Source organism: Callospermophilus lateralis, chromosome 1 (assembly GCF_048772815.1).
Source record: "Callospermophilus lateralis isolate mCalLat2 chromosome 1, mCalLat2.hap1, whole genome shotgun sequence".
NCBI lineage: Eukaryota > Metazoa > Chordata > Mammalia > Rodentia > Sciuridae > Callospermophilus > Callospermophilus lateralis.
This window is the reverse complement of record NC_135305.1, coordinates 26,362,350-26,434,438: the sequence shown is the minus strand read 5'-3', so window position 1 is coordinate 26,434,438 and position 72,089 is coordinate 26,362,350. Positions and strand designations below refer to the sequence as shown.

Here is a 72,089-nt window from a genome sequence, read left to right as displayed (position 1 = left end):
TTACATCAAGAGGTGCAGTAAATAAGAGATGCATGAAGCTGCTGCTAGTGTAACAAAGCGTACTATTTTACAATAATTTTTTTAAATTTTAAGTAGAAAGTAAACTGTTCTAAGATAATGAGCAAAAGTAGAGTAAATATGTAAGCTGATAACAGTTGTTTATTATCAATAAGCATTATATACTATACATAATTACATGTGCCACACTTTCATGGGACTGGCTGTGCCTGTACAGCAGTGTCACCACAAATCTGAGAGTACTATGTTGCACTATGATGTTACAGTGGCTGCAATGTCAAGAGGCAATAGGAATTTTTCAGCTCCATTTTACTCTTAGAGGACCACAGTTCCATTATAATTTTATAGGACCACTGTTATATACGTGGTACAACATGGGGACCAAAAACTTTACTACACGTTGAATGGCTAATTATATTCAATGGGTCTCAACATCCAAAAAATCAACCTCTGCATTTCTGAAAGAAAAATGGATGGACCCCCATTTATTCATGTACTTATGGTAACCTGATGATTCTGCTTCTCCTTTATGCTCCAGATAGTTGCTTTGATCTTGTCAATGTCTGACACTTCATTCAAAACAATGTGCACAACACTCTGTAATAATGTTAATGTGTACAATAAAATTATGATTACTTTTGAGAAGAGGATGGAAAGCCAATAACCTCACATTTGAAGATGGCATCAGCCTAAAGACCTACTCCCAAACATGGTATCAATATTGACCTTCAGTTTTAGATGTTTTGAGAATTGCATCATTATCCAATAATTACAGCTGCTTGTATATCTGCCATTTCTGAGGCTATAAATTCATTCTGTCCCAGAGGCCTTTTTTCAGTAATCACACATACGATATTCAGACAATAAATCAGGAGAGGAGATCTAAAATTCCGAGATCCTAACCCATTCCCTTCTTCCTTCTTTCAGTTGAATATAGAAAGGAAAATGTATGATATTGTCTTATTTCAATAAAAACATTGCAATTAGAGAGATGTTGGTCCAGAGAGAAAAATAATTGATAAAAGAAAAATCATTCTATATCATCATGGATACTAAAAATTTTGTCTTCAAAAAATTTTTACTACATCTTCAAAAAATTTCCATTAACAAAGTGGATTATAGTATACAGGGCCTGGCTCCCCACTTTTTGGAAAGAGGTTGTTCTATGGAGTATAATGCTGAGAAAAATCTTAACTTAAAATGTACTTTGAGATTCTTCCTTTTCTTACCTTTAACCCAGCTCTCCACCTGAACAATTAACACATCACCACAACCCTCAGAGAGAACGACTCCAGGAAAACAGTTGGCCAGCCACACACCACATGTATCTTTGTCTGTCACTTTCTCACCAATGTCTGACATCAGGGACTATGTCATCCTCTATTGATATCTGTAAGATTCAGTTCAGTGCTTGGATCTACTATTTAGAGTGGTATCTATTGAAGACCATGTAGTATCTCCAGAGTCTTCAAAACCTAAGGACTCAGGAAATGTTCAATTATACATAATGTGCCAATGTGTACTGAGAAGGCAAGATTCAGAACTTCTGCCTCTCAGGGAAGGCTCCTACTTCAGGCCCAGAAGGACCACTGAGCCTGTCATCGCTGAGCAGGAAGAACAGGGAAAAGGGCAGAGTTTAGGCCAGTTCAGAATTGAGCAGGACTGCCACCAAGCACAGCTGCCCTGGGCTGCAGAATCTGTGAGGCCAGTGGAAAAGGCTCTTGATTCAGAGACTCCCTCATCCCAAGGCAATGTGCCTGATAACTTTGTCATTTGAAGGCTGAGCTAGAAGAAATCCTGGGTTTCCTCTTTTATTCACTCCTAAGCAAAGAGAACAGGGCATATTTTAATAATTGAACTTTAGATCTGCTGTTATAGCTGGGTTAGAAACAAAATGTGGTTTCGTTGAATCTTTTTTTTTTTTTTTTTCCGATTCATTTTCAGGGGGAAAAATGTGAGTACCTAAAAAAAATTTTTTTGAAATCTATTTCTTTTGTTTTCTAACATCACTATCCATATGTTTTCCAATTAACTTATAAGTTAAAGTTCATTGAGAATGAAAAAAATTACACCTAAATATAAAGAGATGAGAAAGTCGGATATTTAGAAAGATTTGCCTCTCACTCCTTACTGGAATTAGACTGGTTTCCCAAATTATTATTTCCCCCAAGAGACCTGCATTTTCATAACCATAACACATTTTCTTTCTTTTGTTATAGGAAAACTACTCAAAATACCACTTCCTGTGACTTCTCCATTATTCCTTTGATATTATTTGAACCAGAATCTGATAGCATAAGCCTCTGCTCCAGGACCAGGAATCACACACTTCTGCTACCCTCTCCTTTGTGAGAATCATTTCCACTGACACTATGGCTAATGCCCCAGAAATATCCTGAGAAGTCTGCTTCAGAGTGGTGTGCTTTAATATGCCCCTGACTTTCCCACCTGTGAGAACATAGTGATCTTCCCCTCCCAGCCCACCTACATTTTGTCAGTGTGATATGGGGATTAGGCTGCATTCTTTCATTTAAATCTCAAGGAATAAATAGCTGTTCAGATACCTGGCACCTCCTCCAATTCTAGTGAAGGTTCACATTCCCCTCGTGCCTGTCATTCAACTAGAATAAACCAATCTACTGGTATTAGTGACTCATGGGCTCAAATCTGCCATTTATGAGGTACCTACCATGTGTCAAGCTCTATTTCAAATACTCCAGCTTAATCTCCTAATTCTTTACAATCGCCTAATGAGGTAGGCACGGTTGTTATCTCCAGACTGCAAACAAAAGCTCAGAGGGCTTTTGCATCTTACTCAAGACCACACCGCAGGTGGGAGAACCACGTGCAACCCCAGACCATTTTGGATTTTCAGACAGCTCTGAGACCGAGCCTCCACACCGAAATAAAGTCACTGCCTTTAAACACCGGACCTCCCAAAAATGCTTTTAAAAAACTTAAAAAAAAAAAAAAATGATTTGCTATATTTCCTATCTCTACACCCTCTCCTATATTTAAGCAATTTGGTGTTTGTTTTTAAGGTTATACAGTGGTTTAAAAATACATGTTGGGCACTCTTGTTGAGAGCAAATTAATAACTTCAGCTAATTGGTTTTGCAATCCCTATTACTGTGTGCACCTAAATTTCCAGGGATACAAGCGGTTACATCCTTGGGCACCTTGCATCTGTCACCGCAGTGTTCCTCCGCCATCTAGAGGCCCCGCTCTGAAATGATGCTGGGTGGGACCCCTGGCTTGGAAGAGGAGCTGGCTCTGCAGTGGATCCTGGAGTCCCCTTTCCATAACCTAGTTCTGAGATTTTAGTCTTCTTTTCTCCTCCTTTAAAGACAAGCTTGCTTTCCTCATATGTCTACAAGTTAATAACAATGGCCAACTGTACAAAATAAAATATGATGTTGATATTTATATGGTAATGAGTTTGGGAATAGCAATCATAAGAAAAAAAATAGCTCATTGAAGGGCTCTGTTGACATTTTAGGAATCTATGCACTGTTTTCTAGACACATTGATCAATTGTCACAGTATGTGAGCAGTGACTCATTTCAACTTCAGTTTGTCCAGAATTTGAATGTTCATCATGTAAGTTGCTAGATGTTTTCTAATAGCAATAAGAAATATTTCTCAAAGAACAATAAGAAATAAAGTAAAACAGCAGGACCTAATTTCCCAATTTTGCCTTACATGAAAAATCTTAAGGAAAAATTTCTAGTGGTATTTTATCTGATCTCTCATAATAATGATAATGATGTAGCAAAGAATGTTTATTGAGTCCCTACTGTGTTTAGTTTTATGTATTCATCTATTATTTCTATCATAATAATTTAAAATTTATTAGAATCATCATTTAAGAAATAAAGAAACTGAGACTCAAATAAATGATAAAACAAGTAAATTACAAGTGGTAGTTGATGAAGCTGGTATTTAAAACAAGACTCCAAAACTTCTTTTCTCTTTCCACTACATCATATTGAGTTGAAAATAATAAAGAGCTACTAATTTAAAATCCAAAATGACACTGTAAATTAATAATGTTTTGCCTTAGAGATAACCAATGAAATTATATAGTTTGCTTAAAACTGGATTGAAAATCATTGAGATAGGATAAATTTTAAAATGTTTACAATCTGACCTACTGCTATGGCAGATGAAATTGCTAACCTGAACCCCGGGATGATGAAGGTGGAGAATAGCAGAGGTGTATACAAAAGCAAAGGTAAGCATGATTTGATAAAATGAACTTGTGGGTTGTATAATGCATATTTCAAATTATGTTTGCTGTCTCCAAGTTCATAGGCAGGTAGCATAGTTCTAGATGAGGAGTTAAAATATAAGATCTCCCATTCTACAGTAGCATGGGGCTAGATGCTCTGAAAAGCAGAGGCCAAGATCACAGTGCCTACTTTTGATATCCATTCTCTAGATAATCTTGGCTTCTTTGGAATCTGTCTGTTGTTCAAGATTTCCAATGAGCTTTATATTTGGTGGCATTTATTTACTTAGAAATATTTAAACAAAAATATACTCTAAATATTTGAATATTTAATGTACTGAGAGATTTTTTAAATGCAAATAATAGTGTAAAAATTATATCACAGATAAGGATAAATTCTAATATATTCCTGTAAAAAAAACGTATTTCCTGTTACTTAAGATGGAAAAAGGAATGATTATAAATGTTTGCAGGGATATCCATAATAGCAAATGGGCACAATTACTCAGTTAGCATGTAAGTATGGGTTCTTGGATATTTTTTAAATCGTAAAAGTAGCATATGGGCATTATGATCTTAGAACGTTAAAACTAGAAGGGATGTAAATATCATCTATTCTAGTCAACAGTGCATTTTTCACAGATGAGAAGGCTGAAGCCCATAGAGATGAAAAGCCTTCCCAATACGTAGAGCAAGATAAGGGCAGATCCAAGAATAGAACCTAGGCTTCTCAACTGCCAGTCTTGATCTTTTGATTGCACAATATGTGCTGTACAAACATAATCCTTCCTATTCATGCGCAGTGTAGGTAAATTAAGGAATACTCAAATACCTGGGCTATAATGTAAATGGTTGGTGTATAGAGCACTCAATGAATATTGGTTACATGATGGAATGTGATAGGTACACATTCACCTGTTGGCATCTTCTATTTCTCTCCAAATAGAATACAGTGAAAAGGATGATATCTATCATGGTTTAGATGTGAGGTGTCCCCTGAAAGCTCACATTTGAGACAACACAAGAAAATTTGGAGGAGAAATGATTGGGTTATAGCCTTAGCCTAATCAGTGAGTTAATCCCATGAGGGATTAAATGAAATGGTAAGGTGTGACTGGGGGAGGTGAGAATTGGGGCATGGCTTTGAGTATATTTGTATCTGAAGAGGGGAGTTTCTCTCTGCTTCCTGATCACCCTAATGTGAGCTGCTTCCCTCTGCCACATTCTCCCACCTTGATGTTCAGCCTCACCTCAAGCCCTGAGGAATGGAACCAGCCTTCTATGGACTAAGACCTCTGAAACCATGAGCTCTCATTCTTCCTCCTCTATAAGTATGCTGATCAGTATCCTTTAAGTATATGCCTAAATTATGAGAATTCAGGCAGAATATCTAACAGGAATTCAGATTTCAACCATGGATCTCAATATCATTCATAAAAAGAGAAATGTGATTAAAACCACCATTTTGACCAATTTAAAATTGTGATAACATGCTGTTGCCCAGGCTGGGGGGGGGGATGGAGGGTGGGGAATAGACATACTCGTATGGTGCTCTTAAGACACTTATAGAAGGTAATTTTTTAATATCTATCAAAATGACAATGGCATATACCCCTTGACCCTTTGTTTCAATACTGGGAGTTTATCCTGCATATATACTCATACTCATGCAATAAAACAATGTTTAAAAGCTTTTCATTACTGATTGTTTATGGTAGTGAACCAACCCAAATGTTCATCCATAGAGGAGTCATTCAGTAAATTATTGCACGATTATATCATTGAAATATTTATGGCTGCAAGAAAGAATGAGCAAATTACCTGTGTATTGCTGTGGAAATATTTCCTACAAAAAATGCTAAGTGAAAAAAGTAATATGTTGTATTCTTGTATGGCATACTCCCTTTCATGTAAGTAAAGAAGAAAATAAGACATTGGTATTTGTCTATACATTTCTTAAAATTTTATAAGGGCATATAAGAAACTAACAACAGTGATGATTTGTGGGTGGGGAACAATAGGAAATGGGAAGGTGGATGGCAAGAGTAGAAATTTTCACTGTATACCTTATTATTTCCCAAAAATTTTGAAAAAAAAATTATCTCTAACTTTTACAAAAGAAGATGTGGGATGGCTGAAGGAGATGAACTGAACAATATCAACATAATAGGGATTTTTGTCAGGGTCCTCTATTTGGTGTGGGGCAAATAGAAAGCCCCTTCTAAGAAGTGGCTATAAGAGGGAATGAGTATTCCCTGGAGGCCAGAGCAGTCTCAAAGGAGACACAGAAGCTGCCCAAAGTCAATTCACTGCATTCACAACTGAACCCAAGATTGACAGTGAGAGGAAGGTGACTGAACATTGTAATTTGGAGTCCTCTGACTTTGCATTTCGATGCTAAATCTGGATCTGACTGAGTTAAAATTCAAAAGATCTCAAAAAAAAAAAAACTTATTTCTTTTCAATGGGCTTCCCACCTGCCCTAGGCAGATGACATGATGGGATGATGCTTGGAAATGGACATAAATGCTAAGGTAAATGGAAATCTTCCCAAACACATGTATACTTTCATATATGCATCAAAGTCTAATTCTAAGGCCAATGTTATAAATTGTAAGGCCAATATGCTATGAATATATTTTTATTTAACTCTAGAGAAATATAAATACAAATAACCTGGCCAAAAACAACCAGGGAACATGAAGATTTGTTGACAGGAACATATTAACAATAGCAATACTCTCAATCCTACTCTTGGATATTATAAATAAGAAAACCATGCGAATGCAAAGATGAAAATATGATTCTCCACAGCAACATTACTGAGAAAAGGCATAATTTTATTCCCAAGGTCTTTGGCATAAATAGTTAGACATACCTAAAGATCTCCCAAAACTATTGACAACCTGTTTCTCTAAATCTAAACGTTATTTTCTGTTTTGAGGTGTAGTCAATATGAGAATTACACAATTTACACTTCAGTTACTTTAACCATAATTTTTAAAATATGCCATTAAATTCTTTGGGCTTGAAAACAGAAAGGTCTTGTAATCCCCACTCCCCAGAATATATCACTTAATCATAGTGCTGGAAAGTTCACAAGAAGGCAATTTTTTTTCTGGCTACTGTCTAACAGAAATATGGGTAGATATATAAAATAGTTCCATTTAGGGGGAAGTCTTCCAAGCAGAGACTATTAGTCATATATTTTCTATAGGTGAGATTTGCTTTTTAATTTTAATACCGAATTTGACCATGGAATCCAGCAAGATTTTAGTGTGCTAAATATTATGCACCCTTCCCAGAGATATTTGACAATGTCTGGAGACATTTAGCAGTCCCAGCTGGGGGAAATGGAAGGTTGGTAGGATTATGGGCCTTCAGTGGATAGAGATCAGTGAAGCTGCAGACATTTTACAGGGCATAGGACAACACCCTCAACAGGAAATAATCTGGTCCCCAAAGCCAATGGTGGCAAGATTGAGAAACCTATGTCCTGTGCTATAAGAGGGATAATTCTTTTTACATTTCTCAGATGAAATTTAGAATTCTGGCTAGAGCACACATATAAAGAATGCTTCTTTTATCATATCCATTCCTAAGCTTAATTATTGTTTTAAGTATATCTTGACTCCAATGCTTTAGAAAGTGAAAAGTGATTGTGTTTTTCTAATGTGTTTGAGTTTAATGTGGTTTGCATTTTACACTAGGAAGCACTTCCATTTATTCAGAATTCTGCGTCAAAAGATAATGATAGCCTTGGGAATAAAGGGGAACCAAAAAAAAAAAAAAAGAAACCATGTTTGAGACATTACTAATTTTCCTTCTGTGCTATAAATCACAACTAGAATTGTCTTTAGCGGTGACAGGTATTTCTATATCATTTTACAATTTGATGTATTATCCCAGATCATGCCCAAAATGTTAGCCAGATATATCCAAAGCACAGTTAAATGAGTCAGTCATTTACATCCATGGTTCACAAAGTGATAAGAAACACCGTCCTAATTGACATATTTTCATACCACTATTGCAGCCTCATAGTAAAACTGTGATTAAACAAACTAACCAAACATTTTGGACTCATTCAAATCTCTTTACAATGACATAGATAGAATTTTCAGATTCATTTTAACCGTTGCTAAAACATTAGTGTTCTTTTTCAGATAATTTATCTTGTTCCCACCCTCCGACCAAAAAAAAAAAAAAAAGCTTGACATTTTAACCCAGGTCAAGTGGTAATAAGAAAATAAACAAACCAGTGACATGAGAAGCAATGACCTCTATTCCTCTATTGTACTCTGTACTGAGGAATTGGGAATTTACTAAATGAAGCCGAGGTCGGGGTGGGAGGGGATAATCATTGGAAAACCCAGAACTTTAGACTTCATGATTTAGAGAGTAATATCTTTGGTCAAATAATACATTCTAGTAGCATTATTTGATTATTTTGCAGAAAGAAGAATAAGCAAAAATTTTGTCCAAAATCTGCAATTTCGTAGCAAGGTAACTATGAGAGGAGTTTAAAAATGGGCTTTCACAATACTGTGGAGACACCCTATTTCAACTTAAACTTGAATTTGCTATTGAGATTGCATTAAGTTCATGAATATTAATATCATTCACAAAATGAATTAAAATATATCTGTGACCATGTGCATGCTCAAAACAACTTTGTGCTCTTTGGATTGTGTCATGTAAGGCATTTCACAGACCTTAAGGGGGAAAAAGTCTCACCTATAGAGTCAAATTTTTTTCAAATTGGCAGAGACCCCCACAGTCTGGTACTTTTCCATGACTTCCTCACCTTATAAATATTGTTCCTGAATGTCAAAGCATATAAAGTTAGAAACTTACCTGGACATCAGTATAAGTCAGTTGACAATTTAAGAGGTTGACCTAGACTCGAACGAAGAGCCTCTGAGCTCTGCTGACATTGCTGGAGATTTTCTTGAAATGGCCCTCTTCCTCCAGTATGTGATTCCCATCACTGTCACTGATCGCCCTCATTTTTATCCCTAAAGGGCAACGTTTCTTTCATTTCCTTGCCCTGCAGAACAACCCTCATAGAGGAAGCTACAGTTCAGATTATGTGAGCTGATTTTTTTAAGTTCTCGAAAGAGTGAACCAGAGGATTCCAATGTCAGTGAAAACAGGATGCTGTGTGCCTTGTGGAGGCTGAGAGAGATCTTTCTGGATCCCATGTGCTTTAGATAACTTCTTTTTTTTTTTTTTTTTGGTCACCTGACCAAAAGAGCTGACAAGAATAATTAGAGGAAAAGTTTATCTGGGCTCAAGTTCTCAGAGGTTCAGTCCATGATCAGCCAATTCCATGGTTCTGGACCCAAGGTGAGGCAGAACATCACAACAGAAGGGCAATCAAAGGAAAATGGCTCAGGAGATGACAACCTGTAAGCAGAGACACTGAGCTCCATCACCAGGGACAAGATATAAAGCCCAAAGGCACACCCCCAGTGACCTTCTTCCTCCAGCCACTCCCTACCTGTCTATATTATCATCCAGTTAACCTGTTACCAGTGGATCAATCCACTGATTAAGATACAACTCTCATCATTTAATCATTTCACATCTGAACATTCTTGCATTATCTCACACATGAGCTTTTGGTGACACCTCGTATCTAACCATGACACTATGTAAACTTGCCCTCCCCTTTTCAAGACTGATCAGACCATGTCCATCTCTTACTGTTGGAGAAAATCAATTTTGAAGAACAGATATATCAACTCACTTTTTTCAGCAACTTATTTGTAAATGTCTTTCATTCACCCCTCATAACAACCATATAAATTAAACATCTGTGTCATTACTAGTAGTAGTATCATTAATGCTATTTTTGTTGCTGAAAGGCCAAAATGAGGACTTAGGGTCAGGACACCTGAGACTGCAGTTTCTGTATAAATCAAGAAAATTTCCTTTGCCTCTCTAAATATATCTGAGTCTTCATCAATAAAGTTGGCCTAAAACGAATGTCATAGAGTTAGTTACTGGGAGAACCAGAAAATACAGTATTAATTGAAGTGTCCTAAGCAGTTTTGGCAACACTGCTTACTTAATCCCATTTTTTTTTATTGATTGTTCAAAACATTACAGAGCTCATGATATATCATCTTTCATACATTTGACTCGATTGGGTTATGAATTCCCATTTTTTTCCCCAAATACAAATTGCAGAATCACATCGGTTACACACTCACATTTTTACATAATGGCATATTAGTGACTGTTGTGTTCTGCTACCATTCCTATCCCCTACTATCCCCCCTCGGGGGATACAACAAGCCTACCACCAAAATGCCTCCCCTCCCATCTTCCCTCTCTACTTCCTCTGCTGTTGTTTAATTCTCTCCCTTTTTTCCCTCCTCCTTTCCCCTCACAACCTCTTATAATTTTGTGTAACATTGAAGGTCTCCTACTTTTTCCATATGCTTTCCCTTCTCTCTCCCTTTCTCTCCCCCCTCTCGTCTTTGTTTAATGTTACTCTACTTAATCCCATTTTTAAAATGATGTTGATTCATTTGGTTTGGTACATTTAAAAAATAATAATAATGAAATGATGACTCACAGAAAGTAGAGAATTTGCCCAAGGACACAGAGGTTAGTATAACAGAATAGAATGGAATCTTGAGTCTTTGGAGTAGACACTATGAGACCAACCAGACCCTTCTTCTTCCCACCCAACCCATCTTGAGCCAAGCATTTATTTCCCAGCTGCAGGTAGGATTGATGCCTGATAGCTCACAGCTGCCTCTCTGTCTCAGGAAATTGCCTCAGGTTGCATGGCTGCAGAGTTGTAGCCTCTCCAGAGAGGCCTGGTGTCCTTGCCTCAACTCTGGATAACACGGACAGGCTTGTAATTTCAGAGATCCCTTTAGGATCAACTGAAACTTCTGTTGCAATTGCATCAAAATTCAACTTCTCCCTCTGCCCAGTCTTGTTCCCTGACCCCTTGTGGGCGCTGATCCCCAGAGCAATGAACTCCCACTTACACATTTCCAACCCAAAGTTTCTGAGAAACCAGGCTTAATACAGTCTCCTGGCTCCACATTCCACATTCTTGGCACAACCGTACATGTGAAAGCAAGGGAAATTTTCTTCACAATTAAACTATATCTGCCTGCCAAGTTACCAGCAAATCTTTTAAGAATGGAAAATAGAACCTGTAATTTTAGATCATTTCAGGACAGCTTCAGGATCATGAAGAACAGAGGCCAAAACAAAATTAAACACCCAAATTAATCTCTGCTGTCTGTTTTATGTGAGGAGATACAAAATGAGATAAAACTGGTTCTTGTTATCAACAAGCCTACCACCAAAATGCCTAGGAAATGAACTTGCCTGAGAGAAAAAAAAGAGAAGAGACGGGGCTCCCACCCAGAAGCCTCTGCTCACAGCTCGGATTCCATCAAAGTGCATACACAAAGCATATAGGTGACGGCCAGAGTGGTCACAAGCATTCTATAGAAAGTTGTTGATAGAATACAGCCTTGTCTTTGGGAACCATGTACTCCACCCAAAGAGATCTCAGAGCCATTGTGTTTCTGCTATCATGGCTCACTTGAGGACACATGGGTTAAACTAAGTCAATCACATTTTTCCCTCCCAATAATTTGGACTTTTGAATCCAGAATCTAGAGACTCTTAATAACGTAAAACTGGAAAAAGGGACCACAAATGAAAAGGGACCAAAACTTCTGCAATAACTGCTGGAGCAACACTGCTTCCTAAGGACTAGCTATACCTCTTCCTTAGATTCTGAAAGATACAGAATGCCATCAACTTTCCAAAGAAGTTTGCTAAAGCAATCTGAGTTGGATTCTATTACTTGGAATCCAAAGAACATAGACTACTCCTAGCCCTCTGTAAAGTTTTATATTAAACCCCAGAAATTTAAATTCTGGCTTTGGCAGAGAGAGTGTGTCTATCTGTGTAAACTGTCTCCCATATGGTGATGTTGATAAAAAGCAAAAGCAAACTTGAAAAAATGTCCACTGTCTCAATGCCATAGAATAGGACCATGAAAGCAGAAATAGAAGAAAAAAAATCTGTAACCACAAAAAAGTTTCATAATAAGTTATGCCACTTTTTTTCTCAAACACCAACAATAGCTTCCCATCACACTAGTAAAATCCAGACTTCATCCTGGCTGAACCCTTCTTTGTTTCCTTGCCTATACTTGACCATCTCTGACTTAATCTGCATCTACTTTCCTGTTCACATACTACATCCAGACACACTGACTTCCTTTTGCTTTGAAAGCACTGTCCTACCTCTGGGTCTTTGCATTTAGTTCCTCCACTCCTGTATATCCGATAGGTATTTCTGTGGCTTACAGATATCTTCTTTCATTCCTCTGCTCAGACACCATCATCTGACTTCCCATGTAGAACAGTACTTCCCTTATCCTCATATCCTACTAAATTTTTCTTCATGGCATTTGTCATTACCTAACATTACAGTAGAAAACTGCTGCATAGCGCAGCACAGTGGCACATGCCTATAATCCCAGTGGCTCTGGAAGCTAAGGAGGATGTCAAGTTCAAAGGCAGTCTCAGCAATTTAGTGAGGCCCTAAGCAACTTATAGAAACCCTCGCTCTACACATAAAAAGGGCCAGGGATATGCCTCTATGGTTAAGCACCCCTGGGTTCAATCCCTGGTGCAAAAAAAAAAAAAAAAAAAAAAAGTGAGAGAAAACTGCTACATATGTGTTAATTATCTGTTAGTCCTACTAAATTTTAACTTCCATTATGATCATGAATTTGCACACCTCTTCTCATTGTATAGTCCACGCTGTTTAGAAGTACATAATGCATAGGAAGTTCATGACTAATATTTACTCATTGGATAAATAATTATTAAAACCTAAGCACTGAGAATTCCATTTGCAGGAAAAATGTCAAAGTATGTGTGGAGGATTGTGATTGACTCTGCTGCAGTCCCTCACATCTCTTGGGTTAGTCAATAGCTGCGGATCTATCCCTTAAGGGAAGAGCCCTTTGTGTAGGCCTGCAAAGGGAGCAGTTTGCCCACCTGAAATTATTTCAGAGCATCTGCCGGATAGTGAGGTACATTGAATCTTTAGGAATGGGAAGCGCCTCTGTGAGGTAGAAAGTCTGGTGGCTTTAGTGACTACAACCAAAGCAACAAAAGTACTGATAAACAAAATCCCAAACCAGAAAGCAGGAAAGGAAGACCAGATTTGGAAATGAGGCAAAAAAGATGTCAGACTGGCTCATTCTATTGCAACATCTTCCCTGACCATGCAAGGTCTCTCCTACAGGTCTTTTTTCCTCGTTACATGGCTTTTCCAATAACTCTGCATACCTTAAAACATGTTCCCTTATAGCTATGATATCTGGAGGTGGAAAGAGTGTAACTTCAATTTTGTCTTATTTTATAATCACATTCACCAGCAAAATAGTTTCCATTAGGTTCTAAGGAAAAAATCAAGATTTCATGTATTTATTTTTATATCACACAAAATGAATTTTGTTTGTTTTCTAATCTTTTGTGAAGACCATTTGTTTGCCACAAATAGGCCAAAGCAGTAGTTCAAGTGTCATTCTGATTTATACAGCAATGGAGAATTGAATTGTGATATGATCACCAAGCAAATATGGCAGGGGTACAAGTTCTGAGGCTTTTGTGCCACATAATAGCAGGTGCTCTTCCTGCCATTTTTACAAAATCCACTGGACATGGGTAGAGGACCAGGTAAGGTTACAATAGGCTTTACTGTAGAAGTGATCTTGAGAGATGGATTCACACCACTGCCAAATACAAGGTTTCTTTTATAAAACACAATAAGTAAGGATATATGGTATATGTGTGTTCTTAGGTATTTTATTAGATAAGTAGGTAGATAGATGATAGATAGGTAGATAGATAGATCCTTACTTATTGAGTGGAGATCATACTAGTTGGCCATTGAACATGAAATTTATGTTGTCAAGAGCAACAAAAGTATAAAAATGTATCCACAGACAGTAGAAATAGTTCTGAACTCATTTCTGAGAAAAATATATCAAAAGCTTCAAAAATGTACTGCATTTTTTGTGATTATTTCTGGAAATTTAAACTAAGATAATAATCAGAGATACACAAAAAGATTCAGTTAAGAATGTTGGATTTGTGTGTCACTGTAATCACAAAAATTTGGAAATGTCTAACCATAGTGGCTAAGTAAACTAAGCCAGGAACATCCATATAGGGAGTTCCAATGAAGTCATTAATACAATATTCAAATATTTAGAGGTTTTGAAAAGCTATTATGGCATAGTTTTAAGCTCAGAATGCATTCTGTTTTCTAATATAGTAAATTTAGTTAAAGTAAGTGTTAATTTGCCCTTAAGTATTTGAATTCTATATAACTTTTATTTTATTGCTTTTAGATATAACGAATGCATAGTACCTTATATTTTTTAAAATTATGTATTTTAAAACTCTATGGTGAAGAAAAGGCTGTTCTGTGCAGTAAAAGTCGGGGAGGGGGAAGCAACTATCTATTGCAATGACAGAGAATAATTTGTGTGATACTTCTTAGACATAAAGTCCTATCTTGCCACCTTGAAATGATAATAAATAACAACTACTCTTACAATGAAGCAGTGTCAGAGGGCTACAAAAGGAAGTCAAAGTAATATTAATAGTCCCAAAGTCATATGTCAAGCAAATGCAAAGTTCCCTAGAAAAAGATGCTGATACAATAAATAAGTAACGAAGACTGTATATCCTGCAATAGTGCTCATTATGAGGTAGAAAATACAAAATAGGTTTTTAAGCATTTGAAGTATTAATCACCACACTAATTTCCTGATGTGTGGTGATTACATTTTAAGAGTTATTTTACTATTCATATAATCTCCATATAAAGAGTTTATAAAAAGAAATATTCAAGAAAAATTGATCCACATAACCATATTTAAAATCTTATATCAAAGGGTTTATAAAAGCTGCAAGTATATGCATATATCTATCTACAAATAATATCTGTATTTCTTTAGTTTCCCTTTATCCCAATCATGTCTGCTTCCCAATATTCTCCACCCCACCATTATAGTATCAAAAATAATTGGGCTGGGGATGTGGCTCAAGCCGTAGCACACTTGCCTGGCATGCGTGCAGCCCGGTGTTTGATCCTCGGCATCCTTTAGTTTTTGCCCGCCAAAAACTAAAAATAAATAAATAAATAAATATTTTTTAAAAATTCTCTCTCTCTCTCTCTCTCTCTCTCTCTCTCTCTCTCTCTCTCTCTCTTTTAAAAAAATAATAAGTATTTTTTTTTTTTTTAGTTTTACTGGTAAATTTTCTGCTCTCCAATAATCTGGTTAGAATAAAGTCAACATTTTCTATTTTTGCTTCCTAAGAAAAATTCACAGGAAATTGAATTTGTTTGATTCATAAGACCACGGCTGAGCTTATGAACTTCTCTGTTTTACTCAGATAACACTAACCACGAATTGATTAAAGAAAATAGCCCAGAAGCAGTAGCACATGCCTGTAATCCCAGCAACTTGGGAGGCTGAGACAGGAGGATGGCAAGTTAAAGGCAAGCCTCAGCAACTTAGTAAGATCCTGTTTCAAAATAAAAAAAGGACTGGGGATACAGCTCAGTGGTAAAGTGCCCCTGAGTTTGCCAAAAAGAAAAAGAAAAAAAATAGATTAAAGGTTCATAGGAATAATTATATTTTCCTTATTTATTGCAAAAAGGAATATGATCAAACTAGCACATCAACTCAAGCCTAGGACATATTTTCCCAGGCCTATGGTTTATAAAGAATTTTTACAGTCATGCTAGGGAAAGACAAGGAGCATGCATGACATTCCAACTTGGGAGGAACTAGGAGTATGTCAGTCTAGGAAAGAACATTCTAACATGTGAGCTTGTCAAAGCTGAGGGCTACTGGAGTTATTCAAAGGGACACTATCTTTGTCTTTTTTCTTTCTTTTTTCTATACTTTTTGTTCAGTGCCTCTTAACAACCTACAATCCCTAAGGAGAATGCCTAAAGAAGAAAACTTCAGTGTGTGCAAAAAAATAATTGAATAGTGTTTTGAGTTTCCCAAGAAATAGATCCTGGGGCAAAAATATAACTAAGCATTTATTGAGAGATTCAGGAAACTCCAGTAGCAGAATAGGAAAGAGATACAAAGAAAAGAAGAAAGCCACCGGAGAGCAAGCTGTCACACTAATGTGTTGCATAACAAACAACCCCAACACTTAATGGCTTTAAAAAACAAATGCCGCAGTCCGGCTGCAGCAAAATAACCGGGGGTGGAGGGGGGGGGGTGACGAACAACTTGTGTACATTGATACAGCAGGAGTGGGAGCCATTTATTGTAGGACAACAGAGGTATTTATACATTACACACAGCTTATCTTAATTAACATAAGCTAGATACAGCAGTCAACCAATAAGGAATCTCCACACTTAATGGCTTGCTGGCGCCATCTCACAAACCACTCCCTCTGGCAAAATGCCAGGCGCCATCCTGACTTGTTTACAGACCTTAACAAACAAATGTGTATAGTCTCTCATACTTCATGAGTCATCCTTTTAGTTCTTATCTGGTTGGCTCACCTGATTCTATATTCAGCTGGTTTTCACTGTCACACACAATGATTGGACTAGGGGCCTCTGTCTAGAACCACTCATCTCTAAATTGTCTCTCATCCTCCAACAGGCTAGCTTGGACACCATTAGGTGGCAATCTCAGGTTCTCCAAAACCACAATAAGCCCTAACATGAAAGCACTTTCAAAGACTCTGATTGGTTCATTCTGTTAAGTTCCAAATGTACAAAGCAAATCACCTGACCATCCAGATGCTACTTTTTGATAGATCTGTAATATCACATGACAGGAAGGAAGAGAATTTATGGTTAGTTTACAATTTACCACTATCATCTGCCACACTGGGCAATTAGAACATAATCTGCCAGGAAAATTCGGAGTTCATATATGTTTCAGAATTAATCCATCCAAGCGTTGGGCTATCAGTCAATGGAGAGCCACTCCAAGATGATTACTAGCCAAGCTATTCTAGCTTACTACACAGAAGCAGGTACATTGGTGCAGATGGACATTGCAGTTGGGAGTTTTGGGGAGCAAAAAGAATTATGAAGTCCTGAGGATAGTATGGGCTCTGTGTGTGAAAGATAAAAAATAGCACAAATTTGTTCTACACAATTCAATCATCCATGACGATTATTTCCTTTTTAATTCTAACTCTCCTCCCTCTTTTTTAAACTCATGAGACAGTAAAATGCCTGAAAAGTGGTATTCAATAGTGCTTACCTGTTTTCTGCTTAAAAGAATGGCATAGTCACTCTCTGGACCCTATTCAGTAGCTACCTACTAAAACTAGGAAACATGAAAATTAGAAGTGAAAGTCAGCTTGTTTAATAAACACTGTTCAGTGTTCATGGGTAGCATTGTTCTTCATACAAGAGGAGAATAAACTGTAAGCTAGCCTAGTTTTAGACAGTTATATCTCATCTTTCCACCACACCGATGATTAAGAAACAAGGCAGGTGTTTTCCGAAATAAAACTATCAGAAAAGAGTAGTAATCATGTTATTTCAATCACTTTGAACCAAATGTTACCAAAGACTCAGGTTGGTGTAAGAAATGTAATTCTGTTTGTTTATAAAGAGCTTCTGTTCAGCATAGTGGAAAGTGATAGAGTAGTTGTTGTCAGCATTATTGACTCTAAATGTGTGGGTTGAAATCCTGGCTGGCCCCATACCAGTTATGTGAGCTGGGACAATTTGCTTCAGCTCTCATTCTTTGATCTGTAAAATGAGGATAATAATGTTTCCTATCCCCAAAAACCACAGTCAACAAAGTAAACTGAAAGTGATATTAGGCAACATGGAAAACATTAGCAATTTTTAGTTGTAAATTACCATCCCCACATACAGCCTGGTACTCTATTTGCTTGAGTTAGTAATGATACTGCTGGTTACCGGTGACAAGTCCTGCTTCCTCACATGTTGAAGTATAACATTAGAGAAATATGCCGAAGCAAGCATATAAAGCAGGGTTTACTTAAAAAGGGGTAACATAGACTTCTCCTAGGAGGGAGAAGGGGCCGTAGCTGGTATCCCCGTATCTCATGAAGTGAGAGGTTCTGTGTCCTTTATACATCTAAATTTCTTTTGCTCTCCTGCTCTCTTTCCCCTTGTCTCTCTCCTCCCTGCAGACGTGACTAGGCCCAGGTGGGATGGTCAAAAGGTGAGAAGCAGAGGGACAGGAGGGACAAAGGTGCAGTGATCTGTGCAGGAACAGGATACATTAATTAACAACTTTTACAACTCCCTGAAGGGAGAATTCCTGGGACAGGTTACCTTAGCAACAGGTTGGAGCAGGGGCAGGTTATCTTGATAAGGGTGGAGGAAGGGCTTAACATTTAAGGCATTAACATTCAATTCCTCAGGGGCAGTTTCCAACTTCTGCACCTAAACTGTCCTCCATTCTCTGGATGGGACTCTTGCCTGTCTGTACTGACTGCCTCTTTGATTCTGGTTTCAGTAAGACTTACTTGGGCAAAAAAAAAAAAAAAAAAAAAAAATTAAGCTGAAAAAAGTTTACACGTATACTTATTTATATCCAGATGTTAGTTAATATAGAGGAAATCAGACTCTAAAAATTGAAAGTGGTTCTGACCCTAGTGGTTTTAGTGGATCCTATCATTTTTTTCCAGAGACTTATGGTAAAAAGTAAACTTTCATTGCACATATCCACCTATTTACAGCATGCACACACACACACACACACACACACACACACACACAAATGAAACACACATAAACACAGCCAAAGAAAATTTTGTGAATTGCATTCATTGTGGTATTTTCTATTCTCTTTATTTCTGTTTGTTGAATATTGGTAGTAATCTACTATTAATTTCACCCTTGTGACCTTTTTAAAAATACTATATAACCAAGTCTTACAATGAGGCTGTTTCAAGGGTTCTGTCCCTTGTTCTGGTGTCTGCTACCCATCCTTCTCATGGGTCTCTGAACATGCAGGACATGGGGGATGAATTTTCCTGCCTGGGAAAATAAAGCCCTCTCTGTGACCTAAAGTTCTGCCTGTTGCGGATGTGGGAGGATTGAGGTTGAACCAAGAAGAGGTTATGAACCTCTGGACATAACTTCTCAGCTAGCTCTGTGAAGAGCCTCTGTCACGCCCCAGGATAAGCCTTATAACCCCTGCCATTTCATTCAATTTGTGGCCAAAGCAGAACACAGCACCCAGCATCTAATTTAATCCTCGACAATGAAATATGTAACAAGGATTCTGGAGCTGGAATTTTGCAGGGACATCAGATGCAGGGTCAGATTAAATCTATTTTTAGATAAATGGTATTTCTCTCACAGTCCACTTGCCATTCCATCTTTTTCTACTCATGCCAATAAGTGTCATGAAATTCTACCTTCAGTTCTGATTCATATTTCTTATGTTCCTTCAGTTAGATCTACTCTTTGATGCTCACGCTTGGTAGGTTAGAGACAGGAAAACTCCACCTCCTGAACAGTATTAAACAAGAGTTCCCGGGAAGATGGTGGTGGCCGTGGCACAGGATGTGAATGAACTTAATGCCACTCACCTGTACACTTACAATGATCAAGATGTCATTTTTTGTACTACATGTATTTTACCATGATTAAGAAACCATTTGAGAAGTACTAAATAGAGGTTCTTTTGAATTTAGATCTTCTCTCCTCAATCCTAATCTGAACCAAGAAAAAAATATATAAGCAAGTGTCACATTTTAGAGTTCTGGTAGCCAATTTAGAGTTTTAAATCTGAGTTGTCCATCACCTCTTCCAAATATTTGTGGTTGTAGGGAATAACCAGAGAAAATGGAAGTATCCTTCTTAGTCTCATATTAAATCAAAAGTTTCCATGAGTCCACCTCCCCACTGGCAAAATTCTCCATAACAAACACATACCCATAAGCAGATTGTTATTTTTACTATTTCAGAAGCTTTGTGGCAGAACCCTACTGACTACTCACATTGAGCAATCAAAAGTAATAAAAATAACTTTATAGAATTACACAAATGGGCTATTCCAGAAAAATATGAAAACAAAAGACTTGCACCACAATTCCTGCTTCATTGCATCTTGAAAACTAAGAAAACAAGGCCACTTTATCTGGGTGTTTCTATTAAATTAGGCATAATTTTTAAGTAAGGCCTTGAAGAAAACCAGGGAAGCAGTTCATTTAACATGTGTTTCTCTTTGACCTTGAGAGGCATCCACCCAGCATCTTTAATAAAGAATGCTGTAAACAAGTATGCTCTCTTACCTTTGAATTTTGATGGCCTTATGAGCCACTCGAGCTTCCCCTCTGTGGTTAATGTCTCTTCAGAATCTATTTCCAGTCATTCATGGATAGCTTTGCTGTAGCTTCCAATTACCGGAGCGTATATGCCTCTCTCTTATGCTCATCTTATTACCCAAACTGAACATTCTACTTACTAAGAACCAAGTTACTTCATGTAAGATTGATTTTTTTTTAAATCTAAATTTAGGCTTTTTTCCCCAGTGCTTGAATAATGCATCTAACATCTTGTGCTTAATTCTGGTCTTAAAATCTACCTCATTCAAACACAACATCATATTAGCCACCCTCATCCCCTATCTCACCCACTTGATTTCCCAAATAACTGATTATATAGGAAATACAACACATTTAAAAGTTAATGCCTGTTTGTTTAATCAACTGATCTGGTAAAGCTAAAGGTATTAAATAAAACACATTTTGTATCACTGTTATAATATAGTACCACAACCAATTTCTGGACAAATATAGCAAATAATAGTTTTCTGCCATCCAGGGTGGTGTACATGCCTGTAATCCCAGCTACTCTGGAGACTGAGGCCACCCCCAGCAAATGTAGTGAGACCCTGTCTTGAAACAATTTCTTTTTACAGGGGTACAGGTATAGCTCAGTGGCAGAGCACCCCCAACTTCAAACCCCATTACCATAAAAGGAAGATAAGAAAGAAAATTCTCCAGTCAAAATTCTGTAGTTCTGTTTCCAAGTACACAACCACTGTACTACAAAGAGCTCAAGAGAGACAGTCAGATACACCTCGAATTTCAAGGACATAGTGGTGCAAACAGACCAAGCTAGATCATATTTCATACAACCACATACATCAAAGTACAATCAACAAGATTGTTTAAAAAAAAAAAAACTTCCAAAAGAGATTCTGGAATTAGCATAAAGATGGAAAGATAAAGATTTATAAGTACACACCGTGAAGAGTTAACCTTTTAAAAAGTAAGAAAATCTCAACCTTGGAGCCCTAATTCTCTTAATAAACAAGGAAATATACTTCATTCAAAATGTTAGTGGAATTTTATTTGCATTAATTCAAGAACTAAAATCACTAGGAAGGGAAAAAGATATCAAATCCACTGTATTTGTTGGTCAACTCACATTCCTTTTGGTTTGGATTCCCCTCCTGAAAGCTTTTAGACCCACATCCAGGGAACCTTTCCAAGTGACTCATAACATCCATTCCTCTTCATTTTTATAATTACTGTGGTTATTCCAGCAGCTTTCAAGAACTACATTGCTTTTTCAACTCCCAATTCTCCCTCTGATTATTGCTAACACCTACCATTACCTCAAGACAAGAAAAAGAACGGGATAAGACAAGAAACTGAGGCACTGAGATGACCATTAACTTAACCCCAGTCACACAGCTAGTAAGTAGTTCCAGATCCAGGATTCAACCCAAGCAAACTAATTGTAGAGCCCCTGGTTTTATACACTAGGCTATGTTACTATTCTATGTGACAGAACATGCTGACCACGTTCACTCATGGGCTCCATTCAATACTAGGCATTCCTGAGGAAAAGTGATCCTAGGGATTCATTCCTTAAATTACCATTTATGATGAAGAGATTCTATGCCATGTCCTGCTTCTGCTGCTTGAAAGGAATCTAAAAATTAATCTTGCTCACCCCCTAGATAAACTTATAGTCTAATGGAGAACATTTAACAATTCAGTGAAAACAGTGCTTATAGAACTACATCAGAAGTGCTAGTGAGGACATGGGGGTGGGGGTGATGACTCACTTCTTGGAAATTTCTGGAAGCTGTCACAAAGAAGGCAACAAGTGATCAAAGACTTTAAAGGACAAGCAAGAGTTCCCCAAAACTAAGGAAGGTGGAAGAAATACATGCCTATGCATTTGGATGATTTTTGAATTTGGGAACTATGAGTGATCACAGTCCTCCCTGAGAACAAATATTGGAGAAGGCAGCAGACACAGGAACTCAAGAGCTGCCACACATGGAGCTCACAGTGATGGTGTGGTCCCTGCAGGCCTCTGAGAGCCAGGGACATCAGCATCCTTAGCCTTGTATCCCATTGCCTTTCATCTAGCTTGACTTGGTTTCCATTAAATACTACTATTTAGGGTCTTAAATACTGGTATCTCAGAATCTGTGTGAAGTCAGTTAATATTAGTCTGTTTACTAGGATATAGCATCCAAAAGAAAGAAAGAGAAGAAGGCAAAGAAAATTGAAAAGAGGAGTAGAAGGGAGGGAAAGAGGAAGAGGTCATTTTCAGTATCTGTAATCGACAGCTGCCACCTCTCTGCTCCTCCATGGGAAGGAAATGGCTTCATGGCCTGGGCTTCAAAGGTGAATGCACGTAGCTCATCCAAGGACAATGAATTGAGTGGGTTAATTTTTTCCAGACTAATCTTAACACTGTTTTAAGAAAATGAACCAGGAGGTAGTGTGTAGGACAGAATGGATTTGAGAGTAGGAGAAGGGGGCAGAGAGGGAATAGATAAGAGGGGTCAGTTGGGAATTAAGTATGAGACTTAACAAAGAAAAAATAATAAAGGTATAAAAATGCTTAGAAGGAAGACTGGATGACACTTAGCCACTAATGGGCTATCTGGGAGGTTGAGAGAAAGGAGGAGTCAAAGATAACTGCCCCAAGTCTCTAAGACCATAAGCATGATCTGACCAGTAACTGAAACCTGAAGTCCCCAGGAGGATGGGTATAAGGAGCCGAAGGTCAGGCATCCCTGAGGCAACTGCCTGGTTTGGCAGGGAATGTTCACCAGCCCAGAAGGAAAGACGAGAGCAGAACTACAGATATGGGAATCCTTCTATTGCATTGAGGATTGACTCACTTAGGCAAGGCTTTAGAACAGAGGAAAAGAATGACAAGATAAAGTCTTGGGGAGTGTCCACACTTAGGAATATATACATGGAAGAAAATATCGCCCCCCCCCAAAAAAAAGAAAAAACAACACAAGAAAAACAGGAGAAATCAGGACAGCAAAATGTTGGTGATACTAAGGAGCTTAACGGAGTAGGTGGTCAACAGTTTTAAACATCTTGGAGAGGTCAGGGGAATTGAGAATATGAGTTATCTTTGGCTCCTCCTTTCCCTCAACCTCCCAGATAGCCCATTAGTGGCTAAGTGTCGTCCAGTCTTCCTTCTAAGCATTTTTATACCTTTATTCTCTTTTCTTTGTTAAGTCTCAAAGTCCCCCAGATTCACGGTTAAGCAGCAGCAGTGCATTTTCAGTAGATTCATGAAAGAAAATATCAGATTACTAAGGTCTTTGGACTAAGTGGTGAGGAGCAAGTTAGGAGAAATCTTGTAAGATATGTCTGAAGAAAAACAGAAACAAAGAAGAGAGAGAGAGACCTGATTGTGATTTTTTTTCCCCATTCCTTTATTGTTTGTTTTTTCCCCTCTTTTCTCTTTTTGACCATTGAAGCCCTGACTATGGCAGGAGGAGATCAGGGTGGAAAGACCAACACGTTCAGAGGCTGAAAATGCATCAAATTCTGGAGGGAACAGGAAGCACCGACGTGATTTGGGAGACTACAGTCCAGAGGCCTAGTGTCTTCCAACCTCTGTAAAGCTGCAGGAGAGCTCTACTCAAGCCATGATGATGTGGCCTGTGACCAGGCCCAGAGGACAGTCAGCCCTCAGCAAACACTGATGAATGAATAAACAACTCTGCAACACACAAACACATAGGTGAAAATATGTAGATGGATATTTCTGTTGATGGTGGTTTTAAAAAATTAGCTCAGAAAGAAAGAGCAGTGTGTTGTCACCAGCCCTGAGAGGGGCCAAAAATAACAAACAGCTCCAATTGCCCTGAACATCAGAGAGAAGGAATGTAATTACATGACATACCAGTTAATCCAGCCGTACCTAATCACTCTAAGAAAGCCATATCGACAGAATAATTTTCCAGTATGAAAGATCCAGAAGCATAAACAGAGCATTTTCATTTCCATGAAGGAAATTCCATGAGTCTGTTTCCACATGACCTTCCTCTACTGTCACTATTTTCCTACAAAATGACTTTGTGCCTTCCAGCACTAGCATTCAGAGAGTAGTGTGCTTCCCATTGCCAGTAACAAATCAAATAGGGTAGGTCAGTGAATGAGCAAGGCAGTGTAAAGATTCTCACACACACAACACCAAAATGGAGGGCTGCAGATGACGGATGATTATAACCGAGTGCCCCCGTTGGCACAGAACCCAATAAAACTTGCTCAGTGTGATAGCAAGAAGGGTTGTTACACAAAATGCAAAGAAAATGTAAAGTAATTAAAGAAAACAAGATCTAGGATCATTGTGGCAAAGTGGAATGTGACTTGTCATTCATCTATGCCCTTAACTGAAATGTGCTAAATAAGTCAGTCTTCTGTAGGAACAAATGATTTAGTGGCCACAGACCCTAGTTGTCTGACTTTCTAAGAGCTAATTCAGGAGTTAAAACTTTTCTGTGCTCTATATCCCTATGACAGTCTGGTGAAGTATGTGGACTACTCAGACTAGCATTTATAAATGTAAAAAATAGAACAGGCTGGCAAAGCAGTGAAATGGAATTGCAATTAAAAAGTAGTTGAAACCTTACAACAAAAATGTTAAGAGGAAAACTTTGTGACATGTGAATATGTAACTTCTTTATTATTATGTGAAATAACAAAATTGGTAGTAGAGTTAGTAACTATATTGATAATATTACCAATATTTCAAGATAACTGTACCACGTTAAGAAATACAAAAGTACCAGTAATTACTGTTGTAACAGTCACAGGTATTTACTATCATAGGATAATACTCCATGGCTCCATGGTGCAGAGCCTGGATTCATAGTTGAAAGTCATTCTCACTTTGAGCTTAATTAATGATTCGCCTTCACCATCTGAAAGCACAAACACCAAGTTAAGAACTGGTTGTCCTTTGGTAAAAATTACAAATATAATTAGTGTTCCCTGGGTGTGCTAACTAACTAAGTGAACACAAGCTTTCATCTTCTAGAATTAGTAAGACTTGACTGATTTTCACAAAGCACAGAGGCAGTGGGAAGATTCAGGTCTGTGGATATGGAGACTGATATACCTGAGAAGTAACATCTAAGAAATTTGCTTTACTACAAAACTGGCTCCCAGAAGGGCCCTGAAGAAAGACGAATGTAGTAGAGTTCCTTTAGTTATCCCAGCACAGCAAGATTTTCTCTGTATCCTGAAAATCCATAATGTACAATGGCAACCTTAAGTATCTAAGATCACGTGGCCAAGTATGTCTTCTCTCTGCAATATGTTGATTAAAACTTCTCTAGAAAGCTCCAGATTCTACCAAAAGAAAGATTTTTTTTTAGTATTTATTTCTTTTAGTTGTACACAATGCCTTTATTTTTATTTATTTATTTTTATGTGGTGTTGCGAGTCGAACCCAGAGCCTTGCGCGCACCAGGCGAGCATTCTACCACTGAGCCACAACCCCAGACCCAAGAAAGATTTTTTTTATATCACCCAAATCCTACAGTAGTCATTTTTCCTTAAACATATTAATAAATTTATAAGAACAATGGAAACTTTGTAAGACCATATATAAAGGACATGTGAAGTACTTCAAAAGAAAAACCACAGGGCCTGGGCATTTGGATTAATGGTAGAGCACCTTGCCTAGCACATATAACACCCTGGATTTGATCCCCAGCATCAAAGAAAGTAACAAAAGAACGGAAGACAGAAACCCACAGAACTACAGATTTATTTTTATTGAGTTGGTTGATTGACTTACTGTTGCTTGCTATTGGCTGATTTAGGATCGCTCTAAACCCAGGACAACCTCATCACTAGATCTTTAACTAATTATACCTATAATTACCCTATTTTCAAATAAGATCTCATTCACAGTTATCAGGTATTATAAACAGGACATAATCTTTTTATTCAACCATCAAATAGTCCTAAAATTACACATACTCTAGCTACAAAACTTAATGAAAGGATTTTTCAAACATACAGTACAAAACATACCATAAAATACAAAGCATACAGCATTTTTTCTTACATATTATTAGTAAATAATTTTTCATCTTTCTTAAAAACTTAAATTCATAAATTACTGGCATTTTCAGAGCTTTACAAAAAGAAAGAAATATATGTAGCTACACAATAAAGAGTTGATCAAGTCTGTGTGGTTAGACAAAACATTAAAGTATTTTAGGGCCTTCACTTTAAGAAATTACAGATCCAAATAAGGAATTCCCAGCAATCATCTCTGAAATACGGTGTACCCGGTCAACAAGGAGAGTGTAGGCCAGTGTGGTATGTAAAACCAGGATAATGTCCCCTTAGTCACTGCTGCCTGAGGGTGTTCCCAATTCTCTAGTGAAATAGGCTAAGTATCACCCAACCCACACTGAACTGTGCCTGAATTAATATATACTGCCTCTATTTGTGTTTAAATAACTCTTTGTGCATTTTAAATAATTTTCTAGTTCTAGTGATATGTAGTCAATTCTTCTAAATGAATTCTTATGTATTTCAAAAGTCCTAAGATTATTACAGAGAAGATTCTTAAAGTACTACAAAAAGAAAATGGTATCTGTGTAGGCAACTAATACTTGTTCAAAAAAAGGAGACTTACATCATGCCCAAATGTAGAGATTCATTTTGTATTCAACACCTTTTACATATCCTAAGAGTTTTAAAGCTAGGTACCAAGGTATGGTGATATGGCCTTCACATATCCAACTTCATAAATATTGTCCACATCTTCAAAATAGAAATCATATTATCATTTAAAAATTAAAAGTATACATTCAAAGGTATAAATGTTTTATGAAATATTTGCTCACTGTGTTTAATGATACATAATCCATTCCTTCTTATACTTATTTTAAAAATCTTAAATCTTTCTAGAAAGAATCTTGTTTTGTCCATTCTTTGTAATTCCCACGATGCCTAGCATAGTTCCTTGTATACAGTGAATCTACAGTCAATGGTAGACACCAGATTTCCTAATACTTTTGACAAATAGCTATTTTTTTCTCGTTCTCCATTTACACGTGTGATGATAGTGAAGGATGTAAAATAAATATCTCTCAATATTTTTCCCTTTGAAACTAATTTTTCAGATTAGGAAGAACCTGATTGTACTAATACACTCTGCCTCAGTTTCCCTATTTATGAAATGGAAGTTATAATCATTCCTGTGTCTTCAGGTTCTTGTCTAAATAAGTCAATGTTGGTAAATTGTACAGCAGAGTTCTATGTCAATGGCTTTATTAGTAGTGGTATTGGCATTATTATTAAAACGTCCCTTAGTGAGAGTCATAGAAGACTCCTACAATTGAAACCCATGAACTTGTCTGAATTAGTGTCCTCAGGTATCCTTTCTTTGGATTTCTTTCCCCAAAACAAATGGGGTTTTACTTTCTGAAGAGGAGAAGGGGGCACCAGAGCTGACTGGTGTGAACTCCCACTGAATAATAATAATCTTTTATTTGTAACAAATGGATTTTGGCAAGCTTTGACAAATCTCTATTTAAATTTCAATCAAAATATTTCTCTTGCAAATGAATGATCTTCTTGGGAAAGAGCCATTAAGTTATAAAAAGGCCCTGTATTTAAGTTCAGTGTTAAAAGATCTCTTATTTAAGGTTTTAATTAATTCACATTTAAATGACATAAAACATTACAACCTACCTCCCTACTACCTCTAAATAATCTTTCCCTTGTGGACTTATGCATGTATAAAATCTATCAGTGCTTTACAAAATTCAAGGAATCACAAACTAAGAATATTTCCAAATACCCACCAGCCCACCCAAAGCAGATATCTGAAGGGGACTGGTAGAGTAGGCATGTATTTTGTTATCTTAACTTCCTTTCCTTAATGATAAAAATATTTCTTTTTTACTTATACCAATTAAGAGGACATGTCCACTTCCTTTTTCCTGCAGTCACTATATAAAAAAGAGATGGCAGTTGCAAGGAATCAAAACTCTCAACAGCTGCTGTGCAGTTCTATAACGTAAGGAGGAAAGCGTCCACTCGTTCTATATAATGAATTATACTGGACATCTTTCCACAGCCTGTTTACAGCTGCTGACTCTGGGGACATAGGAAGCAATATCTCACTACAGAAATGCTTTCAGAATAAAGGCTCAAGAACTCTATTATATTTTCACAAAATGCTATTACAGGCATAGGAGATACGAAGTTGGGAAAGAAGTAATTAAATGAAAAGGTTATAGATGAAAAAAGAGCCTGGATAAAAAAAATTTAAAAAAAAGCAAAAACCTGGGAATAGCAAGAGATAAAGTAGCTAGAGGCATTTGGCCTTTTCTGAACAATTTTAGCGTCAGAATGTTTGGCAATCAGGAAAGGCACGTACTTGAACATTCTACTTTAGCTGGTGAAGCACAGCTCTAACCTCTCTATTTTTTGACATGAATCATTTCAAAGATCTTAAACTTCTACATGTCTTTTATATAGTCTCTTATCAGTACATTATTTCCCCTTCAAACCATTGATTTTCATCATTCGACAATACTTATACAGACCCTACTATGTGTCAGTCACCATTGTATGTGTTATAAATCCAGGAAGGTACAAATTACATAGACAAAAATATCTGTCCTCATGGCTATGAGTTCCAGGAGAAAGATAAGCAATAAACATGATGAGTAAATTACACTATGTTAGAAGAGAATTGAGTTCCATGGACATAAGGAAGATCAGAGTAACAAGGACCAAGTAAAGGGAGTTGGCAGGGGCTGTCAGTGATTTTAAATAGGGCTGCCTTGAACTCTCTATTATGAATGATCTCCAATTTATATTATTGGTTTAGTCAGATTTTTCACTGCTGTGACTAAAAGACCCTATGAGAATAATTTTAGGGGAAGAAAAGTTTATTTGGGGGCTCTACAGTTTCAGAAGTCTCAGGCCATAGACATCCAGTTCCACTCCTCAGGGCTCAAGGTAAGGCAGAACCACATGGCAGAAGAGTGTGGTTCCCCTTCACGATGAGCAGCTCACATGAGGATCAGCAAGCAGAGAGAGAGACTCTGCTCACCAGATACAAAATATACCAGAAAGGCATGACCCAATGACCCACCTCCTCCAGCCACACCCTACCTGCCTTCAGGTACCACTCAGTTTATCCCATCAGGGGGATTAATTCACTGATTGGATTAAGTCTCTCATAACCCAATCATTTCTCCTCCAAACCTTCTTGCATTGTCTCACCCACAAGATTTGGGTCACACTTCACATTCAAACCATAACAGTTATTAAGGGGACAAAGCAAAACGTAGAAGGCTTCCACTTGTACATTTTAGGAATAAACGTATTTGCTTTTATATGCATTGCCTGTCTATGAAAAGAGCACAATAAATCATCAACATGGTTGCCTACAGGTGGGGAACTAAATGTCAAGAGGGAAAAGCTTTTTAATTTACCCCTTTTTTATTTTTAAATCTTAAGCTATGCATCAGTTATCTAAATATTTTAATTAATTCTTTAAAGTTTCAAAGAACCCAAAACAACCTATATTAGTAAAAATAAATTGTTTGGCAAAAAATCTGTGAATATAAAATGAGTTATCTATATTTGAATCTGCCAAATTAAACCATCTACATTTAATACTATAATGATAGCAAAAGATGTGTTACCTTGAAACTAATCCCAAGAAAGAAAAATAATTTTCAGCAAGTAATAGTAAAAAATATGCAGGACGAAGTAGCCAAATATTTTCACCATTTTTGTCCTTTCTATTCCCTCCTTTGATCTGCTTTATTCCAATTTCAATGCTCATTCCATTTGAAAATGAAAAAGACTACATTCTCCCCTTCTCCCACCCACCTTTAACATGTAGAAATCTAATTTGCCTTCCTTTACTGGCACTATGCACAGATTGGCCTGACTGGGATTGTCTTTACCAATAATACTTCCAGTACTCACAGTAATCACCACCCACCCATTGATTTATGGCTCTGCCAGTGACTTGATATATCACAGCATGTACCAGAAGGCTGGGGTACAACTGGAACAGCCTGTCTTCAATTTTTTAGTTACAAAAGAAAAATCTCTATTAATACTAGTTGCATTTTAAAATATTAAAAATTTTTTTACCTCTGCAAACTATTTTGAACACCTTGTTCTTTGATAATATTATAACTAAGTAATGTCGTCTGAGGTCAGTTTTTATGACTTGGGCAACCTCCAGATTTCTATTGGAGATGGTCAATCCTGGCCCTGCCAGTGCCAAGAAGCCTTAAAAATTAACACAAACTTAGTGACCCAGGGAGTCAAGACCCATGTAAAGAGAACTAAGATTCCCTGCCTGCTTATCTTCAGTTCCAAGAAGTAGCTACAGCTACCCCTCACTTTAGGTTTGTCAGTGACTATTTAAAGTATTATTCTATTTTAAAGGTATGATATTATACATACTCATCTTATACTCTCAATTTTTGTACTTTAACACTCTCTTGAGCCATAGTGAGGTTCTTTTTAGGGCATGACTTATTTTTAAATTCTTTGTTGTTATTCCTGACATTACCACCTAGCCCAGTTTATAATATTGTCAGTGTCTGGCATATTTTCCCATCAGTGTTGTTTTTTGGGGGGGGCGGGGGGGGGGGTTCAGGTAGGTGGCAAATGTGGTTTGGTTTTGCTTCCTGGTCTGTGTTGGCAAAAATCCCAAACATTGGTAAGAATTGGATAAATGTCCTGGATTCTTCCTTACACCCTTTGCAGTTCCAGAGAATAAGGGAAGGAGGGAAAGGGATTCTATTTGCCTATTTCTCCATGAGTAGGCAAGAAGCAAAAAGAAAAACAGAAGTTTGTTGAGACAGGAAATTAAATTTCAAATGTACTAGGAAGTAGCTGAGAATTTTCAGCTACAGAAACCAACTCAAGTCCCAAATCTACTACTACCAGAAACCTCAGAAAGAATTTTCTTTCTCCGTTTTTTTTTTTTTTTTTTAAATAATGAATGTCATCCTCATTCTGATTGCTTATTGTGAAGAAGCTACTCTAGTAGCAGTTTGATCAGCATGACTGAACAGGTTTCATTCTTCATTCTTCTCCTACATATTTCCATTTTACTATTCAGGATTATAATAATAATTATTATTATACTAATAGAAACCCAATCACAGAAACTAAAGAGCCTAGGCTATAGAGCCCTCTTTGGGAATGGAGCTCCAACAATTTCAGAAATCTGTTTCTTCCCAACTCTGCTCTCATTTCCTCAAGTTGCTTCTCTCTCAGGCTCACTTTCTCTGCACAGTGACCACATTCATATTCTAGCAGTTCAGCAAAGAATGTGCTATTTCCCAGGTTGTCCCAGGAAAGACCCTTATTGGCCCCTGTAGATCATGTGCCATCACTGAGCCAATTGCTGTAGACAAGGCTCTGTGCTTTGATTGAACAAGTCTAAGTCAGGTGCCTGCTGCTAGAATCCTCAGTAGTAATATCAGTTCAACCTGGACCAGAAGGAGGAAGATTGTGCAAGGTGTTTGTCAAAGAAAAATGAGAATATCATTAGCAGAAAGAGAAATGGATGCTTCAGGGCCAGGACTACAGAGGCCAAAGAGGTGCCACAGGGCCAAAGATTAAGAGGACACTCATTTATCAGGTTCAAACAGGGTGGGTTTTGAGAGTGAGCATCTCCTCCCTCACCTTCCTCTAGAAAGAGCCATAGATGCTAAGCAAGCAAAAAACAAAATATATATTACATCCACATTCAAAATTATTTCCCAGAGGGCCTGCACTTCTTACCAGCAGAGATTCATTTCTTCGGCTAGGCAATACATGTCCAGAAATACCTTAATTTCTAATTTCATTTTTCTCTCCTCCTCCTCCTCCTCCTCTTTCTCCTCCTCCTTCTCCTTCTTCTTTTTAATTTTCCCAAACATGGAAACAGAAGAGGACAAATCTTTAAGTCAACAAAAGTTTCCACTACACATGTTAATGATAGAATACCAGTAATAGATTATTGCCTCCAGGCCAAACACCTTTTGAAAGCTGAATCCCATAACAGTGTGGAATTCTTTGCTGGTATGCAACATCTGGGAAGGTTTATCTGGAGTTCTGATGATAGTGCTACAGAAAGAAGGATGAATCCTGCCAACAACAAATCCTTAGGTATTCAGGTTACTGGCATCTTTGAAAGCTTAATTTTCCCCTACAGCAAGGCTTTAAGGAAAAACTTGAAGAGTTATGAATTGTGTGTCCCTCCTAGGCCTAAGGGTAAAAATCAGTCTCTAAGCCACAAGGTAAGTAAGCCAAGTGCCTCCTACATTTAGCACTAATAAACACAATTTTTTCCATCCCTCATATCCCAGTAATTCAATCATCCATCCTTTTCTGGGTCTTTGGTTGCCTTTAGCAAAGAAAACAGCTTTCATAACTGAAATATATCTGCCTCTCATAACAATCAAGTTTCAAAATTTTCATCCACTTAATAATGATCATATAAATCAAGGATTCTATTATTAGTCGGAGGCTACAGTTGGGAATATGGTTGTCCATTATGTCAACCCATAATAGATCCAAGTATTACCTAGAAACCAAAGTGGCTTGCTCCATAGACTCCAGCTGTCTGCATCTGGAGGCAGACAGTTCAAGTGCAAATCTTCACTAATAAGAGATTAGTTGACAAGAGTTTCACATATACATGTTATTAATAGACTACCAAGTCAGCCCCTTCCAGGGTCAGTCCTAGTTAAAAGCCCCACCTTTTCCACTGTAAGGGAAAGCCCTGGAAAAAGAGAGAGAAATGACCAAGACCCGAGGTCATACAGACAGGAATTCCTAAAAGGAAGAAAAGGCTTAATTTTCTGCTACAGTTAGAGTTTAAGGAGAAACTAGAAGACTTATAAATTGTGGGTCCCTCTTAGAACTAAGGGGAAAATCAATCTTTAAACCACAAGATAAATAAGTCAAGTGCCTCTTAAGTTTAGTACTAATAAAGACAATTCACTTTTATTTGTTATTCTAAGCTATGTCACCACAGATACAGCTGCCTCTCTTAACCAGATGACAGTAAACCTTAGAATCTTATAACTCACTCCCGTATTTATTGAGCAGCTTTCTCCATATAAAATGCCTTCCACTGGAAGGGCCTGCAAGGAGAGATGGTAGCCAGAAAGTTTGGTGCCCTCAGCAACTGTCCTTTCACAGTGACCATTTGTTTTCTATTCCATTGGCAATTAACAAATCCACATTCTGGTTGTAAATGTTGGAGTCAGTATGTTGAGAATCAAATTTCTGTCCCCACAAAGCTTAAAGACAGATGTTAGACCAGGGCACTTCTACAAAGCAAAACACTTCTACACTCCCAAAACTCTGCAGTGTAAAACCCAGAGTTCTCCCAATCTATCTTTCACCAGATATCAAATTGACCAAGCATTGGCCACTTAGGCACACAATTCTTTGAACTATCAGTCTTCAAACTGGAAAAATTAGATTCTATAAATACCTTTTTAAATTCTTCCCTGGCCTAAGAATACTATCAGATGAACTCTTTGCAAAAGATGATAATTTGCAGTAGACTCTTTAAATTATTGAGTGCAATAAATACTTACATGCAAAGGGCTGTGCTACATGTGGTGGACAATCCCAGGCTGAAAAGGATAGGGCATCAACCCTTAGAGTTGGTGCTCCAGAAGAGGAGCACAATAATAACTCTCTTGAAAGGAAAACTGTCCTAATTGCTGTGTTAAAAGTATAAATATGGGCTGGGGATATAGCCCAGTGGTATAGTGCTTGCCTAGTATTTATGTGGCCTGGAGTTTGATCTCCAGTACTACCAAAAAGAAATAAGAAAAAAAGGCATAAACTATACTGTACTGACATTGTATAGAAAAGGAAAAGATTTAGTTACAACTATATCTCAGAGAATACTTCCTGGAAATTACTGGGACTGCGCTAATTCCAAGGAGAATTACAATCCAAGCAAAGGGGAGGTGAGGTGGGCTCAGCAGTTCTGGAAACATGCCTCCCATGTGACTGGGCATCTGGACCTTGGCAAGGAGGCATGTATTTTGAGACCAGATGGCCAGGTGAGAGACAAACTGGGAGGACTCTGTGTCTTAAACCACAGAGTTTGGAGGTGCAGAGTGCTTTGCCACATATGGTATCATGATTATTTAAACCTTAAACTATCATGGGTATAGTTTTTAAACTCCTCCTTTGTAAAAAGACACATCCATCCCAATTGCATTCACAGTTGTCCTCCATATCCAAGGTTCCACATTTTTGGATTCAAATAACTGCGTATCAAAAATAATTTGGAAAATTTTTTTTTTCATCTGTACTGAACATAGATATTTTTTTCTTCTTACTGGGCCCCAAACAATGCCATATAACACCTATTTACACTGCATTTACAATTGTATTAGGTAGTATAATCCAGAGATGATTTTAAATATATGGGCAGATATGCATAGGTTACAGGAACTTGAGCATCTCCAGGTTTTTATACCCATGGGAAGTCCTGGAACCAATCCCTCACTAATAGAAGGACTTCTGATCCCTCTTTCATTGTTTTGCTTCCTTCAAAAGATTTATCTGCCCAATAAATACCTCAAAACAAGAGCATCCAAACTATGAGCCCAATAAAAACCCACGGTATCCAAGCAGAGAACAATGTCACCTTTTACTCTGAACCGAGACAGGACTGCAGCAGGAGAAATGCCTAGGAGCCTAGCTTAGGTGGTGTTTTCTCAGCATCTCAGAGAGACCTCTCTGGCTCCTTCAGGAAAGGTGTGCTCCTCTGCCTTCCTAAGCTTCAATCAGCCTGGGATTCAAAGATCCCAAGAGCTCAGGGAAAAACCCTTAAAATCCCCCGCTAGCCAGATGTAAGCGGGGACATCTGCAGCAACAACAACACAGGAAGTTCTGGTCCTTCCAGCTTTCCGGGATTTCCAGCTTTAACTCTTCCCGGAAACCTTTCTTCACGCTTTTCTTGCGAAATCTAGAAGGCCCTCCCTCCTCTCTGGCTTCTTAAACCGCGGAGGGCAGCGAGCTGCAGGAGTGAGCTGGAGGTTCCGCAAAGCTTCTCTCTCCCGGCCAGACCCGTGGCGCGCACCGCTGCAGCTCCGCTGGACCCCAGCACCGGGAGGCGCTCATCCCGCAGGTGGGTGGGTCACCTTTCCGGCTGTACCTTTCTCACACGGCCTTATCTGCCTCCTCCCACCTGAACTACTGCTTCCAGATCCCCACTCCCCAGCCTGCTCGCACTAAGGTGTATTCAAACTCCCCAGCTCTCCCCTCATCCCTCTCCGGGGAAAAGTCACCCAAAGTCGCCACGCTATCGGTTCAACCAACTTCTAACTTCCTCAAGTTTTATCGCTTATCACCCAGCGTGCAGACAAATCCAAAAGAGGAAGACAGATGGGTTGGCTTCTACTTCTTATACGTCTGGATTGGTGCACATCTTTGTCACCCATCAGAAGGGACTCTTGAAGAATGTGGGTTGGCAATCAGAACTCAGATCTAAGGTCACCTCTTGACCATGAGCTGAAAATTTGTCCTGAGTTTGACACCCTTTTTCATCCTTGATCCTGACTTAAACTTCCTTAAGTAGTTTAGCAATTGTTTTTTTTTAAGAGTATTATTGTTTATTATTGTAATTTACGTGTGAAAAGACAATAAAACCTTAGTTCTCTGTCCAGAGACAAGTGAAAGGTATTTCCCCCACCCTCTGGAGTGCAATTTGAGCACGTTTTTCTTTTTTCCCCCCATATAAATATGTACTTTATTCTTTATTGGTCCATTATAATTCAATGTAATAGTGGGATTTGTTGTTACATATTTGTACATGCACACAATATAACCATATAATTTGGTCAATTTCTTCCACACTATCCCCACACACACACTTTCTCTAGTCTACTGGTCTCCCTTTATTATCATGAGAAACCCCATCTTTGCCCCACCCACTTTTTTCTCTCTAGCTTCACATATGAGAGAAAATGTATGACCCTTAGCTTTCTGACTTTGGCTTATTTCACTTAGCATGATTTTCTCCAGTTCCATCCACCTTCCTGAAAATGACATATAATTTCATTCTTCTTTATGACTGAATAAAACTCAAGTATATATTCAAATATAAATATATTTTCTTTATCCATCCATTAACAGACACCTAGGCTGGCTTAATATTTTATTTATTGTGAATTGTACTGCTATAAACATGGGTATGCAGGTGTTGCTATAGTACAACGTACTTTAATTCTTTAGAAGAGATATGGAAGAGTGGCATAACTGGGTCATATGATGGTTCCACTCCTAGTCTTTTGAGGAAACTTCATACTGATTTCCATAGCAGTTGTACTGATTTACATCCCACCAATAATGTAAAAGTGTTCCTTTTCCTACATCCTCTCTAGCATTTATTATTTGTACTCTTGATGGCTGCCATTCTAACTGGAATGAGATGAAATCTGTAGTTGATTTTCATTTTCCCAATCGCTAAAATTTTTTAACATTTTTTTCCACAGATTTGCATTTCTCCTTTTAAGGAGTGTTTGTTTAGTTCATTTGCCCATTTTTTGATTGGGTTACTTGGTTTGGGGGTTGTTGTTGTGTGTTTTGTTTTGTTTTGTTTTGTTTTGTTTTTGTATTTTTGATAGTTTCTTGAGTTCTCTATATATTCTGTATATTAGTCCTTTATCTGAAAAGTAGCTGGCAAAATTTTTCTCCAATTCTGCATCCTTTCTCTTCACATAGTTTGAGCACTTTCTTTAAGAGATAACTAGTGTAATGGAAAATGAGTTGTATGGAATATGCAGGTGGGATAAGAGAATTCTATTCCTAGTTCTAACTAGAAACTCAATATCCCAGCCTCAGTTTCTGCAGGTAAAAAATGAAAGGCTGTTGGCCTCAGTGATCCACAAAGTCCAACTCTAACAAGGTGAAAAGCCATGTGACTTAAGATGCTGTAGGTTTGAAATATGATAGAAATTAAGCCAATGATATAAGTACATCTAAGTAATTTTTTTTTCAAAATAACACAGGTTTAGTTTTTATAAGGAAACCACCCAGCTGTGGAGGGAAGAGTCTCATCCCACAGGAGCATCTTAAAGTTCTACCACATTTATCATTCAGAGAATATTCTGCTTTCAAAACCATTCTTCATAGCCTTGCTATGTGAGAATGTCCTATTCTCTATAAATGGCCATCATATAAATGTCACTCACATGAAAGAACATTTTTTTTTTCTGTTACAGTAGGTGTAATTTTCTAAAATGGCACATTTATTTGAAGCAGTAACTTTTTTGAGATATGGCCTTTTGCAAGGCCCTGGGTTTTTCAGAGTGCTGTGATTTAGCACAGTCTGAGAGTCCTCCTGCATGTATTCCACCTGCATGGCAAATACTGCCAGCCCAGAAAACAAGATGAAGCACTCTCTATTATCTGGCTTCGAGGTTGTAAAGTAAATGGTACATGTGTACAGAGAAATTGGGTCATAGCACTTTCTCCATTTGGCAACATTTATGGTTTTGCCGAAGTTCACATAGCAACTGGAGGCTCAGAAACCAACATATACATGGCCTGACCCTGAACTTGAAATACTTCCAGATACCTGTCTTGCTTAGTCTCACTAACTATTGTTTAGAAGGAACCAAACAGATTTTTTTAAGTCTGTAAGTAAATTGAAAATCCTAGACCTTGCACTGTGTTGTGAATATCTTTAAGAAAAATAAGCTTATTTGTCATAGAGTTTTAAAATTGAAGAAACCGGGCTGGGGATGTGGCTCAAGCGGTAGCACGCTCTCCTGGCATGCGTGCGACCCGGGTTCGATCCTCAGCACCACATACAAACAAAGATGTTGTGTCCGCCGATAACTAAAAAATAAATATTAAAATTCTCTCTCTCTCTCTCTCTCTCTCTCTCTCTCTCTCTCTCTCTCTCTCTCTCTCTCTCATCTATCTCTTTAAAAAAAATAAAATTGAAGAAACCCTGAGCAATCACTTGTGTTACTTTTTCTCTTAAAAGACTACCCCTAAATCAGCCATTATTAATATCATTATTAAAGGGATATAGATTCTCCTTTCAAAGTCCAAGTAGTTGAGTCTGCAGTCACTCTCAGAAACACATCTTAGTGTTTCATGATTTCTGCCATCTAGTTCTCTTCATAATTAATTTAAGTATTTTTATCCACCTCTAATTAAAAGTCATTTTCTATGTGTGAGGACCTGGGGTCAATCCCCAGTACTGAAAAAAAAAAAAAAAGTCATTTCCTTGGAAATCTTAAGAAAGCCCATAAACTGCTAGCAAAACAAAATAATACAATACAATAATCCTTTAAAGCTTGAGGAATTGTTAGGGTACCTTGTAGGTAGTTTTCTCTGTGTTATCCTCTGAGGAGGAAGGCATTTATTAAGTGCCTGCGTTTATATCTACCCATAATTCCTATAAGAATCTATACTGCAGATAATGAATTTTTCTGGATTATCTTTTGGGTTCTTCAAAGTTTAGGTTTGATAATATTAAAAATAAGTCCTTGTCTCAAAGACAAGGTCTCTGGGGTTACCAGTTTGACACGTCTTTACATATACAAAAAGAATGATTAATTAGTTCATTATGAAGAGTTCCAGATTAGTTCTACAGGAAACACTAAATCTACTAAAAAAATTTTCAGTGAATTGTAGGTCATTTCCAAGATGATCTGGATTAACACTCATTATTTTGTTAGGAAGAAATTAGTCCTACAAGGAATAAAACTAAGTAAATAACTAGAGGATAATCAATGCTTAAAATAATGTATAGTAAGAAAATATACTTGGCCTGTATACATAAACAATTTGTTGTTCCAAAATAATTAAGGATCAAAAAGCAAAGAATATTGGCACTATTTCAATATCATCTTTCAGAAATGCATCACTGCAAAAAGAATGCATTAGTCTACTAAATATTTCTACTCTAATTAACTAGGAAGGACATTGATATCCTAATCCAAATTCTTCTTCACAATGTTCTCAAAAAAAATTATTTAGCTACGTGTGGAGAGTTCATAAGGCCTTGTACTTTGACAGTCACATGTTTCTCAAAAGTTATTTTGAGAGAGAGGCTTCTTTTAAATGTAGATGATATGATCTGTCTTACGGTCAGGATAAAGTTCACTTTTCATCCTAAAAGGAAGAAAAATGTGTGCAAAGAGTATTTTTCAAGTTAGGAACTATTCTGAATAAAGAGAAGACTAACAGATAACTTAATAGAACTATAGAATATGCCTCTTAAAAGTGTTTTAGAAGAAAACAAACTAGTAATTGTCTTTGTCATCAGCACCCAATAGTCAAGAAAAAATTGCATTAAGAACAGAGCTAGAAGATTACAAGGCAGGGTGTGGTGGCACAGGACTGTCACCCTAGCACCGGAGGCAGAACCAGGAAGATCTCAAATTCAAGTCAGTTTAAATAAGACCCTGTCTCAAAATTAAAAAAAAAAAAAAAATGGGTATGGCAATGTAACTGAGTGGCAGAACACCCTGGGCTCAATCCCCAGCACCAGAAAGAAAAAAAAAAAATGAACAGAGCTGGAGCTCTCAGCAGGTCTGATGGCACTGCCACTGTGGACCATGGAAATAGATTGGAAGGGATATGTAATGGTGGACACTGATAGTGCATCTTTCACCTGTGTCTAGTTTTTAACAGAGTATAGAAACTTTCAGTTTAACTTTGATTCCATGTGAAATGATAGCTGGAACAATTTTGCACAGACTTTGGTAAATTTTTTTTGTCCTGTTTCCCAATAGATTAGTGTCCCTCCTGTGGACTCCTGGCCTCTCTGCACACTCCTCTGCTCTCCCTCTCACACAGTGCATTGTGTTTGATTATATATTGCATCTTCCTAGAGACCACTTTGAGGGCAGCGACCATCTAATTGATCACTTGATCCCTGGTACATAGCACAGGGCCTGGTACAGAAAGTCCATTCAGTAATAAATCTGTGTAGAAATCATAGAATCTTACCAAGTGGTTTGTTGATAACACTGATTTTTATTTTTGGAAGATGCTGACCATTATGGACATAGCAGATAAGTATGGATGCTACCTGCACTGCATTAGTTAACATGTTGAAGTGTAATGACAAAGACCAGATTTTAACTATCTGCCATTGGAGAGAGGCTTGAGATTGCTTTGTATTAAACAGTGGATATAAATAGTTGAACTTACTATTTTTTAAGTAGATGAAACTGCAGGAAGTTTGCTGTTTCCTTTCACTGACCTTAATTTTAGTAACCTATTGCATTGCTATACTGGCTAAGTTTTCATAATAAACTTACAACTATAATACATTGGATTCTAATTCATTTAAAGAGTAATTCATTTAAAAGACTTATATAATATTATTAAGGCATTAAACTGAGGTCATGAAGATTAGAATATTGAATTTTAAGGTTTTACCTAGGTTAACTTAAGTAAAACAGTTTAGTCCTTCTTTGCTACCTGAAAGCCATATGAAACCTACAGAGCATTTCAAAAGGACTAAATAATGTCAATCATTCTTACACACAAACACACAGAACATTACCATATTTCTAGTTATTTCTTCCTTAATACCAAAGTACAAAGGTAATCTCTTCAGCTTATTTGATTCTATAACATAGATGACATGGAAAATAGGAGGAGACTGAGGAGAAAGAAATTGGGTCAATAAATGGTTCATTGCATTTAATAATATAAGTGTGCCATCTGCATACCTTTTCCAGGTTGAGATCCTAAATTGTACTATTTTTGAGGCACATCTGGGAAAAAATGGAAGGTAAGTGTTTAGGGTGGTGGTACCTAAAAGACTCCCTGTTTCTATTTCCTGAGATGAACAGATCTAAAGGAAGGCTTATAACCAAAACTACATGTGAGGTTGACAGAGGCTGGGACTTTTATAGGGTTTGGGGAAACCACATGGATTCTGTTCTCATAAAGAAGTTGGGAGCATGAGGAGGAAGGCACATCCTAAAGAAAGTGATTAAGGTCTAAGGTACAGTAAGGATGAGAAAAGTGGGCTCATGCTGTCAGCCCAATTACTTTTTCATCTTTGTGGAGAGAAAGGGAGAGAGGCAGGGAAGGATCCACTGGCATAGGACTAAGGAAAAAAAAAGTCCTTATTTGTAATATTTGGTGATTCTATGCTGTAAAAACTCTCACCATAGATGATTTCAAGTTCCCAGCTGGCAAGTCAGTTCCATCCTTACTACTCAAGGGAGCTGAGACTAAAAACCTAGGAATTGAGGGCTGGGGCTGTTATTATGGGGTAAATTATGTGCTTAGCATGCAACAAGACTTGCATTCAATCCCTAGCACCAAATTAAGTATATAAATAACCTAGGAATTACAAAGAAGAAACTGTTTCATTTAAAAATATTTATCAAGTGGCACTGCTCTCAAACTTATGCATCAAAGTATGACAGAAGGGTGGGGAGGGAGTATCAAAAGCATTTTTTCATGGGATAAGAAATGAGCTGAACAGCCCTGTCTAATGGGTCTCAGCAAACATTAGAAGCCCTGGACTACTGGGAGTCCTTTCCTCCAAGAGCCATATGAGAAGTGGAGGAAAATTATACACAAAAGAGGGTACAAGAGGCTGGGGGGGTAGGGCAGGAAATATCTAAAAATGTTAAGGAGGTACCTGTTTTTTTTTTTTTTCGAGAGAGAGAATTGAATTTTTTTTAATATTAGTTTTTAGTTTTCGGCGGGCACAACATCTTTATTTGTATGTGGTACTGAGGATCGAACCCAGCGCCACACACATGCCAGGTGAGCACGCTACCACTTGAGCCACATCCCCAGCCCAAGGAGGTACATTAAAACAGAATGGAACTCTCCCATCAGCAGGACCTATGGGGCAAGGTCAGATCCACAGCAAAATTGTTCTATCCCCAAGTTGGCAGTCATTAATATTTAGATAATCTTAGTGGCCTTAATATGAATATTAATTTCATAAGGAAATTTTATTTGATCAAAATCACTTCTCAAATGTCTCTGACTACAGTAGACCTAGAAAAGCAACACTTATTATTTATTTATTTATTTATTTATTTTTTAGTACTGGGTATCTAACCCCGGGGCTTTACCACTGAACTATATCCCAGCCCTTTTATGTTTTTCATTTTGAATCATAGTCACACTAAGTTGCTTAAGGCCTCAAACTTGCAATCCTCCTGCCTTAGCCTCATAGTCACTAGGATTATAGGTATATACCACCACACCTGGCAGCACCCATTAATTGATACTGAATATTAAGTGTATTATTACAGATCATCAAAGTAAGCAAATGCTCACGTAATATGTAAGTCAAATAACACCAAATCAATAAGATAGAGTGGTTTATCTGGTAGCAATGACACATCAGATAATCCACTCTATGATGAAGTTGTTGGTGAACCACAGATTTATAAATTCTTCAGGATTTAAAATGTAAGCAGAGGTCAAGGTAAATTACCCCAGACACAACTAAATCCCTGACCTTGTTGTCATGCACCCTAGGCTATAATCAAATGAACTAACCAGCCCAGAAAGCAGATAATGAGCCTACATGATGAAATTCTTCACCAAGAAATCATAAAATGATCTTAATTTATCCTGACAGATGCTGCTGGGACCTAAATGTGGCAACACTGATGAGATTTTTAGTTGAACTAGAATATTGACAAAGAACTTACATTAAAAATAAATTCTTTTTCTGTAGCATTCAATTAAAATAGATAAAATGCCTACATTACCTCCCAGTCCTCATAACTCAATGGATTGTAGTGAAACATTATTAACAGAATCATTGTAGTTATAGCACATGCTATAACTAGTTCCTAGCTAGTTATTAGCAATTCATGTAGCAGTGCATATATCCACAGAATGTTAATGTAAAGGTTATCTTTAATTATGTTCCGTGACTTGATCAGACTGAACAAGTGATTACTATTTTCTTCTGTCATATTAGCTAGCATAAAAACTGATCACCAATAAATTTGGTTGCTAAGATATAAAATAACTCTTTCTCACAAAATAATTCAGGTTATCTATTTTCCAGCAACCAACCTATAGTGATTTATTTAGATGAAGAGCTTGAAATAATATTGGTCTATGGCTATGAGTAACTTTAAGTAGTTACCAGAACTTTTTGTGGAAATCACAAAATCATGATTTACCTTACCACAGTGTTGCTCTAATTCTTACTTCAACTGATGTGCTAGTAATAGGATGGGGAAATATATGAGTTGCTAAGAAGCACACACATCTGAGAAACCAGGAGTGGGGTCTGGAAATTAGTTTGAGCAAGTTTTAAATCTCTTAACATCCTCTCCATTCTAAATAAAAGTGTGTGTGTCTCTGTGTGTGTGTGTGTGTTCTTTTATTTTTCTTTTAACAAATGCAAGTTTGGTGTAATTAGAATTAAGATTTCAGTTGGATAATATCTTAATTTCAGAATGCTTTATCTTAGTTCTGGTTGGTATTCAATTAAAATGGACACTACTTTCCAAGTTTGAAGTCCTTTTCTAGCCAACTTTGTTCTGACTGGTTTATCACTCAGTGACAAAAGTCTACAAATAAAAAAAAAAAAAAAACATCGTGTAATCAATCTTCCATTTCACATGACAAAGTAGGAAATTGTATTAAAATGTTACTAATAGCTTTACTAATCTGGTTGCCAATTGAACTATTTTAAATGCAGTATTTCTGTAAGGGTGAGTCTTCACCATCACAGCTGGTGAATACATATACACTTGCTTTCCCTTCCATCTGGAAAAGTCCTTACCTGGAAGCCACATCTCATCCTGAGGTCTCAGCTTGGTTAAAGCTGCCAAATAAAATGCATAATGCCCTGCCAAACTTGAATTTCATATTAAAAGTTTTTGTGTATGATTGTGATCCAAATATTGCAAGCAATATACTTGCACTAAAAAAGTATTAATTATTTAGCTGAAATTAAAATTTGATTGAGCACAGTGTGTTTTTATTTGCTAAATCTGACAACCCTTACAGATATTTATGCTGACCATCTCTCAAAAATAGCCTACTTCTCTCTGTCAAAGCCTTTTGATTCTGTCACTCTATTCTGTATTCTTCAAAACACTTACCATCTGAAATCATCTTGTTTATTATTTATGGGTACATTGTCCAACTTTTTACAACAGTGTACATACACGGTTTTTGAAGCATACAAATCAGAATTCTGGTTTGTCACTTTTTAAAGGGTTAAAAAGATTTCCATTTGAACTCTATATTTGTATTCTTGTAACTCTATATTTGTATTCTTCCCCTCTATCCTCTTTCCTCAGCATATAAAATAATATATGGTATATACAGTAGGCAATCAGTAAATATTTTAAGGGATGTATTAATGCATATATTAAATGACTTTGAAAATTATGTATAAATACCACCAAGAAGAAATTACACTTGCAAATGGAGCAACTTCTAACTACAAAGCTAAAATTAAAAATACACATTTAAATTCTCAGTTAAAACTAGACAAATTGAGTCTGTCAAAAAATCAGAAGAATTCATTGATTATGGAAACATTAATTTTTAAATAAATGGTAGTCAGTAGTCTTTTTAAACCAAAGTCTTCTGATTTCCCTACACCAAAATGTACTGCATATTCATTAAAAAAAATAGAAAAGAAAATATGTGCTCAAATGTGAATGTTTGTTTTCCCTAAAGAGCCTTGATCTCACTATATAGATATAATTCAATGAATAAATTGGATGGGTTCTTGTATTAGTATAAGGATTTTACATTTTTAAAATAGTTTTTGCTCTTCAATCATCCCTGGATATATTGAAACCAATGTTCCAAATCACAAGAAGGATGACACAGCTGCAGAACTTTCTCCTGCCCATTTGCTTTATGATGAAAGTAAACATTTGATTGATAGACTTCAGTTTATTATAAATATATTGTCACATAATTGGGGGCTTTGGTAGAGGAAGTTTGAAATTCAGAAAGAATAATAAAACAGAAGGAACCAAAAAAATCCTGTTTATAGGCATCAGATTAAAATAAAAAGTCTTGTAATAGCTCATACAGTCTGAAGGTGTTATTTGTATTCCAAAACTCAGTTGCCAAGCAAAATTACTGCATTTGTATGCTGCAATACCTCTCTCTCTCTCTCTCTCTCTCTCTGTGTGTGTGTGTGTGTGTGTGTGTGTGTGTGTGTGTGTGTGTGTAAAGAGGGGATAATGTCTGAGGAATTTAGATATTTGAATGAACAATCACTTCAACATTTCAAAGCTGAATTCTCAAGTGGAGAGAGAGACAGAGTGACTTTAATAATGTTTTCATGCAAATGATCAACAAGATATTTTGCTTTAGTACATGAACTGCTATCAAGGAGCACCCTAAGAGCCCAGTGCAGTGGTACACACCTGTTACCCCAGAACTTTGGAGGCTTAGACAGAAGAATCACAAGTTTAAGGCAATTTAGCAAGACCCTGTCTCAAAATAAAACATAATAAGGGATGGGGATGTAGCTCAGAGGTAGATTGCTTACCTAGCATGCAGAAGGCCTGAGTTTCCCAGTACTGTAAAGACAGAGAAGGGAGGAAGAAAGCACCATAGTAGATTTGTGTGACTTAATCCAACTATAACTTTACAGCCCTTGTAAGAGAGCTTTACAAGGTTTCCTAGGCAAAGCTACCTAGCTACCTACAATCTGACACCAAGTCTGGATCCCGGCATCCTTTGACTCACTCTGTTGTGAGGCCTGCATATTCAAGTACTCATTTTGCCTTTTTTTTTTTTTTTTCATAAAAATATAAATTCTAGCGTCTCAGTAAAATTAGCTACAGGGAAAAGTATAAAAGAGATGAAGTGTTTCTGAAACCCATTACAACCTTGTCGGTATCCTATCTCCCTTTGTCTCTTCCTCACCCCCATCCCTCTCCAAAAATAAAAAAAAGAACAAAAACAAAACAACAACAACAACAAAAATATGCTTACCTTTTTCCATTTCCAGTGGTTCTCCGTGGGTGTACTTGAGATCCCCTGAAGTTTGTTTGTTTGGGGTTGGCTTTTAGGTACAGATGCCTGGGCTGTACCTCATATCAATTGATTCCAAAACTTAGGAGATTGTTCCCTAGAGTTTTAGCAGCCCCCCAGCTGATTCTAATGTATGACCAGAAAGGAGACCCACTGTAGCAGACCATTAATGCAAAGCTACTAAAAAAGTTGATAAAAGGTTCCCAGTCTTGGTTGTACATTAGAATCACAAGGGGGAGTTTAAAAAAAATTAAAAAAACACAAAGACAATGCCCAGGCTCAATTCAGGGGGATACGGACTCTCCAAGTTCTGCTTATTGGGTTTTTTGTACAAGCATTCCACCTCATTTGAATGTGAACCATGGGTTTCTGGCGTGACCCTTCGCAGAGATATTTGCATTTTCATAATTTTCATAACTTTCATAATCATTTTCATGATTCTAAGAAGCTATTTCAATGACTAAAAAAAAGAGAGAGTTCTGGGAAAATAGACATATATCTGGGAAGATAGATGTCAGTCTGTACCCTACAAGTCTCCTCTCCTTCCACACGCTTAGTCAAATTCACTTGATGTGTGTCTGGCTGAGGCTCTGGCCCTGGGAAGACACAGCTGTGACAGTAGACATGTTTTACTTGGAGGCAACAGCAGCCCCCAGTCCCTGAGTCTTTCCACAGGCCTTTTTATATGGAGGCCAAACAAAGAAGGCACCAGGTTACATAAGAGAATATAGGCCCGCAAGGAGATGTTGATGACTTTGAGCACGTATGACCTTGACTACATACTAAAATATAGCCCACCAAAAGCCTTGGCAAGAAAGCCTAACTATCACCAACTTGGGTCTAACCCCTTCAACAGGGTCCTTCTTTGCCTGGGACTGGATCCCAGTATGCTTTTGGTTGTTTTGTTGTTGTTTGGTACTAGGGATTAAACCCCAGGGTGTTTACCACTGAGTTACATCCCCCGCCCTTTATTTTTTATTTTTTATTCTGAGATAGGGTTTCACTAAGTTGCCTAGGGCCTTGCTTAGTTGCTAAGGCTAGCTTTGAACCTGCTATCCTCCTGCCTCAGCCTCCCGAGTTGCTGGGATTATAGGTATGAGCCACCACCTCTGGCCCAGTATGTTACTATTCATTACTAAAAATTGTACATTATAAAAATGATAGTTTTGTTTTTAGAGTTGTTTTTTGATTATTTCCAAACCTTTTTCATATGAAACTACAGCTTTGCATTTTTAATATGTATAGATATGTAAAATTGGGTGAGCTAAGAAAAAAGTAAGATTCCTAATGATGTGTGTGATTAAGCATGAATCTTTACATAAAGAAATTTGTCTTCATTTGAATTTTCTGTGGATTTTCAAAATTAAAGGTATTCACAGATGCTATTTTTTTCTTTCAGGACTCGGCACCTGAGAGAAAGATTTTCTTTTCTTTCTACAACTAGTATTACTTATGTAAGTATTTATATATTTTTCTCTTCACTCTGTACAAACTTTGGAGAAAACAAATGGCCCATTTCCAAGTGCAAGGCAAGAATGCCAGCGCTTTTATTTATTTATTTAATTTGGATACTGGGATTGAACCCAGGGGCATTTAACCACTGTGCCATATCCCTAGCCCTTTTTATATTTTATTTTAAGACAGGGTCTTTCTAAGTTGCTTAGGGCCTCAATAAATTGCTGAAACTGGCCTCAAACTTTCAATCCTCCTATCTCAGCCTCCTGAATTATTAGGATTACAAGTGTATTCCACCAGACCCAACTTGTGAGCACCTTTTAGAAGAGCGCTGGCTGGGTTACTATCTTTCTTCTTACTGGGAGTAAGGTCTATTCTGAGGCTTGAGGGGAGCAAGAACACCAGTTGATCCCAGGTTGCTGATACACAAAGGACTTCAAACTTTAATTGTTTTAGCTTGTCCTCTAAATGAAGTCCATCAAGACTATAGTCCATCATATAACTTTAAACTTGTCTATTTGTTAGATACCTGCACACTGCTGCTTTGCTTTTGTATGAATTAATATCTTAACACAGTCTATATTTACATCCTAAAAAATCAACTAATTTGTATTTTTTTTAATTTTGTTTAAAATATTTTTTTAGTTGTAGATGAACACAAAATCTTTGTTTACTTATTTTTATGTAGTGCTGAGGATCGAACCCAGTACCTCACATGTGCGAGGCTAGCACACTTCCACTGAGCTACAGCCCCAACCCCTATTTTTTGGAATATTTTTAAAGCACTAAATTTTTTCTAAGTATTTAAAATATTTTTGTTTATATATATACATATATGATTGTTCTAAAAGTTATATGGAAGGGAAAAGGAATTAGAATAGCTATAATAGTTTTGGAAAATAATAGGTTGACTCATGAAATATTAACTCTTACAATAACATAGATAAATCTCAAAAATAAGTATGTTGAATGAAAGAAACCAATAAACATAACAACAAAGTGACAAATAAAGAAAGAAAAGTGATATAGTAGGACAAATCACTGTGCTAAATTTCAAGACATATAACTACAGCCATCAATACTGTGTGATATTGGCATAGGGATGGATGCATAGATCAACGGAACACAATAGAGAACCCAGAAATTGACCCACACCTATACATGAATAATTGATTTCTGATAAAGGTGAAAAAGGAATTCAATAAAACAATGACAGTATTGTCAACAAATGATAGGGGAACAGTTAGCTAATATTTATAGGCAAAAAATAAATAAATAAATCTTGACCTAAACTTTACCCTTTGTACAAAAACAAACAAACAATGGATCATGGATTTATATGTAAAGTTTAAGCTATTAGAAAACAATATTTAGGACCTAGTGCTTCATGATCAGTTTTTAGATATCAAAACCATAGTCCTAGACAAAAAGAGTCAATACTTGGCTATCATAACATTTTAAAGCTCTTTTTCCATGAAAGACCCTGTTAAGATGTAAGGGAAAAAAGACAAGCTATAGGCTGGGAGAATATATTTACAAATCACATTTCTTACAGAGGACTCATATCTAAAGCACATAAAGAATGGACAAAATTCAACAGTTAAAAAAGAATACAGTTTCAATTAGAAAATAGGCAAAAGACATGAAGAGCTATCTCACCAAAGAACAGGTGGCAAGAAAACACATAAAAAGATGTTCAACTATATGAGCCATTAGGAAAATGAAATTAAAACCACAATGCAATATCAAAATATCTCAAATAAAAAATATTGGCACTCTTAAATTACTAATAGGATTGTGAAATAGTGCAGCCACTCTGGAAAACAGTATGGCAGTTTGATATAAAACTCAACATACAGTTACCATAAAACCCAGCAATTGTACTACTGGACCTTTATCGTGAACAAATGGAAACTTATTTTCAGATGAAAACTTATACTTTAATGTTCATAGCAGCTCTATATACAATATCCAAAACTGAAAAAAAAAAGCCCTACATTTGATGAAGAGTTAAACAGGGATAGGGGTACTGCTCAATGCTAGAGTGCATGCTTAAGAAGTACAAGGCCTTGTTCAATCTCCAGTATGCACATACACACACACACACAATGTATTTTTAAAGAGTTAAACAAACAGCAGTGTATCTATACCATAGAATACTACTTGGCACTTGGTAATAATATGAAACAATTAATAAAACTTGGATTAATCCCAAGAGATTCATGCAGAGTTTTTAAAAAAATGCCAATCTCAAGAGGTTTATATGCCATGCAATTTCATTTATGCAACATTCTCAAAATGACAAAGTAATAGAGATTAATAGTTTACACAGTTTGAGATTGATAGTGAGGAGGCAAATGAGTATGACTATACAGGATGACATGAGGGAGAACTTCTCGGAGATGAAATAGTGTGTATCCTGATTACAATGGTGAGTATATAAATCTACACTTGAGATAAAATGACATATCAGTGTGCATGCCCATTATGCCAGTGTCAAGGTCCTGTAGTTGTGCTGTAGTTGTGCAAATGTAGTCATTGGAGGAAACTGGGTAAAGAGTAGACAGAAACTTCCTATACTTTGTTCACAACCTCCTACTCTGTAATTATTTCAAATAGTTTAGTTGTTTTTCTTTTCATAAGCATTGATTTTTTTAAGTATAGGTATTTAAAATATATGATTTTAAAATCCTGTTTCAACATTTCCATGCTTTTAATATACTGCAGTTATCAAAAGTTGTAGACAGCCTGGGCCTCTCGAACCTCTGACCTCTTGGGAAGTGTGAGATGTAAAGCCCACACGCCAGACAGCCCCTAACATCTCTTGGGAGGCCCAGTTAGGAACACCCCTAAAGAATGCTCCCTCGGGTTCCCAAGGCCTGGGGAGGGATACATAGACGCAAGGAAACAATAGGCAAGACTCTTCTTGACCCACACCTGATCCCTTCATATATGCTTCTCTTTCACACCCACACAAACACACACACACTTTTCAGTCTCTAATGTTTCCATGACCTTCATGGTAGGCCACTTTACCAACTTAATTGGATTCTAATCTCTAATCTATGTAAAAGATCCTGTGGGATCACATTGTGTTCTTAGCAACATCCCAGGGGTACCTTGGCTACCCCTGGGATGTTGCTAAGAGATGCCTCTATAGCAGGTAAACCGTCCTAGAAATTTCCTAAGACAAGACTTAATCCTGTTGTGTGACCTGTTACATAATTGAGTTTTATGGGGCATGCATGGGTTGAAGGAAAGAAAGGAGAACAGTATGTTATGTTTATATTATTATAACACATCCTTCTCTTAAGTATCCTTCCTGTTTACCACTTTTCTTATTATTTCCTGTATTTCTTCCACCTAGGAAAGTTTTCTTAAGTCTTTGAACAAGAAATCTTACTATCTACATGAATCCATATGTTTACACATAGCTATTTTTAGTTACAACTATGTCTGGCAAGGGTGTAAAGGCCTTCTTTATATAATGCTTATTATAAAATGCACCCTCAACTTAATCTCCCTTCTAGCTGGGAGTATTCATAAATTCCACTTCTATGGACTCCTATTATTAGGATATATTTTCCAATCAGAATTGAATTCCAATCAGAATTAAATTCTTCCCCCAAATTACTTTTTATTTTTTTACATGTTATTTATATAATCATCCCACTTTGTGGTAACACTTTTCATTTCAAAATCATTAGCATATTTTATTGTCATCTTGCAAGCAAAGCCTTGACAAAGACTTCTATGCAGATAGTTTATTAGAAAGGTGACTCTAGGAAACTAAGAGTCAGTGGCAGAGGGCACAACCCAGAGCTTGGGAAAGACAGTACCAACTTGAACTCACGTTGAGTCAGCCACTTGTTCCACTGGGACTGTGTGAAGAGTCTTATGAAATGTGTCAGAACTGTGTGCAAAAAGAAAGAGGAAGTATTTACTCATGGAGTTCTCCCTGTTGATCTGTGGTGGCCCCAAGGGTTGTGCATATCTGAGCACCAGACAGGCTCAAACCTCAAAGGAGCTCCAAGACAAGAATCAGGAGGTAAAAGATGAGTTTCTGTTAGGCACTAGAGCTTGAGCAGAGCTCAGCTACTGCCCAGAGACTAGAAGTAGAATCAGGAAGATTTGAAATGGAGCTCAATATGACCAAAAAATTACCAACCTTAATGTTTCTGTAACTTGCATGACAACTAACCAACTGTCCAATGAATATACGTCCTGTATTTCTATTATGTCAACCAGTGATATTTTAATAACCTCTCATCATTTCTGCAGCTTCAATTTGCTCAACAATCTCTTCAGTTTGTTCGTTCATGTACTGGGAATTGAACCCAAGGCAGTCCACCACTGAGTTACTACCCTTGGCCTTTTTTATTTTGAGACAGGCTACCCTCAAACTTGCACTCTTCCTGCCTCAAATCCTTAGCTGCTGGGATTACAGGCATATACCACCAAGCCCAGCTGTCTCTGAAGTTTTGAGAGTGAAAATAAATTTCAGTGGTTGGGGTAATAGCCAAAGTATATAACATTGGACTGACAAGCTGCATTTTATGAAGGAAAAATTAAAATAAAATATGAACAAATTTAGGTACTATAAATCTCTCATTTTAAAGACAATGAAACTGAGGCATGAAGAGTTTGAGTAACTTGCCCAAGATCACATTGCTCAAAAGAGGTAGAACAAAAAATAGTACCATGGAGTCAATATCTTCATTTAAAAGAAAAGTTTATGGCAAATTATGATAAATGAATGTAATGGCCCAAATAGTCAAAATCTGGAATCACTCTCTTTGAAATGATTAAGATAATTCCAATGAAAATATAATTAATCTTATTGCAGGACACTGGCAACTTCAAGTCAATAATTTGCTTGCCAATTTCCATCCGGCTTGAAAGAGGAAAAAATGATATATCAGAATAAATATGGAGGAGACCTTCTTTGGGCATACAATCCAGTTCTGAAGGGTAGAATAATTAAGCCATCAGTAGGAAGTTTGAGGGTTTGAATTATAAAGTTATTAACTGATTAGCAACTAACAATATTGCATAATTTAAATTGCTAAGCTAAGTTATATTAATAGATGTCATTAAAAATTTTCTAAATGGCACAGATGTGCTTCTATATGAACAGCCCTGATCATCATGGGTGCTTTTCCATATGTGGTCATGACTTCTCTGACACTGTTCAGGATATCACCAGCTGGTTTATAAAACGATTTCAATGTTGGGTTAGTTAAATTATTCAGAATTTCTGAGCAAGTACAGGAAAGTCCTATATTTCTTGTCCTTTTCTCCTGTTTTGAAAATTCCACATTACATTCATTGAGTTTACTTTTAACCCATTTGAGAGAAAGAAGTAATGTCATTAACGATGTCCTCCCCTACTTCTTCCTTATTTCCTCCCCTTGCCCATTGGTTTCTCTTTGATCATTGGGCTTCTTGATATCACACTGTGCCTGGGACAGAGTCACCACTGCTACTCCCAACTCCTGCACTCCATTCTTCTAGTGTTGTTCAACAAATATTTGTCCAGTGCCTGGACTGTGGTGGATGGTACTCCTAAACACTGAGGATACATCATTAGAAAACAGAGACTTTTCCACCCAAAAAAAAGATTAACTATAGGCTTAAACAAAATGTTGAGAAATTTTAAGAAAAAATCAACACTGAAAGAAGAAATAACATTCTTCACAAGTACGGATAGTAGCCTAGGTTACGGTATTAGATCATAGAAACTTTTTAAAATTTAAATGTCATTAGCTATTTATAATGACATCTCAGATTAGTTTTAACTTGCATTTGTTTTATTTGGGGTAAGATTAAGGACCTTTTACTATATTTAAAAGTATTTTCTACTTCCTTAGAATGAACTATCAGCTCATATCCTTTGCCCGATTTTCTAGTGGACAATTGGGGGTTTTCTTATTGATTTGTGCTAGTTGACAATATTTTTTGCTGGTTTGTTGATTATCTTCTGACTTTGTTTACAGTTCTTTTGCTTTGCAAGAGTTATTGACTTTTATGTAATCACATTTTTCCATCTACTCTCATGGTTTAATCATGTTGCAAAAGGGCTTTCCTCCTCTAAGATAGTAAGAGCATTCGCCATGGTTGCTTCCTGTTCTACTATAGTTTTATTTTTTAAAAATTAAATGTTTAATATATATCAAATTTACCTTGGAATATGGTATAAGGTATGGATTCAGTTTTTTATTCCAATTGACCAATATTAACTATTGAATAATCCATCTTCTTCTCATCAACTTGAAGTATAGGTGTTTGGGTATATTTCAGATTTTATTTTTTACTCTATTCCATTGGACTATTTCTGTTCCTTTGACAGTAGCACATTAATTATTTTAGCTCTATAAAATTTTAAATTGTTTAATAGGACTAGTATTCCATTAATTATCCTACTTTATACAATTTATATTAAATTAAGGAAAACGATGTCTTTGTGGGGCTGAACTTTCTCATCCAAGAACATACCATACATTTCCATTTAGCAAATCTCCAATTTTTAAAAGCATTTAAAATTTTTGTTCATATATATCTTGCATGCATCTTTCTATCTTATTTCATATTGTCTATTTTGTTGCAGTGATAGTAGGGGCCTTTATTCAATTAAATCTTCTAACTACTTTGTCTTTAGGATATATTATTAATACTGATTTTAATTAGGTTCTGAGACAAAATATTGAATTTTGTTTGTATATATGGATGCTTTTTTTGTTAATTTTCCTGGAATTTCCAAGTCTTGGCTTAATTATCTGCAATCTCTTTAGAATTTCTATACCTCTAAATTCTTTGTCTGGTTTAGTTTTATTAGGTAGAACCTCTAGAACAAACATAACTAAAGTCATAGCAAACAATTTTTTCTGATTTCTGATTTTACTATGAGTTTTTCTAGTAATTCTCTTTTAAGCATAACAGTGTATTTTAGGCTAAGATAGACACTTTTTGTGTACTTAGGGAATATATATATGTGTGTGTGTGTGTGTGTACATACACACATATATATATATTATTTTACTATAATGAAGAACAAATGTGTAATTTTAATTAAAAGTATTTTAATTTAAAATATGTCTACTTTTATACATAGATATTCCATATTTTTCTCCATAAATTTTCTAATATGGTAAATTATATTAATAGATTTTCTAATGTTGAATTTATAGAACTATTCTTTATTTTTTAGGACTAATCTTTACATTCCTAGAATAACGCCCATTTAACCAATTGTACTTTCTCTTAAAAAGCTGCTGGATTCTGTTTACTAAAGTTTTATTTGGGATTTTTATATAACTAAATGTAAGCGAGTTGTTCTATAATTTATTAGCACATACCTTATCATATTTTGCTCTGAGAATTTTTTGAATCACAAGTGTTTAATAAATGTAATATTAATGTAATATAGGTCCACTGTTTAAGACATCCATCAGCAAGTATCTTGGTTTTCACTTTATCCAGAGAAGATTTTTACCAGTTATTTTGCTCAATAAAATATATATGACAATTTATACTTACCTAATTTTAGGGAGAATACTCCTGAGATAACCAGAACATTAGAACATCAGATAATTCCTACATATAATTCTCATTAATTTTTCCATGACCAAAGCATTTGTGTATATGTTTTTCAGTAATGGAGAAAACTTGTACAGTTATGCTTCCTCTTACAATGAATTCTTCAGAAAAGCCACAGACTGTCTGCATTTTTGGAACAGGGGATTTTGGAAGATCACTTGGATTTAAAATGTTCCAGTGTGGTTATTCTGTTGTATTTGGAAGTCGAAACTCCAGGATGTCCAGCCTGCTGCCCAGTGGTGTGGAGGTCTTCAGCTATTCAGAAGCTGCCCAGAAGTCTGACATCATATTTATTGCAATCCACAGAGAGCATTATGAATTTCTCAGAGAACTAACTGAGGATCTCAATGGGAAAATATTGGTAGATGTCAGCAACAACCCCAAAATTAATCAGTATCCAGAATCTAATGCAGAATACCTTGCTCAGTTGGTGCCGGGAGCTTATGTGGTAAAAGCATTTAACACCATTTCAGCCTGGGCTCTCCAGTCAGGAGCACTGGATGCAAGTCGGCAGGTGAGATTAAATGAATTTGCCCTCACTCTTTAAAAAGTGAATCTTTTAATGTGCACTTACTTCAAAGGTCAGAAAATACAATCTCCAAATAAAATGCCCAGTAAATATTTTATATTTCTAATATGTACCAAGAATAATTTTCTTGGGTTTGACCATGTAAGATAGTCAATTATTGTGATTTATTTCCCATTGTCCGCACTTTCAGTTTTTTAGTTTGATGGAACCCACTAATACCAGTCTCTGGAAGCCTTTCTCTTGTCAGCACTAGAAACTAATATAGCTTGTTGAATATCCTCTTCTACTCCCATTACCTGTACAAAATTGGTTCCATTTGTGAACTGAGATTAGAAGCCATCGTAAGTGATGTGGCACCCACTAATACAGAAAAAAGATCAAGCCACTCACACAAGACCACCAGGTCTTCTTTGTCAAGTTTTATATCGACACAGAGTGCCTAAAACCACCCTTCAGTAAAAATCCTAAAAAAAAATTAAAAAAAAAAAAAAAAAAAAAAAAAACCTAGCTAGCTCTCCAGCACACCTGTGCTAGGTTAAATAACATCTCATTGTATATGTTAATTCCACATCCTTGTTTGAGAAACAGTTCACTCTGACAGGTCATTGCTCTGCATGGTGCTTGTATACACTTTCAAAACAATTATTAAATGCCAAAAAAAAAAGAGTAAATACAGAATTAATTATTTTGAACCCAGGTGTTTGTCTGTGGAAATGACAGCAACGCCAAGCAAAGAGTGATGGACATTGTTCGTGCTCTTGGACTTACCCCGTTGGATCGAGGATCTCTCAAGGCAGCCACCGAAATTGAAAACTACCCCCTGCAACTATTTCCCATGTGGAGGTTCCCCTTCTATTTGTCTGCTGCACTCTGTCTCTTCTTCTTTATCTACTGTGTTATAAGAGACGTAATCTACCCCTATGTGAATGAGAACAAAGACAGCACATTTCGCATGGCTGTATCCATTCCGAATCGTGTCTTCCCTATAACAGCACTTACTCTGCTTGCGTTGGTTTACCTTCCTGGCGTCATTGCCGCCATCCTGCAGCTGTACCAAGGTACGAAATACCGACGATTCCCGGACTGGCTCGACCACTGGATGCTTTGCAGAAAGCAGCTTGGCTTGGTGGCTCTGGGGTTCGCCTTCCTTCACGCCATCTACACGCTTGTGATTCCTATTCGTTATTATGTACGATGGAGGATGAGAAACACAACCATTACCAAGGTAAATTTCTACTCATTGGTATTCCCCGAGTCTTTATATCAAAGAGGAATTAGACTACATGATATTCCATTTCCAACAATAGAGAAAATCATTCCTCTGAGCATCTTTATTTTATTTATTTACTTAGTGCCAGGGATTGAACCCAGGGGTGCTTAAACATGGACTGACCCACATCCCCAACCCTTTTTATTTTTTATTTTGAGACAGGTTGTCACTAAGTTGCTTAGGGCCTCACTTAGCTGCTGAGGCTGGCCTTGAACTTTGCAATCCTACTGCCTCAGCCTCCTGAGCCACTGGGATTACAGGCATGCACCACTGTACCTGGCTAAGCATCTGTATTTTTTAAATTAAATAGAGATCTCATGGCTAAGGTTGTTTTAATGAATTCAGTTGAAATCTCACATAACTGTTAAGAATAAAAGTTATATTCTCAGGCTCACTTGGGTCCAGATCTGTATTCCCAAGAGCTCACTGAGATACTAACAAACTGGCATATTTTGAGCTCAGGAAACCTAAGGACACCTACTCAGTAAAAGAAAACCCATGTGTTTTCAAATTTCTACTTTCATGCACTCTATTTCCTTTTGGAAGTCAAAGCCAACTGTGTTGTAAATAAGGAGCCTTCTCAGACATTTGTGCTATAGCAGCAATGCAAACAGATTCACAAAATGTTGCTTCCTGCTCCATGAATGTTTGACTTGAAGAATGTTGTCCTCCGTAACTAGAAAAGTAAATAATTCTGAGCAAATATCAAATATTATCTTATGCTGAGGCAAAAGACTCAGAATCAGTTCAAGGTGTCTTAAAGCAATCTCAGAAAAAGTATTTTAAGTCATTTCTAGTTTAGAAATAATCAGTTTTGATCAATCTATCTTACTGCAGTCTCAAAGAATATTAGTCAATAACTCATTGATGATGCTTCTGTGGGTTTCTCTACATCATTTCCCTAAAACATACATGGAAGTTTCTTGGATTAGAGTCACACTACAAGGGCCTGATTCCTCTCAATCTGTGGTGTGACAGACTTGATTCTATATGAAGAGAAGATCAATGTGAAAGATCCCAGACTTCGTGTGTGTGAATTATCAACAGAAAAACAGAATTATGATGTGATTACTTGAGAACATTAAGTTTTGATTGAGTAACAAAAATCCATACAGAATGAAGTTTTAAGTAAATGTTTACTTAGTTTTAGGGATTTATCGGCTAATTTAAAACTCCTTATACAACTCCCAGAGTCATGAATTGTAATAAAATCCCAGCAGAAATAATTACTTTTTCTACCAAAAATATTTCTAAGTGTATTTTTTTACAATTATTTTTAAATGATTAAGAAAAAAATGCCATAAAATTTGTAGCAGCAAATAACCCATGCGAAGTTACTGTTTAATTCCTTTATAAATATAAGCAGTTTATAAAAAATGTATAATTTTTAAAAATTGATTATAATTGTTCCTAGGTGATCACCAAGAAAGATGATCCATTTTTTACCTCTTCGGCCTGGCATAGTGATTCATATTTGTCTTTGGGAATCCTTGGATTTTTTCTGTTTGTGCTCTTGGGAATCACTTCCTTGCCATCAGTTAGCAACATGATGAACTGGAGAGAGTTCCGGTTTATCCAGGTAAGGACTTAAACTCAAGTACAAACAGGAAGATTCCATAATGGTTTGGTTTCCTAGTGGGCACACTTTGTCAAGATTTCTGACTACTCCCAGAGCCACATCTAAGACTTTTAGAGTGAAAAGCACATAGAACTATTAAACCCTAGGTGTGGAGATATTACTATGTGCAATGTAAAAAAATCCCAAAGACAAACCTTTTACCTTCTGAAAATTAACCTTATAATATCAACATATTGATAAGGGAAGTAGACATTGCAATGAAGTTTAAAACCTTCAAAACAAGATTTGATAGATAACATTACTCCAAACTTATTGCTGATATGAAAGAGTAAAAATTGTTTTTTTCCACATATCAACCACCAGGCACTTTATTAAAGGCAGTAACTATCCTTATACACCAGTGATCTTCAATGTATGGCAGCAGAAGTAGCAGCATCATGACCTGAGAACTTGTTAGATACAAGACCTCCTCCATAAGAAGCTCTGGAAGTGGGGCCCTGTGATTTGTTAATAAGTCTTCTGGATGATTGTGATGCATGCACATTGTGAGCCAATATAATAAAAGAGATCACTAGTAATTGAAATTAGGTTTGAATATTAAGTCTCCCACAGATCAAATGCAGCCAAACATTTCTCATAATACCTTTAGTGGAGGCATCAAGAAATAAACACTAAGTTTTAGAATTTAGGTCAAGGGAGAGGGAACAAATATAAATTTGCAAACTGCTCTTTATGGCAATAGAAATTAGCTAGCATCTGCTTTCAAAGTAGCATATACTAATCAGAGATTCTTGAGGTCATATTTGTCTCTGACCTCTAAAAAAAAGATATAAAAGAATTTTAGCACTGAGGACCAAGGCAAGGTACATTAATTGTAACTCAAAAGAGTTTACCCCTGAGAAACTTTTCCATCCAGGCAGGTTAAGAGAAAGCTACCATGTCATCTGTAATAAGTCTTTCTTTTAATGGAATATTTATCATCAAGTATTAACCCATCAAGGAGTGTTAATATTTCTTCCTGCACTTAGCAAAGTGTCCTAAATATTATAGGTTTCAAATCTTTGTCATTATTGACAAATATTTTATTGGTTTATAGCATTTCACTTTAAGGTATAAATATATTAAAATATTTCTTTTTGTTTCTTGTCTGCAGTCCAAACTGGGTTATTTGACCCTGTTCTTATGCACAGCCCACGCCCTACTCTATGGCGGGAAGAGGTTCCTCAGCCCTTCAATTCTAAGATGGTACCTTCCTTCAGCCTATGTTTTAGCACTTATCATTCCCTGCACAGTGCTGGTGATCAAGTTTATCCTCATCATGCCATGCATCAACAATACCCTTAAGCGGATCCGCCGGGGCTGGGAAAGGGATTCAAAATGCTCAAAATCAGCACTGAATGGAAAATCAGATATTTAAAGGAAAGTTGAATTTACCTGGACTTTTGAAGCATAGTATTGAATGTTTAGAGAAGAATAATGGATACAGAAATGGGTAAGACAGCTCTTTTTCTCTCACCATGGCCTGAAGTTTATTAACACGGACAGAAACTTTGCTAACTGATAAAATGACAGATTGGAAGAGAACATCATTCTTTCTCAAGTTAGTGATGGGATTAGAGCAGGTCCCCCCCCCCTTCTCCTCTGAGGTCATGGGGCTGCCAACAGATTAGTTTTGTGGTTTCACATTAAGAAGTTTCTTTGCTGTAGGCAACATTCATGATCTTATCTTGTAAAATCCAGAAAAGTACATACAACTTCCTCCTTAGATTCAAGCACTGAGTTAAATGAAAGAGAAAGTAGCACCACAGTGGCCACAGATAAAGGCTTTGCACAGTATGTCTGAAGAATAGGCTCAAATGGAGTAAAAAGAATGAAATTTTTTGTTTCCTTTTTGGAAGTAAAATGGTGATCATAAATATGCCATAGTGTATTTTGGTTTTGTTGTTTTGTTTTACAATGCTATGGCCAATCCAGCACCTTGAACATACTAGGCAAGCACCGTACCACTGAGCTACACCTCCAACCCTGTCACAGTGAAATCCATGCTTAAGTGTATCCCTTTATTTTGTTTTTAACAGTACATATATCTACCATGGAAAACTATTTTGGAACGCAACAAAAATATTGCATTTGATTGGAAGTAACCATGCCTGTTTATATACAAATCTATATAGTTGTTTTAGTCAGGGTTTTGTTTTTTTTTTTTGTTTGTTTGTTTTTTTTTTTTTTTTTTTTTTTGCCTCTGTGACCAAAAGACCTGAAAAGAACAATTTTAGTGGAGGAAAAGTTTATTTTGGAGCTCACCATTTCAGAAGTCTCAGAGCCCATGGTGAGGCAGAACATCATAGAAGAGGAGAGCAGCTGGGGACATGGCTCCAGGAAGCAGAGAGAGCCTAAGCTCACAAAATATATACCCCAGAGGCATATCCCCAGTGACCCACCTCCTTCAGCCACACTCTACCTGCCTACACTGACCCTCAGTCAATCCCTATCAGGGGATTAACACACTGACTGGAATAGGGCTCTTATAACCCAATCATTTCACCTCTAAAACTTCTTGCATTTTCTCACACATGAGCTTTTGGGGGACAACTCATATCCAAACCATAACAATTGTCATAAGATCTTTCTTCTACAGGGATAGATATGGGAAAGACTGAATCAAAATGGAACAGTATCCATTTGGATTTTCTCAGGGTGCAATAAGCAAGGAAGACTTGATAAAAGACTTTGCACAAAAAGTTAAAATAAATCAGAATTTTAGTTAGCAAACTAAATAAACATTGTAAAGCTTCACCATATTGATATTAATGCTTTATAAATTACATTTTTAAATATTGTACAATACTAATCATCTATGAAATCCCAGCGACTCAGGAGGCCGATGCAGGAGGATCACAAGTTCAAGGCCATCCTCAGCATTTTATCAAGGTTTTAAGCAATGCAGTGAGACCCTGTCTCAAAACAAAAAGGGTGGGGATGTAACTCAGTGGTAAAGCACCCCTGGGTTAAATCCCTAGTAAAAGCAAAAAAATCAAGTGAACTAGCTGAAAAAGTAAATTTGACCAATGCCTAGATGCAGAGAATTACAGGCAATCACAGGGCAAAGAAAGTGTGAGCAGTAGTTTCTGTGAGACATGGTTTATTCTCAAATCCTTGTTAGCATGTAGGAGTGTGGGATGTTTCTCACTGCTGTTCTGGGCTGACTCTGCCCTTTCCAAGATGACCTTCAGCAGAATGATCCCCATGGCTCCAGTATGGAACTAAAAGGAGACTTAGGCACATCTTCCCACATGTCACCAAAATAACTAAAATGTGTTGGGTTTGACATTTTTCTGCCTAATCTACAAAATCCGTTTATTTTTCTTCACCTCTTACTTTTATGATTACATATTACACATGAAATTATATTATGTAATTAAAATATATTAAAATATTACCCCATAATCCAGAATGACTTTCAATAAAGCTTGTTCTATCTATATCAAATATTCAATTTAACTTCCTTTTTCACTTAATTTATTAAAGGTCTTAATCTCTACTTACATGGCATATATGTTTATTTAATGGCTGCATAATATGACATAAATGAGCTTTTATTTAAGCACAGCCCTAATGGAAAACATAGGCTATATCCATTTTTTACTAAAACAAATAACATTTCAGAAAATATTTGTACTAGTAATATTTTCCATATTTTCATTGTTCTCAGAAGACTTACCAAGAATTTGGATTACAAAATTAAAGAATGTATACTAGCATTTGCTATGTATTGCCAATTTAATTTTAAAGGTGACAATATCAATATTACCATTGGGTGAGGGTGTTGGTTTCATAGCAAAATTGTAGGTTTGGGGTTGTATTTCCATTTGTGTTTTCTTAAATAGAGCTGAGAAGGTACACAGAGCATATGCTCCTTTCATTTATCCTTGATCAACCCAAGCATTGATACAAAAAGCAGCAAGAGTGAGCAGGGCCAAGGTGTGCAGGGCTGACCATGGAGCATCAGTGGGGAAGACAAGGGAAATATCACTGCTTACCCATGTTCTGCAAAGCAGCCTGTGTGCCAGAACAGGGCTAGAGAATTGGTGCCATTGTTTAAGTACCAAAGCTTAAGTACCATCCAGGATGGTCCAGGAAGCCTGTGGAGTTAAGCCGTTCTAGAAAGAGTCACAGTCCTCCACTAAAAATAGAAAATGCCACATTTTTTTGTTGTTGTTGATATGTTCTAATTAGTTATGCATGACAGCAGAAAGCATTTTGATTCATTGTACACAGATGGACCACAACTTTTCATTTCTCTGGTTGTACATAATGTAGAGTTGCAACGTATATGCACTCATACATTCACCTAGGGTCTCACCGGTGTCCCACGTGGGCAGTAGGGATGGGATTCCCCACATGGAAAGAGTTGGATGAGACATGAAAGCTAGGAAAAATAGGACAGCAAAAGAACCACAGGACACCGAAAATATCTTCAAAAACAAGGGCGGGATGGGCAAGCCGATCATATGGATTGGGCTTCTAGACTCTGGCAAAATGGAGCCCATGCCTGCTTCATTTATATTGGGAAACATCAAAGACCTTCCATAGAATGTGCTTCACCAAAAAGGTTAAAATTGGGCTGTCCAGATCCCAATGCATTATGCCCATCTTCAGAGCTACTATGAGGGGTCTTCCTAGTACAGCAGAGATAAATGTCATGTGCATTGGGCAATCTATTGTCACAGGAGAGCCATGGATAGTTCACAATGCCAAACCTAATTCTCCCTGGCTACCATACTGAGAAGACCCTCAAGTAATTCACGGTGGCTTCTCACACTAGGGTAATGAAGTTCATCTCAGTCCACCATCTTTCCTGCACCCATGCTCCCTCCCCTTCCCTCCTTTCCCTTTTCCAAAAGTTCATCCATTATCCCCACACCCACCCCACCCCCCATGATGGATCAGCATCCATTTATCAGAGAGAACATTCAGTCTTTGGATTTTAGAATTGGCTTACTTTGCTATGGTATTCTCCATCTGCATCCATTTACCTGCAAATGACATAATTTTATTCTCTTTTAATGCTGAGTAATATTCCATTGTGTATATATGCCATAGTTTCTTTCCTCATTCATCTGTTGAAGGGCATCTAGGTTGGTTCCAAAGTTTAGCTATTGTGACTTGAGCTGCTATGAACATTGATGTGGCTGTGTCACTATAGTGTGCTTATTTTAAATCCTTTGGGTATAGACTGAGGAGTGGGATAGCTGGGTTAAATAGTGGTTCCATTCCAAGTTTTCTAAGAAATCTCCATATTGCTTTTCATAGCAGTTGCACCAATTTGCAGTGCCACCAACAATATGTGAGTGTATTCTCCACATCCTCGACAACATTTATTATTGCTTGTATTGAAAATTGCCATTCTCACTAAAGTGAGATGAAATCTTAAAGTAATTTTGAGTTGCATATTTATCATGTATTTGTTGACTGATTGTATATCTTCTTCTAAAAAATGTCTATTCAGTTCCTTAACTCACTTGTTGATTGGGTTATTTATTTTTTGGTGTTAAGTTTTTGAGTTCTTTATATATCCTGGAGATCAAGGCTCTATCTGATGTGTGTATAGTAAAAGATGTTCTCCCACCCTGTGGCCACTCTGTTCACTTTATTGTTTCCTTTGCTGAGAAGAAGCTTTTTGGTTTGAATCCATCTCATTTATTGATTTTTTTTTAAGAGAGAGTGAGAGAGAGAGAGAGGGAGAGAAAGAGAGAGAATTTTAGTATTTATTTTTTTTAGTTTTCTGCTGACACAACATCTTTGTTTGTATGTGGTGCTGAGGATCGAACCCGGGCCGCACGCATGCCAGGCGAGCGCGCTACCGCTTGAGCCATATCCCCAGCCCCTCGTTTATTGATTCTTGATTTTACTGCTTGTGCTTTAGGAGTCTTGTTAAGGAAGTCAGGACCTAATCCAACATGGTCTCTGCCAGGGTCGGGGGGCTGTCCTGGGCTTGCTCAGTCTCCACTGGTGTTCATGAGGCTGTCCTGGGCCTCACTGGTCTCTGCACAGATGGGCAGGCTGTCCTAGACCTGCCTGGTGTTTTACCTTTCGTAAAACACTCGTAATGAAGACAAGCGCTATTTTTTATAGCCTAGTAAGAATGCTCTACTTGAGGGGCTGGGTTTGTGGCTCAGTGGTAGAGCGCTTGCCTAGCACGTGTGAGGCATTGAGTTAGTTCTTCAACACCACATTGGAAAAAAAAAAAAACAACTACATAAACAAAATAAAGGTATTGTGTCCATCTACAACTAAAAATATTTTTTAATGGGTGTTAGTTATCATGCTTTCAAAATATGATTTAAAATACAACTGATGAAGAAAGAACTGGCAATTTGGAGTAAGCCAGAAGCAAATGGGAAAAGCCCTTATGCAAACCTACTTCAATTAGAAATTCATTCAAGAGCTCTTCATGCATTTATTGTTCAGGGATCACAAGAGTCCTGACAATGATGAATGTGTATAATGCATTTCACCTCTGGGAGCTCAAGAGATTCTGGAACTTCTCCCAAAATTGTGGAGAAAGGGCATTCAAGGTGCTGCACACAAAGGTCAGAATTTTCATTCTCTATCACTACCAGCATCTCCACCATCACCAGGCCAACACACACACACACACACACACACACACACACACACCAGAAGAGCCCACAAATATCCTTACACAATTCTACTCTAATCCTCTATAAAAAGGATTACAATCTAAAAATATCCTCCACTGTCTAAAGATTTGTTCAGTAGAACTTAGGGAAAGAGAGTAAGTTACTCTTACCTCAAGTTCAAGGCAAAAACACTGAACTCCCAAATAAGACCCAGGTGAGAGAAGGCTCAAGGGTAAAAGCATAGGACTGGAGAGAAGGGGAGAGTAGAAGAGTGGGACAGTGCATCCTGGCCTTCACCCAGGCAAGACTAAAAGCACCCAATGCTGCTCGCTGCGTGCTGCAAGGGAATCTTGGATGGCTTTCAATGATCTTTATCATGTAACAGTATGAGCAAACCCTGTGCTAACACAACAGCTATTATCCCATTTAATCTTCATAACAATTCTCTAACGTACTTTTTATTAACCCTACCTTTTCAGAAGAAGAAACTAAGCCTTGACAAAATAGTTCATGCAACTAGTAAGAGGCAGAGATAGACTTTGAATTCAGGCAGTCTCTAGAACCATCCCCTCTGAACACAACTATAGGATGGAGAACACAGTGCTATCCTCTAGAATTTCCTTGGAATCCACAAATTAGGCTAAAAAGACCAAATCATTGGCAATTCTATTCTGAAAGATTTTTTTAAAAAAACAGGAATCTCTTTAACATTTTATATATTCTTGAATCCCCTGTTCTCAATACTCCCGACTTGCTTGTGTTGATTTCAACACATACTCCAAGGTGGTTGTAATGCAAGATCAACCCTGTGGCAACTGTCAGTTTAGTCTTCCCACCTTGGCCACAAGTCTTCCTGAGCTCAGAGGGAGTTCTCCAGGGGAAGAGAAGCAAACCCCACCCCCACCCCTACCCCCACCAAAGGACTCAAGAGAACAGTGAAGGAGGGGACAGCTCCTCTAAGCCAAAAGGCAAACATTTCCTCCCTCTCCAGCTCACCTGAGTGTTTTGTGTACTGAACCTATTTGTACTTGAGATCCAGTGACTCATGCAGAAAATTGCATAACACTTTTCATTTAGAGCTTCAATACTTGCCAAGGAATCTTAGTTCTTTAAAAATATATGTATATTTTTTATATATAAGTTTTAGTCCTACTGCCTATAACCTAGAGCTGCCAGTCTCTCTGTTTTGTAAAAATGAAGGGCTGTTGGACTAGCACTCACAGTACATCAAAAACTAGTGAGACATAATCAATGAAAATCAGACTTTCCCCCATGATTTTTTAGAATCAAGAGGTTTTTAAGGAGCTCAATCAGAATATTAGTTCCATTTTTACTAATCCTTTCTTTCATGCTGATAATAGGGGTGAGAAAGAATGACAGACTTCCTGTTCTCATTTCATTACAGCAGAGTAGTAGTATCTGTGAACACTGGGAGCCAACACAGAGACTGCCCACAGAGTCTCTAACAGCCAGCCAGACTTCTCCTCTCATGATAGGTCACTGATGGACACCAGGAATAAATCTCTCCCATGTTTAGGCTCTGTGGGCAGTTATTAGGAATCTCTCTCTTGTATCTCACCAAAGTTTTCTTAGTTGTACTTTCACCTATTTTTCTGAATGCTAACACTTAAAACAGGAATAAGGGCCCATATTTTTGCTTTTTGTTTTTTTTCCAGCTCATCATTGAGCAATGTGCATCTCACACTTAAATATTGTGGCAACAATAAATGACCACTCAAGTTTTTAAACTTTTACTCTAAATTTCTGAATTTATCATAGACTGGTAATAAATGAGGTAGGATTAAAAAATAAATAGGCAGAAAGGAGACATAAAAAAAGGACAAGGAAACAAAATTTTAATTCATAACTTCTACATACTGTTCCAGGCCTATCACTTCCCAAGCCAGTTTTCTTCCCACGTCGTCATTCCCAAGTTCCTGGGAAATCTATAAATCTTAAAGTTTATGGTAAATTCACTCACATATGGTAATTATCTTCTGCACTATTAATTAGCTCACCAACAAATAGGTTTAGCAAAGAAAAATACAATATTTTTAAAAAACCTGTTATTGAGGGAGACTTTCCAGTGTTTCTGTTGATTAGACAATGAAGACCACGTCAGCCAGGATGCTGAAAATGACCAGACCACCAAAAATTGTCTTGAAATCAGTAGACTAATAACTTCCCTATATACCTTCCCATATCCACTTCTCAACAAGTTTCCTTTAAAAAAAAAATGGCAGGTGAGGTAGCCTGCTTTCTCTTTTGAGTGCATATCTGCATTCCTAAATAAACCTTGTTCTATTCCTTTGACTGGTACATGATGGAATTCTTTTCCATCTTCCTAAGTCAAGGACCTGTTGGTCCTGGGTGGAGTTCCCCTTTGTCTCTGAGAACTCCTCAGGCCCTTCCTCCAGAGACATACCTTTGCCTATGACACAAACACTTCATAAAGCAGCACTATCTGCAAAGCATACATTGACTATCAAAGATAGGCTCCAGAAACCCAGGTTGGCTTGTTTCTTCAGACACTGATTCTGAGGCAAGGATTCTGGGGCAAATGGTTTATCCTGTAAGTTAAATCATTAAATACCGGGAGAAGTAGACAGGACCGGGGAGGAGTAAAGTGTGAGTTTTTAAGCCAGTCGCCCACAGGGGTGACTTGGAGCTTAGCTCGGCTAGGAAACTCTAGAAGGTTGTGTCAAATATATCTGAGAACTATCACCATCAAGGTGAAAGAAAACTGTGGTTTTTATCCACTAAATCCCTGCTAATCATTGGATAAGAAAAGCTGCCAGGAACATTCCAGCACTTCTGACTTTTCTACATATTATGCCTATGCAGCCAGGACAAAAGTCCCACAGGCAAAGTGTTTCAGGTGTCCAGTCATCCAAGCTGCTTTCAGCTTGGGGAGGTGAATGCCAAGAGGAAATTGGTTGGCACTAATCTCATCTCTACCTTTGAACCGCATTGTAGTGGGAAATTGTGCAGATGGTATGATTGGCATTCACAGGGGAAACAAGGCTCTTCAACATATGAAAAGATTTTCTACTTCCTTCACTATGAGATGCATGAAGATTGAAACTGCATTGAAATGCTTCTTCATACCTCGAAGATGAGCAAAAATTCAAGTGTTTGAGCACACTGTGTGGGTAAGGAGTAGAAACATTTATTCTCATACATTCATCTTGGATATGCAAAGTAGAACCACCCTTGTGGAGAGCAATTGGGCAACATTTTTCAAAATTAAAAATGCATAGTAGGTTTTGACCCAGGAGTCTCACTTCTGAGAATTTATCCCACCGATATACCTGCAAGCATTCCAGATGAAAAACAGTCATTGCTATTCCCTTTTCTTTTGTTCATGAATGAGAACATTATAAAAGCAGAATATGAGCAACTATTCAAGCATTCATCTGTAGATCTGGTTAAGCAAAGTCTGCTGCTTTCACATAATGGAATTCTATGCAGTTGTTTAAAAAAAAAAAACAGGCACCTTCTTTTACATACATGGAAAGAAACACCCATGAATATTACTAAATAAAGAATAAATAAAAATAAAAACAACCTATATCATTTGGTTCCTTTTGCATATGTGTATTTGCTTTTAATTGCCCAAAGAAATACTGAAAGGATTCAAAAGATTCATACTTAAACAGGATGGGCTAAGAGAAGAACAGAAGCAGTGGAAGTCTTGTATACCTCTTTATGTGATTTTTATTTTGTAATTACATGATGGGTTTGCCTAATTGTTAAAATAACCTTAAAGATTAATTGATTGCATATCCCTGGTAAGTCATCTTTTATTCATGCTAAACCTTTCCAGTTCATTCAATCTGCCCTCTTGTATAATAATTTCCACATCTTCCATCATCCTGATCCCTCTTCTCCTACAAACATTTCAATGTTCCTTTCTAAATGTAGTTCCCTATACCAAAAGCAGCCAGGTTAGAGCACAGTATGATTGTTGTTGCTTCCTTTATGCTGGATCATGAGTCTCTATTTATATAGTGTCTGATGTTACACTAGTGTCTTTTTCTTTCTTCCTTTTTTAAATAGTCACGTGTTATCAGGATAACATCCGATGATATGCCTTAATTCTTTTCACATAAAATGTTAAATCTATTCTCTCTATTGTGCCCCACTAGCCCCAACTCTATCTCCTTCAACCCCCTACACAGATTACCATTAATATTTTTAAACATAAATGCAAAGCAAAAACAAATATGTACTCTATATTCTCTTTACAGTAATTCTATAAACCTAAAACTGTTCCAAAATAGAAGACTTATGTTTTTAAAAAGCTACCTGATTCTGATTAAAGTTTATGTCATCAAAATTAACCTGTTGTACAGCCTAGAAGATTGTTTTAAATATTAATTCAATTTTTCAAGATACGGCTGTCTACACATTTCCTAAATATGGCTTCCATGTCTTTTAGATTTTGATAACAAATAGAGAGACATTTTATCCATAACCTTCAATTTACTTCAATATTTCATAGACTAGATGAAGCCTAGAGATTGTCTAATCTTATAAACTCATTTCACAGATGTGGAAACTGAAGCCCAAGGGGGTGAAGTAATTTCTGGAAGGTCACACAGCTACATTGTAACAAAGCAGAATGAGGCCACAGATGACTTGATTTCCAGACAAGGAGATTTTCTGGTCCTTTTGGAAACAGATGATTCTGTTGAAAACAAATTGGTTGTAGATCAAAATCAAAAGGGTCACAAGGACAAACGGATTAGAAACAGGGACATCCAGTTACTGATTTTGTACGTCTCAGTCAGTGGTGAGTACTTTACTTCCAACAAAATGTCAAGACTAAAGGAACAGCTTATCCAATGGTAGATTTAGGTTGTGATTATTTGAATACAACATAATGATAAATGATACATTTACTTCCTTTCACATTCTGTGATCGATATTTGTTAGACATTTTAGGAATATTCAGCAATAAAAAGTTGTGCATTATTTCATCCCTGTTGGAATTATTTCCTCCTTCACATGAAAACTTTGTCAAAGTGCTTTAATAGAAAATTTACAATGAAGTAGCTCTTTATACAATGCTACAGAGAGCAAGCAAGCACTAGTAGCCATCATGAAAGGTGACCTACTCAGACATCTCTTCCAAAGCACCCACTGCAAAGCAGCCTAAGTGATTGACAACCTCCACTGTCACACTTGGGAATGCACCACAGCATTCACAATGAAGGATATGGAAAATAACATTCCCCAAGAAAAGGGGAATCACAGCCCCCAGGAAGGAGGGAAGTCAATGGGTCTCAGGACAGAAAAAGAAAACATTAGGCCCTGGTCCCTGGACTTTCATCCCTTCCCCGCAACAATGAATCCCAGTAGGTAGGAGGTAAGCATTAGGTTCTGGGCTCTAGTCTTTCCTCCTTTCCCAGTAACACTGAGTCCTGGAGGGGAAGGCAAACAAATGGGCTCTGGGCTCTGGATTTTTATCCCAGTAACAATGAGTTTCAAGCTTTTACAACTGTTTTCCTGGGTTAGATTTTTAACCTATACAACTAGTTTTCTAACTGCCCAAAAAGGCACATCCTCAGTCTCTAATGATTAAGTCACATTCAACATTCTGCTATGATTAACTCTCATTAAGACCTATAAAACACAGACCCCTCTTGTAACCAGCCACCCCTGACAATGTGCTATTCCACTGCTGCTTAATAAAGACAGCTTGCTGATTTGAGATCTGTTCCCATTTTTGGTCCTTTTTGATTACACACATGATCCACATTGTCCCTGGCTACCCCCAGTAGATGACACCTAGAACCAAGCCATCCTATTTCATACAAGTTTCATCTAATGACCAACATTTGCTCCCAATAGCCCAGGATAGAGAATTTCACACCTACACTCTGATCTGAGTCTCTTCCTCCACAGTTTTTCCTTCACTTTCATCTTTTGCAGGTATAAGATGAGCATTGGGTGTGGGGGTGCTGGGGTTGTGGCTCAGTGATAGGGCACTTGCCTGGCATGTGTGAGGCACTGGATTTGATTCTCTGCACCACATGTAAATAAATAAAAATAAGGATCCATTGACAACTAAAAAAATATTTAAAATAAATAAATAAAGATAGGCATTGCAATATGAAGACTCCCTCCTTCTTTACCATTTAAGATGTTACCTCTAATAAATTTCTTACCCTGGGGCTAGGGATGTAGCTCAGTTCAGTGGTAGAGCATGTGGTTTACATTAGCAAATGTTATCTTGCTATCTGCTTCTTGAAAGATCTATGCATGAATGGACTGGCAGAAAAGTTGAAAAATAAGTTATTTGTATTATTAATATGTCATAATAATCACAGCATTGTTATTATTGTTGTCATTTTTGTTATTATTACTGTATCTAAATATACCCCTTAACCATAGTTTCACTAATTATTGCTCATTAAGTCAGGCTTAAATACG

The 72,089-nt window shown here is 37.1% G+C and overlaps 1 protein-coding gene across 1 annotated transcript; it reads left to right on the top strand.

Annotated features, from left to right (window-relative positions):
- Positions 1-35,672: 35,672 nt before the first annotated feature.
- On the top strand, positions 35,673-60,635 carry Steap4 (STEAP4 metalloreductase). The gene is made up of 6 exons (XM_076860862.2): positions 35,673-35,731; positions 47,978-48,032; positions 55,686-56,143; positions 56,856-57,383; positions 58,843-59,007; positions 60,161-60,635. The coding sequence occupies exons 3-6, from the start codon at positions 55,688-55,690 to the stop codon at positions 60,422-60,424; spliced, it is 1,413 nt and encodes a 470-aa protein (XP_076716977.1). The 5' UTR covers positions 35,673-35,731; positions 47,978-48,032; positions 55,686-55,687; the 3' UTR covers positions 60,425-60,635.
- Positions 60,636-72,089: the final 11,454 nt, after the last annotated feature.

Bases quoted from the DNA above. Each gene is read 5' to 3' on its own strand.
- Steap4 (XM_076860862.2), top strand. From the start codon at position 55,688: ATGGAGAAAACTTGTACAGTTATGCTTCCTCTTACAATGAATTCTTCA. The intron at 57,384-58,842 runs GTAAATTTCTAC...AATTGTTCCTAG, and splicing joins GAAACACAACCATTACCAAG to GTGATCACCAAGAAAGATGA. The intron at 59,008-60,160 runs GTAAGGACTTAA...TCTTGTCTGCAG, and splicing joins GAGAGTTCCGGTTTATCCAG to TCCAAACTGGGTTATTTGAC.